Source organism: Triturus cristatus, chromosome 9, assembly GCF_964204655.1.
Source record: "Triturus cristatus chromosome 9, aTriCri1.1, whole genome shotgun sequence".
Lineage (NCBI taxonomy): Eukaryota > Metazoa > Chordata > Amphibia > Caudata > Salamandridae > Triturus > Triturus cristatus.
In genome coordinates, this window is record NC_140592.1 from 657,904,233 (window position 1) to 657,976,321 (window position 72,089).

At 41.3% G+C, this 72,089-nt stretch overlaps 1 long non-coding RNA gene across 1 annotated transcript; it reads right to left on the bottom strand.

Moving 5' to 3' along the window:
* Window positions 1–26,305: 26,305 nt before the first annotated feature.
* Window positions 26,306–46,744, bottom strand: LOC146798450 (uncharacterized). Its single transcript, XR_014969166.1, has 2 exons — window positions 46,630–46,744; window positions 26,306–29,990 (listed from the first exon to the last, which is right to left on the bottom strand). It is a non-coding gene; the product is annotated as an uncharacterized LOC146798450 (long non-coding RNA).
* Between the last annotated feature and the right edge of the window lie 25,345 nt (window positions 46,745–72,089).

Genomic DNA, 72,089 nt, shown 5'->3' on the forward strand with positions numbered 1-72,089 from the left:
TTCAAATTGGCAAAGAAATTTCGTTTTGGCACTAATGTGAAAACATGACTCTGTGTGCATAGAAGAATTATAGGCAGAGATTTATTGCGTCTTGCTCTGGTGATTTCACAGTTGCAGTAGATGGAAAAGAGGAGCGAATTTTTGGGGGAAGAAGCAGAGGCTTAGCACACACCCATGTGCTTGCCATGTATAGTCATGCACAGTAATTAGAAGCGAGTGGGGTTTTCAGGTTTAAGTCTGTAATGCAAATACATTCAGCATCACTAAGGCTGGTTGCCCCTGCTGGAGTGTAGGCAGTCACAGAGAATACACACGGTGGTGGTCTGAAAAAAAAACAGCTTGGACATGTGCATTTAAATAAATTTAAAAAAAAGGTTTCAGAATGTGTCAGTCTGTAAAAGTGATTTCAAATTGTAAAAAGAGATTTTCACTTGGCCCGAAAAAAAAAGAGCAGTAAGTGTGCTTTCAAATTGGCAAAGAAATTTCGTTTTGGCACTAATGTGAAAACATGACTCTGTGTGCATAGAAGAATTATAGGCAGAGATTTATTGCGTCTTGCTCTGGTGATTTCACAGTTGCAGTAGATGGAAAGGGGGAGCGAATTTTTGGGGGAAGAAGCAGAGGCTTAGCACACACCCATGTGCTTGCCATGTATAGTCATGCACAGTAATTAGAAGCGAGTGGGGTTTTCAGGTTTAAGTCTGTAATGCAAATACATTCAGCATCACTAAGGCTGGTTGCCCCTGCTGGAGTGTAGGCAGTCACAGAGAATACACACGGTGGTGGTGTGAAAAAAAAACAGCTTGGACATGTGCATTTAAATAAATTTAAAAAAAAGGTTTCAGAATGTGTCAGTCTGTAAAAGTGATTTCAAATTGTAAAAAGAGATTTTCACTTGGCCCGAAAAAAAAAGAGCAGTAAGTGTGCTTTCAAATTGGCAAAGAAATTTCGTTTTGGCACTAATGTGAAAACATGACTCTGTGTGCATAGAAGAATTATAGGCAGAGATTTATTGCGTCTTGCTCTGGTGATTTCACAGTTGCAGTAGATGGAAAAGAGGAGCGAATTTTTGAGGGAAGAAGCAGAGGCTTAGCACACACCCATGTGCTTGCCATGTATAGTCATGCACAGTAATTAGAAGCGAGTGGGGTTTTCAGGTTTAAGTCTGTAATGCAAATACATTCAGCATCACTAAGGCTGGTTGCCCCTGCTGGAGTGTAGGCAGTCACAGAGAATACACACGGTGGTGGTCTGAAAAAAAAACAGCTTGGACATGTGCATTTAAATAAATTTAAAAAAAAGGTTTCAGAATGTGTCAGTCTGTAAAAGTGATTTCAAATTGTAAAAAGAGATTTTCACTTGGCCCGAAAAAAAAAGAGCAGTAAGTGTGCTTTCAAATTGGCAAAGAAATTTCGTTTTGGCACTAATGTGAAAACATGACTCTGTGTGCATAGAAGAATTATAGGCAGAGATTTATTGCGTCTTGCTCTGGTGATTTCACAGTTGCAGTAGATGGAAAAGAGGAGCGAATTTTTGGGGGAAGAAGCAGAGGCTTAGCACACACCCATGTGCTTGCCATGTATAGTCATGCACAGTAATTAGAAGCGAGTGGGGTTTTCAGGTTTAAGTCTGTAATGCAAATACATTCAGCATCACTAAGGCTGGTTGCCCCTGCTGGAGTGTAGGCAGTCACAGAGAATACACACGGTGGTGGTCTGAAAAAAAAACAGCTTGGACATGTGCATTTAAATAAATTTAAAAAAAAGGTTTCAGAATGTGTCAGTCTGTAAAAGTGATTTCAAATTGTAAAAAGAGATTTTCACTTGGCCCGAAAAAAAAAGAGCAGTAAGTGTGCTTTCAAATTGGCAAAGAAATTTCGTTTTGGCACTAATGTGAAAACATGACTCTGTGTGCATAGAAGAATTATAGGCAGAGATTTATTGCGTCTTGCTCTGGTGATTTCACAGTTGCAGTAGATGGAAAAGAGGAGCGAATTTTTGGGGGAAGAAGCAGAGGCTTAGCACACACCCATGTGCTTGCCATGTATAGTCATGCACAGTAATTAGAAGCGAGTGGGGTTTTCAGGTTTAAGTCTGTAATGCAAATACATTCAGCATCACTAAGGCTGGTTGCCCCTGCTGGAGTGTAGGCAGTCACAGAGAATACACACGGTGGTGGTCTGAAAAAAAAACAGCTTGGACATGTGCATTTAAATAAATTTAAAAAAAAGGTTTCAGAATGTGTCAGTCTGTAAAAGTGATTTCAAATTGTAAAAAGAGATTTTCACTTGGCCCGAAAAAAAAAGAGCAGTAAGTGTGCTTTCAAATTGGCAAAGAAATTTCGTTTTGGCACTAATGTGAAAACATGACTCTGTGTGCATAGAAGAATTATAGGCAGAGATTTATTGCGTCTTGCTCTGGTGATTTCACAGTTGCAGTAGATGGAAAAGAGGAGCGAAATTTTGGGGGAAGAAGCAGAGGCTTAGCACACACCCATGTGCTTGCCATGTATAGTCATGCACAGTAATTAGAAGCGAGTGGGGTTTTCAGGTTTAAGTCTGTAATGCAAATACATTCAGCATCACTAAGGCTGGTTGCCCCTGCTGGAGTGTAGGCAGTCACAGAGAATACACACGGTGGTGGTCTGAAAAAAAAACAGCTTGGACATGTGGATTTAAATAAATTTAAAAAAAAGGATTCAGAATGTGTCAGTCTGTAAAAGTGATTTCAAATTGTAAAAAGAGATTTTCACTTGGCCCGAAAAAAAAAGAGCAGTAAGTGTGCTTTCAAATTGGCAAAGAAATTTCGTTTTGGCACTAATGTGAAAACATGACTCTGTGTGCATAGAAGAATTATAGGCAGAGATTTATTGCGTCTTGCTCTGGTGATTTCACAGTTGCAGTAGATGGAAAGGGGGAGCGAATTTTTGGGGGAAGAAGCAGAGGCTTAGCACACACCCATGTGCTTGCCATGTATAGTCATGCACAGTAATTAGAAGCGAGTGGGGTTTTCAGGTTTAAGTCTGTAATGCAAATACATTCAGCATCACTAAGGCTGGTTGCCCCTGCTGGAGTGTAGGCAGTCACAGAGAATACACACGGTGGTGGTGTGAAAAAAAAACAGCTTGGACATGTGCATTTAAATAAATTTAAAAAAAAGGTTTCAGAATGTGTCAGTCTGTAAAAGTGATTTCAAATTGTAAAAAGAGATTTTCACTTGGCCCGAAAAAAAAAGAGCAGTAAGTGTGCTTTCAAATTGGCAAAGAAATTTCGTTTTGGCACTAATGTGAAAACATGACTCTGTGTGCATAGAAGAATTATAGGCAGAGATTTATTGCGTCTTGCTCTGGTGATTTCACAGTTGCAGTAGATGGAAAAGAGGAGCGAATTTTTGAGGGAAGAAGCAGAGGCTTAGCACACACCCATGTGCTTGCCATGTATAGTCATGCACAGTAATTAGAAGCGAGTGGGGTTTTCAGGTTTAAGTCTGTAATGCAAATACATTCAGCATCACTAAGGCTGGTTGCCCCTGCTGGAGTGTAGGCAGTCACAGAGAATACACACGGTGGTGGTCTGAAAAAAAAACAGCTTGGACATGTGCATTTAAATAAATTTAAAAAAAAGGTTTCAGAATGTGTCAGTCTGTAAAAGTGATTTCAAATTGTAAAAAGAGATTTTCACTTGGCCCGAAAAAAAAAGAGCAGTAAGTGTGCTTTCAAATTGGCAAAGAAATTTCGTTTTGGCACTAATGTGAAAACATGACTCTGTGTGCATAGAAGAATTATAGGCAGAGATTTATTGCGTCTTGCTCTGGTGATTTCACAGTTGCAGTAGATGGAAAAGAGGAGCGAATTTTTGGGGGAAGAAGCAGAGGCTTAGCACACACCCATGTGCTTGCCATGTATAGTCATGCACAGTAATTAGAAGCGAGTGGGGTTTTCAGGTTTAAGTCTGTAATGCAAATACATTCAGCATCACTAAGGCTGGTTGCCCCTGCTGGAGTGTAGGCAGTCACAGAGAATACACACGGTGGTGGTCTGAAAAAAAAACAGCTTGGACATGTGCATTTAAATAAATTTAAAAAAAAGGTTTCAGAATGTGTCAGTCTGTAAAAGTGATTTCAAATTGTAAAAAGAGATTTTCACTTGGCCCGAAAAAAAAAGAGCAGTAAGTGTGCTTTCAAATTGGCAAAGAAATTTCGTTTTGGCACTAATGTGAAAACATGACTCTGTGTGCATAGAAGAATTATAGGCAGAGATTTATTGCGTCTTGCTCTGGTGATTTCACAGTTGCAGTAGATGGAAAAGAGGAGCGAATTTTTGGGGGAAGAAGCAGAGGCTTAGCACACACCCATGTGCTTGCCATGTATAGTCATGCACAGTAATTAGAAGCGAGTGGGGTTTTCAGGTTTAAGTCTGTAATGCAAATACATTCAGCATCACTAAGGCTGGTTGCCCCTGCTGGAGTGTAGGCAGTCACAGAGAATACACACGGTGGTGGTCTGAAAAAAAAACAGCTTGGACATGTGCATTTAAATAAATTTAAAAAAAAGGTTTCAGAATGTGTCAGTCTGTAAAAGTGATTTCAAATTGTAAAAAGAGATTTTCACTTGGCCCGAAAAAAAAAGAGCAGTAAGTGTGCTTTCAAATTGGCAAAGAAATTTCGTTTTGGCACTAATGTGAAAACATGACTCTGTGTGCATAGAAGAATTATAGGCAGAGATTTATTGCGTCTTGCTCTGGTGATTTCACAGTTGCAGTAGATGGAAAAGAGGAGCGAAATTTTGGGGGAAGAAGCAGAGGCTTAGCACACACCCATGTGCTTGCCATGTATAGTCATGCACAGTAATTAGAAGCGAGTGGGGTTTTCAGGTTTAAGTCTGTAATGCAAATACATTCAGCATCACTAAGGCTGGTTGCCCCTGCTGGAGTGTAGGCAGTCACAGAGAATACACACGGTGGTGGTCTGAAAAAAAAACAGCTTGGACATGTGGATTTAAATAAATTTAAAAAAAAGGATTCAGAATGTGTCAGTCTGTAAAAGTGATTTCAAATTGTAAAAAGAGATTTTCACTTGGCCCGAAAAAAAAAGAGCAGTAAGTGTGCTTTCAAATTGGCAAAGAAATTTCGTTTTGGCACTAATGTGAAAACATGACTCTGTGTGCATAGAAGAATTATAGGCAGAGATTTATTGCGTCTTGCTCTGGTGATTTCACAGTTGCAGTAGATGGAAAGGGGGAGCGAATTTTTGGGGGAAGAAGCAGAGGCTTAGCACACACCCATGTGCTTGCCATGTATAGTCATGCACAGTAATTAGAAGCGAGTGGGGTTTTCAGGTTTAAGTCTGTAATGCAAATACATTCAGCATCACTAAGGCTGGTTGCCCCTGCTGGAGTGTAGGCAGTCACAGAGAATACACACGGTGGTGGTCTGAAAAAAAAACAGCTTGGACATGTGCATTTAAATAAATTTAAAAAAAAGGTTTCAGAATGTGTCAGTCTGTAAAAGTGATTTCAAATTGTAAAAAGAGATTTTCACTTGGCCCGAAAAAAAAAGAGCAGTAAGTGTGCTTTCAAATTGGCAAAGAAATTTCGTTTTGGCACTAATGTGAAAACATGACTCTGTGTGCATAGAAGAATTATAGGCAGAGATTTATTGCGTCTTGCTCTGGTGATTTCACAGTTGCAGTAGATGGAAAAGAGGAGCGAATTTTTGGGGGAAGAAGCAGAGGCTTAGCACACACCCATGTGCTTGCCATGTATAGTCATGCACAGTAATTAGAAGCGAGTGGGGTTTTCAGGTTTAAGTCTGTAATGCAAATACATTCAGCATCACTAAGGCTGGTTGCCCCTGCTGGAGTGTAGGCAGTCACAGAGAATACACATGGTGGTGGTCTGAAAAAACAGCTTGGTTTCATAATGTGACAGTTTGTAAAAGAGATTTTCACTTGCCCAAAAAAAAGAGCAGTTTGTGTGCATTCAAATTGGCAAAGAAATTTCGTTTTGTGACTATTGTGAAAAGAAATGTAGTAATATATTTAAATACAATAAAGGATTTTTTTTTTAGTTTTTTTCAGGTATTACTGAAGAACAGTGAACAAAATTTAAGATGCCTACAAAATCTCGAGTTCAAAAAACGCTAAAAAAAAAACTATATTTGAAGACAACTGGAGGACCAAAGTTAGTAGAAGATGCTGATGTTGGGAAAAAGAAAAAATCTTCTGGTAAGCAAAAAAAACAATTTCTAAACAAAATATTCAAAACAAAGAAAAATGTACAAAATGTCTGTTCTCGGAAAAATGTAACAAAACATAGTGAACAGCAAAAAATTGAGAATTTAGTTAATGCAAATATACCTTCTGCAATTGAAAAGTTTAACATAAACAGAAAAACAGCATTTAAAGAGATACGTAGAAAAATGTTTCAGAGAAGAGTTATGTCCAATTTGATAAAGGATATAAAGAAATATAAGCAAAAGGCTAAATATTACAAGAGAAAAAAAGAAATTGAAGCCATTGCAGCAAAAGCATTAGAATTAAAAAGGAAACTATTCATATTAATTTTGAATAGGATGCGTACATTAGATAAAATGGTTAATGTACTGAAATCACAAAGCAAAAGCAAAAGAGTAGTGAACAGAACAAACTTTTGTAAAGTGTTTTTAGGAAAGTGGATGCATAGTTCAAGTAGTGAACCTTTTTTTAATGAAGAGAGCTATTTTCAAAGTAATAGTTTGCTGCATGCAGTTGACACCAGAGGTCGTTCATACGAAGTAAAAAATGGTTGCATAATGGAGAAGGAGATAATGGTTCCAAGAGATGAGGTACAAGTGATGGCAGATGAGGCAATGGGGAGACGTCCTAAAGCCCCAGTGTACACTTGGAATTGTAGTAGTATTTGCACTGTGCGTCAGGAATCTATTGACAGATTTCGAGAGTTTCTAAGAGAATATAGTAAAAAAAGTGTAAAACAAAAGATTAAGGTGCTTCAAAGTCTGGATCCATGCAGAGTGAGAGAGAATACTGGTTTGCAGGGTCATTCTCTTGCTTGTCTATCTAGAAAAGTGTGCAATAGTGTTTTCCATCATTTTAGGATGCTGGCTGTTCATCATACTGAAATGAGAAAGTTTGTGAGACGGTTGTATTTTGCCAAAAGTCCAGCAATAAAGTTAAATGAATTGAATAGGGCTCTGTTCCGAGGAACGGTATCAGATGTAGAGAAGGTTGTTGATGAAATTCAGTTTTGTTACTTTGGTCCTGAACAAAACAGTGCAGAGAAGGACACAGTAAATGAGGCAGAAGTGGAAGAGAATGTAGAACCTTGTGTAAGTAAGACATTTAATGATCACATAACAAAATTTGCAATAATCTCTAATGAAAGACCAAATGTTACTTGTATTTGTTGCCGCAGAACTCATTATAGAAAACAAACTAGGAATGTTGATCTCTACAGAAAGAGTGAAAATGAAGATAATTATAAGTGGATGGATTTTGCCACATATATATTTCTTGAAAATTGTTTTGAATTGGGTGAAGATCAGCGTATTTGTAAATACTGCTACAACAAGTTAGAGGAAAATAGAATGCCGACCAGAGCTGTACATAATAATTTAGAATTGGATGCTATTCCTGCTGAACTTTCTGAATTAAATACATATGAGTCTATACTCATTCAATGTGTTCATCCGTTCCAGACCATAGTACGTATGGAGCCCAAAACTGGTAAATTACCTCCTTCAGATTTACTGAGAGGTTTAAAAGGTAGAGTGGTGTATTTGCCCTTGGATTTGAAAAAAAATATGGAAACTATTGATGCGGATACTTTGGAAACTGAACCATTAATTATTCTGGTTAATGGTGTACCTACAAAGAATAAGAAGATTTGGCAGGAGCTGGTAGATGTGCGGAAAGTACAAAGAGCAAATTTGTATTTGAAAAAAAATAACAAATGGTATGAATCAATTTATATAGAAGAAGAAGAAGAAGAAGAAGATTTACAAGGAGACACAGAAACACCAACTGGACAAATTGAAAAAGTGGACAAGTCAAAGGAAGAAGAAATTTATGAACATTTTAGCATACATCCTCTCCATTCGAAAGAAGTTATGGGAGACAATATTGATCTCTTTCAGATGAAGAAAGCAAAAGGAAATCCCGTGAGTGTATGGGAGGAGAGCTTGGAAGCTCGATGTTTTCCCCAGCTGTTTCCTAAAGGAAAAGGAGGACGATACGATGAACGTCCAGAACAGATTCCAGCTTCAGAGTATCGAACTACAAGACTATATGCTGAAGATCCCAGATTTCGACAAAGTATTCCTTATTTGTTCCATCTTTTATTTGAAAGCGACTTGTCTGCACTGTCTTATGCAGTAAATCACATTTTAAAAAGTGGAGTACATTTACAAAATGTGTCTGCTAAGGATTTTATGGAGAAAGTGCAGCACCGAGATGATCATTTGGAAACACAACTGATCAATCTGATGGCTTGTCAGCGTGGGACAAATGAATATTGGTACCGACGCCATGGTGAACTAAAATGCATGTTACGCAATTTAGGAACACCAACATGGTTCCTTACCCTAAGCTGTGCCGAGTACGCTTGGGATGATTTACTGGATTTTCTACGAGAGGCCAATTCAAACATTAAAAACATCGAATACAAGACAGCAGGAGAACTGTGCTCATTGGATCCGGTTAATGTTTGCAGATATTTCAATCATAGATTTGAGGCTATGATGTCCTTCATCTGCAATAAAAAAAATCCACCCCTTGGAGAAGTAGTGGATTTCTTTTGGAGAAAAGAGTACCAGGCAAGAGGTGCTCCTCATATTCATATGCTGCTGTGGATCAAGGATGCCCCAAAGTTTGGAACAGATACTGATGAAGCAGTGTTATCTTACATTGAAGAATATGCAACATGTGCTATACCTAAAAGCACAGAAGAGAACAAGTTAAAGGAGCAAGTTCTACGTTTCCAAAGTCATCGGTGTGGAAAATACTGTCGACGGAAATACAAGAGCAAAGAAAAATACTACACTAAATGTCGATTTGGATTTCCTAGACCTGTTCTTACAAATGGAAGAGTCAACAGTTTTATGTCAGCTGTGAGACATACTATCACAAGAAAATCACCTAAGAATACCTACAACCTTAAAAGAAAAGAAGAATCAAAAAATATAAATGACTACAACCCAGTCATTTTATCCATGTGGAACGCTAACATGGATATACAGTATGTTGCTGACAATTCCATTGCTGTTGCTCGATATGTAACGTCTTACATTACGAAATCAGAAAAAACAGAATTGAAGGAAATGTGGGAAGAGATTTCTCACGAGAAGACTGTCAGTAAGAAGCTGTACAGTTTCAGTTTGAAGATGTTATCGCATCGAGAAATTGGATCCTACGAATGTTCAGATAGGTTATCTTCTGCAAGTCTCTACTCGAAGTCAAGAAGAATAATTTGGGCAAGTTTAGGCCTTGCAGCAATGAGAAATCGGGTACTGAAATCTGTTGGAGAAATTGAATATTTGGCTGAGAATGACCCAGAAAGTACAGACATATTGAAAACAAACATGTTGGACACATATTATCCCAAGAGAAGTCATCATCTGGAGAACATGTGTCTCTATGAAGTGTTACAGAACTACATTTATTCACGGAAAGCTGCAGAAGACATCAACAGTGGAAAATATAAAGTTGTTGGTGAAGAAGGATGTTTGGTGAAGCAAACCAAAGGAAGTTTGATAAATCACCGGAAGCTGAGTTGCGACACTACCGACAAGAAAGAATTTTACTACTTGGCTCTTTTACAGTTGTTTAAACCATGGCGTACAGAGGATGAACTACTGGGAGAATTCCAGAGCTATGAAGATTCTTTTAATGCTTGCAAAGACAGCATACAATGCAGTACATTCTCAACTTATCTGCAAATGTTAAATGAAGAAATTGAACAGGAAACTACAATTGCAGCAGAAATAGCTAGAGACAGTTCTCAGGACAGCCAAAGTTCAGGAACACACAGTCAAGATCCCCTAGGACAACCAATCGTTGAAAATGAAGCATCAATAGCCATGAATGAAGTGGAAACGGCTATGAATCAAGCTCAAGAAGAATTTATAGACTTAGAAAATTTGGAAAGACAACTGAATCAAGAGCAGCAACAAATTTATGAAGAGATCAAAAACAAAATTGATCACGGATTTCTACATATCAAAAAAGAGTGCTCATGCACATCATTTCATCCAATCAGGATGTATGTAAGCGGACAAGCTGGCACTGGAAAAAGTTTCCTAATTAAAGTCATCAGAAGCTACCTAAAGCAAAAAACGGATTCTACTTTGTCTTGTGTGGTTACTGCTCCAACTGGGTTAGCAGCATATAACATAAAAGGAATCACCTTACATCGTTTGCTAATGTTACCAGTGGAGCATGAGAACAAAATACAATTCAACAAGCTAACTGGAGAAGCATCCTTGGAAGTTTCACGAGTATTGAAGAAGATGCAAGTTCTCATTATTGATGAGGTGAGCATGGTATCAAACTTAATGCTTGCCTTTGTGCATTTAAGAATGCAGCAAATTTTGAAGACAGACTATGACGTGTTATTTGGTGGAAAACACGTCATAGTTTTTGGGGATCTTTTGCAACTTACTCCAGTTAAAGGACAACCAGTGTTTAATACTGTGACACATGAAGACACAAAGAAGTCATTGGGAAGCATTGGAAATACAAATATTTGGTCCTTCTTTGAGTACAAGGAACTTACAACTAATATGAGGCAAGCAAACGATGAAGAATATGGAAGTATTCTGAAAGATATCAGGATTGGACTACTCACAGATGTTGGGAAAAAAGCATTACAGAGTCGGCTGCTACATAATTTATTTCCAAAGGAAGAAATAGTTGCAGAGAAAATATACAAGAATATTGCAGAAAACAAAAGTGTCATCTGCTTAATGCCAACTCTACGTGAATGCTCAATATTTAATGAGGAGCTTTTGAAATTGGAAAAGGAAGACATCAGGAAATTGGAAGCAGTGGACAAAATTGAGGATGGAAGAATTACAGTCACAGTAACAGGCAAACTGAAAAATAAATTGGACTCACTAGAGAAGAACATCTCCAAAACAGCAGGATTAGAAAAAAATCTTTATGTTTGCATGAACTGTAGAGTGTTTTTAAGGAGAAATTTGGATGTTGAGAAAGGCTTAGTGAATGGAGCGATGGGAAGAGTTGTGGGTTTTATTAATTATCAGAAAAAAGAAGGAATTGAATGTTTACAGATAAAATTTGATCAGATAGAGGAAGTTAAAGACATTTGTCGTTGTTCAGTTCGTTTCATGCTTGTGAAAGACTTATATGTACGTAGGAAGCAGTTTCCGTTTTCACTAGCATATGCTGTAACTATCCACAAGTCTCAAGGATTGACTGTAGATTGTGCATTTGTGAACATTGGTTCAACTGTGTTCAAAGAAGGTATGGCATATGTAGCTTTGTCACGAGTCAAAACATTATCAGGTTTATTCATGATAGACTTTGATGACTCAAAAGTTAGTGCTGATACAAACTGTGTAAAGGAGTATAATAGATTAAGAAGAAGCTATGCTCCTCATTTAGGTCAGTATCCTGTGTTGGAGAAACGTGTAGTTTCTCGTAAAAGGAGAAATGAGAATATCTGTAATGAAGATATAGAGAAGAGGAAAAAAAAGAGGAGTGATGTAATTGCAAACAAAAAGAAAAAGGACAATGAAGAACAGGTTGTAGGATGTCATTTTGAAAATAGCTCTGGTGTCAACTGCTACGCTAATGTAGTGCTGAATGTTGCATTTTATCTGGAAAGTTTGCAAGAGCAGATAATAGTAAATCAGGGAAAAAGATTCTGTTCAGAGCTCAGTCTCCTTTTTCAAAAGCTGAGTAAAGATAAAACTCAAATAGAAAGTGCTACTGATATTAGAAAACTTTTAGATGTATGTTCAGGACGAACACAGTTTTCTCAAAATGAACAGCAAGATGCACACGAATTTTTGATGTATTTTCTTCAGGTAGTGGAAGAAGAAGGAGTTCCCATTGACATTTTTTTTGGTCTCTCTTATAAATGGGAACATAGTTGTGATAATTGTTATAATATATGTGGCTCTATTGTTGATAATGAAAGGTTTATTTATTTGACATTGCCAGAGAGTAAAACAGTCACTTTTGCAAAATTAGTTAAAGATGCTAATCATAGCATGAAATGTGGTGAGTGTAATTCTGACATGTTATCAACATTAATTTTAAGGGAATACGGACAGTATGTAATTTTAATGATGCAACGATGTAGAGCTGATGGATCAAAATTGGATACTTTAATAAAGAAGTTTACAGGACAGCAATTATCAATTTCAGGAAAAACTTTTGTAACTGTTGCAATAATTTTCCATGATGGACCTACTGTTACTTCTGGACATTACACAGTTTATCTAAAATGTGAAAAAGGCTGGACACTGTGTAATGATTCCCAATTGATTTTCAAACAACGTTTGCCTTTTGATTTAGCAAATTCCTATCTAATCTTCCTGAAACCTAAATTTTAGAGAGATTTGGCAAGATCTGGACAAAATAATTTTACCATTTTACTGGATTACCATTGCAATTTTGTAGAAAAAAGATTTTTAAAATTATCATTTGGCCTAAAGGAAAGATAACCAATTGTAATGTGGACTTTTTTAAATTTTAATGCAATTTTCAAAAACCAATAATTTAGAGATAATCGGTAACTTCTGCACATTTTAAATTATGGAATGCTATTGGACTGCCATTGGAAATTTTTTCAAAAATGATTTAAAAAATTACTATTTGGCCATGTGGAAAAGTAAGCAATTCTATTATGGACTAAATAAATTATTCAAAAAATTTTCGTGAACCAAAATGTTACAGAGAATTGGTGAGATCTGGACAGATTAAACTTTAGAATTTTAATGGTTTTCCCTTGGAAATTTATTCCAGGAAAAAAAAAAAATACTATTTGGCCTAAAGGAAATAAAATCAGATGTATTTTGGAGTTATTTGAGATATAATATTGTGATTATACTTCTGAAACAAACATATCAGACGGTATTTTAAAGAAAAAAGTATTGTTTTTAGATGATATTTTTTTAGAATAATATGCATTTCTGTAATGATAAGTTTAAGTGAGAAGAGATTCTGGGCTTTTTTAATACAATCTTTGTGATTGTTAATTTTTTTTGCCCGCTGTAAAATGATGAATGCAATTGCTTTCACAATTAATAGTGAAATGCAATATATTCTGAAAACAGCAAAAATAAGGCAAAAATATTTTTTGGTAAAAAATGTAAATATGTGTACTGTATTATAAAATGGATAAAAAATATTAATACTTTTTTCTTTATTTTCAGATCGATATAGAAAATTTTTGGAAACTACAACCATTTTAAAAACTATTTTTTAAAAAAACAAATGAATAAATATTTTTTTGAGTGAGTATGGTAAGTTAAAAATAAAAATTGTAGTCTCTCAAGGACTTTGTAATGTGATAAATGATTTTTAGTGTTTTTTTTTTAAAAATAAAAAAAAGGTACGCTTACCGTACGCGTACGGTAAAAAAAAAAAAAAAAGTTTTTAAAAAAAAAGAAAAAAAAAGATGAAAGATAAGGTTGGCTCTTAAAAGAACCGTTGTGTTCATGCAGGGACAGAGGAAAGAAAGATTGGGAATATTAGACGGTACGACAAGTGTGCTGATCTATTTTACTGTTCACCAGGGAAACACTGGTCTCCCTATAAGTAATTAGATCGTGACAAGTGGCGCACCGTACTTCAACCCTCGCAAACCGAGGGTTAATTTCCAGAGGGCCAGCAAAAGGAGATTCTCCCCCCACAGATGAAGGGCTCACCTGACCTGCAGAAGAAGGAGTCTGCCCTGCAGGTGATGGTCCAGGCTGAGCTGCTGTGGATGTACTGGCTCGTCTTTCTGAAGAGTTACCTCCAAAAAGATGACCATGTGTCCTTCTGTGTACATCCTGGAGGTGTCTCTTCATGGTGTGATTCCCAAAGGAATACTTCCTGTTAGGATTACCTCTAGAAAGTACACGCTTACACAGCTTGCAAGTAACTAAGGGTGCATTCACCTTTTGCTGGCCTTCTGGAAAAGTAAAATAATCCCAAACATAAGAAGGCTTTACTTTCCTCGCTCTCTGCCTCAAGACAGTGCTGCTGGTGCTAGCCTCACTCTCAGAAGAGCTCTGCTGTTCTGCCATCGTATCCCAAAGACAAACCAGCTCCTTCTCCCAAGGGATCACAAGCAGAAATGAGGGGAATGGGTGTGGTGTAGGAGAGTTCTAGAACTGAAAGTACTTTCAACCAATCAAAAGTTGTGTTTCATGATCACATGACCTACCGTACGCTTACGGTACGCTTACGGTACGCTTACGGCAAAAAGTACGCGTGCGCGTAAAAAAGACACGCGCTTGCGCGCATGCGCATAACAGTCACTCCCCGGCACTTCCGCGTAACGTGCGCGTATTGCGTAAGCGCGCACGCGTCCCACGCGCAGTACGCGCGGCTACGCAAAGTGCGTAACTATACGCAAGCAGCGTAGATAGATTACGGACGTTGCGTAAACCGTACGCTTACCGTGAGCTTACGGTACGCGTACTAAAAAAAAAAAAAAAAAAACAAATCTGGAAATAAATTTTACATGTTTATTTTAAAAAATATATATAAAAAAAATATTTAAGGATTTTAAAAATTTAAGCATAGTCTTTATAAAAGATAAGAAAATTAAATTAAAAATATGTTTGAAAAAAATGAAGAATAAAAAAAAAAAATAGCATTTAAAAAACCTTGCAAATTCACTGAAAAAACCATGGGTTTCACACACGTTATAGTTAGGAATTAGCATTTAAAAAACCTTGCAAATTCACTGAAAAAACCATGGGTTTCACACACGTTATAGTTAGGAATTAGCATTTAAAAAACCTTAGAAATTCACTGAAAAAACCATAGGTTTCACACACGTTATAGTTAGGAATTAGCATTTAAAAAACCTTAGAAATTCAGTGAAAAAACCATAGGTTTCACACATGTTATAGTTAGCTGGACATTTTACTCGTAAAAAACCAATGAAATTGCCCCGTTATAGTTAGTTCAGCTAACTATAACTCGCGCGCCCGCAATGCACTGCTGATGACGTCACATATTACATCACTCATGACATGGTCAGTGACATCACTCATGACATCACTGATGACATCTCAAATGACATCACTGATGACATCACTGATGACATCATCCTTGTGATAGAGTGGCAGACCTCCTCTCACCTTAATATAAGCTTTGATACACACATTCAAAAATAGAGACTAAAAATTTCAAAACAATGGACATACCAATACCAGTTACAACAACCTCTTCAGTAATTCTAAGATCCACATACACATCCACTCATTCACCAACAGTCCTATACAGTCACTCATACATGTACTCACTCATCATATGTACTCATACATCTATACATCCTGTTACACAATGCCACTCATCCATAGAGTTACTCACACACATAGTCACTCATGCTAATAAAGAATAAAACATACATTTACTTGCATATACAGTAATACACACACCACCATACTTACTTCTACGGAAACTTACACATACTTAGTCTTTTAAACAATCACTTATAGAAACACATACTTATTCATACAGGAACTCTTTCAATCTCTCCCTCTCACATATACTCACATATATACACCAATAGTCACATATACTAGTTTAAAACATATGTAGTTACTCCTGAAGACACTATTGAGACAGTCATTCACTCACTAACACACCCATACACACACTCATCCACCCATACAGTCCTGCACACATGCTGTCTTCAACACATACAAACAGTGAGTCACTCATTCATGCATCTATGCACTACGTAATACCCCCCACCGTACCATACAGACACTCAGACTGATACTCAAAAAAACAACTAATAACCTATATAGACACCCATGTAGCTACTCACCAACCCATGCAGCCACTTATACACAAAGTGAGAGATACACTTAATCAGTCAGTAACACAATCAATTTTTCAAAAACAAATCATCCATTTAGACACTTATATACCCATTTATTCTTCCATCGACCTTGAGATATACATATATAAAACATATTTAATTTTCAGAAAAACACACATTCACTGGATGATGTCATCAGTGATGTCATCAGTGATGTCATTTGAGATGTCATCAGTGATGTCATGAGTGATGTCACTGACCATGTCATGAGTGATGTAATATGTGACGTCATCAGCAGTGCATTGCGGGCGCGCGAGTTATAGTTAGCTGAACTAACTATAACGGGGCAATTTCATTGGTTTTTTACGAGTAAAATGTCCAGCTAACTATAACATGTGTGAAACCTATGGTTTTTTCACTGAATTTCTAAGGTTTTTTAAATGCTAATTCCTAACTATAACGTGTGTGAAACCTATGGTTTTTTCAGTGAATATATATATATATATATATATATACCCACTGAAAAAACCATAGGTTTCAGGCCTGATATAGTTAGGAATTGGCATTTAAAAACCCTTAGACATTCACTGAAAAAACAATAGGTTTTAGGGGTGTTATAGTTAGCTGGACATTTCACTTCAACAAAACCATTGAAATTCCTCCGATATAGTTAGTTGTACTAACTACATCTCGCGCCCCCGCAATCCACTGCTGATGATGTCACATATTACATCATTCATGACATGGTCAGTGACATCACTGATGACATCTCAAATGACATCACTGATGACATCATCCAGTGAAAGTGGTTTGGTTTGTTATTTAAATATGTATTATATATACATATAGCAATTTGCATTGAAGAATGAGTGGATACATAAATATGAATATCTGGTTGGAGGATTTAGTAGCAGTGTAATTGACTGTTACTTGACTAATTTATAGTGTCTCACTAAATATATTGGATAGTGACTAAACTGTGTGAATATCTGTATCACTTTGTCAGTTGTTGTGCAAACTGCTGCACCAGTTGGTTACTAGCTACGTGAAAGTCTTTATTAGTTATAGATTAGTTAACTGAGTATTTGTATGGGAGAGTGAATGTGTGTGTGTTCGGTGGTGGGGGTGTGACAGCCCAAAGATGTGTGAATAGTTGATTGAGTAGGTATAAGAAGTCAAAACTACATGTTATAACAGTTGTTTGGGTGAGTGAATATCTTTATGGGTGTGGTGATGAGCCAATATATGTCTCAATGGTACATGTCCAACAAACTAGAAAAATAAAAGCCAGTGTATGTGTCAGTTGTTGTATATAAATAAGCACATATAAGACTCAGTGATTGTATGAGTGACTGTATGGCTAATGGTACACTTGTAATAGTGTTTTTATAACACACTAAATCCTAACTATATCAGGCCTGAAACCTATGTTTTTTTCAGTGAATTTCAAAGGTTTTTTAAATGCTAATTCCTAACTATATCAGGCCTGAAACCTATGGTTTTGTCAGTGAATTTCAAATGTTTTGTAAATGACAATTTTTAATGTATTAATTGTTATACTGATTATTTTGACACTGATTTACTACATTTTGTAAATGGTTTATTTTTAGATATTTTATTTTTGTTAATTACATTATACATTACAATACAAAATATACTTTCTCAGAATGAATTACTTTAGTTTAAATACTTTGCAAATAGGCAATAGACTTGTAAGTACAGTAGTTACAGTTGTTGCAATGGGCAACACAATTTCAAACACAATGCAACATTGAGCTCAATGTGAATTTCTAGTCAAATACAATTAGTTACTTTATAGATTACTTTTCTAACCACAGGACTGGATCCTAGATTCAGTCTTTGGACATCTCCTGTAAACAGTTGAGTAAAAGCCTTTTGGTTACAGTAGTGATTTTTAAGGAATATTATTGAATTTTAAAAGTTGACAACATTTTTCACATAGAATCACCAATGTTATCCTATGGCAGGAAATTCACTTAGTAGGTAAGTAGTGTTATCGCTACTTTTTTCTTACTCAGTGGTGGATCCTGGATCCAGCATTGGCGAATCTCCTGTAAACAGTTTTAAGAATGTATTTAAGTCATGCAGATGATTTTTTGGGAATATTTTTAGTTTGTGAAAATAGACACTTAGAAACTTTTCTGGTGAAAACCACACAATGGATTCCTATGGAAGGAAATACAAGTTACTGGTAAGTACGCTTAGAATTACTTGTTAGGGTCAGTGCTGGTCTAAAAGATGCAGCACTGGGTTCCCTCCTGATAACAGGTGAGTAAATCGGAATTCATAGTTCGGCTGATTTTAGAGGAATATTTGTACGTTTCAAAAATGGACACTTTGAAACTTTTCTGGTGAAAACCACACAATGGATTCCTATGGCAGGAAATACAAGTTACTGGTAAGTACGCTTAGAATTACTTTTCAGGGTCAGTGCTGGTCTAAAAGATGCAGCCATGTGCTCTCTCCTGATAACAGATGAGTAAATCAGAATTCGTAGTTCGGCTGATTTTAGAGGAATATTTGTACGTTTCAAAAATGGACACAAACTTTTCTGGTGAAAACCACCCAATGGATTCCTATGGAAGGAAATACAAGTTACTGGTAAGTATGCTTAGAATTACTTTTCAGGGTCAGTGCTGGGCTAAAAGATGCAGCACTGGGTCCTCTCCTGATAACAGGTGAGTAAATCGGAATTCGTAGTTCGGCTGATTTTAGAGGAACATTTGTACAATGGTGAAGGAAGGGTGCGGGGCCTGACGTGACGTGTGCAAACACGCCCTGTGTCGCGTTTTAAGTTGAGGAATTAATTCCTCTTCAATCCTGCGGTCCCCTGGGGGCCAACTAGCCCACCAGGTACCTCCAGTATGCGCCAGGGAGCTGCGCTGCAGAGAGGTGTTCAGAGGCCGCGCCCCTTTTTACAACACTCTGCAGCGCAGCTCCGTGGTGCTTACTGGAGGTACCTGGTCGGCTAGTTGGCCCCTAGGGGACCTCTGGATTGAAGAGGAATTAATTCCCCAACTTAAAACACGCCACAGGGCATGTTTGCACACATATCACCTCCGGTCCCGGCCCCTACCTTCACCACTGTGCAAACGCGCCCGTGGCATGTTTAAAGTTGGGGGATTAAGTCCCCTTGAATCCTGATGTCCCCTGGCGGCCAACTAGCCCACCAGGTACCTCCAGTATGTGCCAGGGAGCTGAGTTGCAGAGAGGTGTTCAGAGGCCACGCCTCTTTTTACAACACTCTGCAACGCAGCTCCATGGAGCTTAGTTGAGATACCTGGTGGGCCAGTTGGCCCCTAGGGGACCTCTGGATTGAAGAGGAATGAATTCCCCAACTTAAAACGCACCACAGGGCGTGTTTGCACAGATATCACCTCAGGCCCCGCACCCTACCTTCACCACTGTGCAAACGCTCCCCGTGGCGCAATTTTAAGTTGGGGGATTAAGTCCCCTTGAATCCTGAGGTCCCCTGGCGGCCAACTTGGCCACCAGGTACCTCCAGTAAGCGCCACGGAGCTGCGTTGCAGAGAGGTGTAAAAAAGGGCATGGCCTCATTACACCTCTCTGCAACACAGCCCCCTGGCGCATACTGAAGGTTCCTGGTGGGCTAGTTGGCCCCCAGGGACCCCCAGTATTCAAAGGGAATTAGTTCCCCCTCTGCAAACACGCCAGGGGGCGCGTTTGCAGAGTGGTATAAGGAGGGGGTGTGGCCGCTGGCCTGATCCTGTCGTTTTTTGTGTGTTTTGTTTTTAGAAGGGGGGCTGTGCAGCCCCCCTTCTTTTTCTAATTTATTGGCCCTGGGAACCCCATCCCCCAGGGCCTGCCCCCAATATATTTTTGGAAAAAAAAAATCTGGAAGGGGGCCGCACGGCCCCCCTCCCGAGGCCATAATTTGCCCCGGGGACCCCATCCCCCGGGGCATGGCCATTTAAAAAAAAAATGTAAAATATTTTTATGCAGGGGGCTGTGTAGCCCCCATCCTCTGGCCACTTTAAGGCCCCGGGGACCCCATGCCCCGGGGCCGGCCATTTATTTTTTTTTACATTTTTTTTTAATGGTGGAGGGAGCTAACATGCTGCTCCCCATGTGGAAAAGCAATCAGCTTTGCTTCATTGAACCAAGAGCTCTCGCTTCAATGAAGCAAAGCAGTTTGCAATGACAGGGTGGGAGCCACGAGGCTCCCGCCCTGTCATTGCAAACTACAGTGTCCCGGGGGTGGGCACCCCGGGACACTGCAGGAGCCGGCCCTGGGGGTGGCGGTCCCCGGGGCCTATACAAGGCTCCAGGGGGGCTGTGTGGCCCCCCTCCCATATTTACAAGTTGTCCCGGGGGGTGGTGGTCCCCAGGGCTGGGGGACTTGAGAGCCCCCCACACCACATTGTTTCAAGCCCTGGAGGGTGGCGGTCCCCGGGGCTGGGGGGGCTGTGAGCCCCCCCACCCATTTTCAAGAAGCCCCGGGGGTGGCGGTTCCCGGGGTTGCGGGGGGGGCCATGAGCCCCGTGCATAAACTATGTTAAAGCCCCAGGGGGTGGCAGTCCCCAGGGCAGTGTGGGGGGGGATTGGGACCCCCCCACACTTATTTTTGTATTATGCACCCGGGATTTGGCCCCCCGGGGACAAATAAGCAGATTCAGCATGGGATCCCGCGCTGAATTTATTTCTTACTGGGAGGATCCGCGCATCCAGCGCACATCGTCCCGTTTAAAAAAAAAAAAAAAAAATTTTGGGCCCTAGGGGTCCTTGTGGGACCCCCTGAGCAGGCCTAGGGGTCAGGCTGTTTCTACCCTGCCTGCCAACACTTCCTGATTCAGAGTGTTGGCAACCAATTAAAATTCAGCTCGTGATCGGGAGGGTGCGCGGATCCTCCGAGGCAATAGATATATATGTACTTTTAACTCTAATTTTCTCAGTAACTACTGAACGAATTTACACCATTTAAGCAAAAGGCATGAGTCTGAACTGAGGACTACCTCTTTGCCAAATTTGGTGTAATTCCGTTCAGCAGTTCGAGCTGTAGCTGAGGCTAAAGGTCCTATGGGAAAATGCATGGGGAAAACTTGTTTTGGGATCCCCCTTTTTTCTCGGCCCCCGCTTGTCGAATCACTGTGAAACTTTCAGGATAGGAGCGGACCGGAGCTGGCCAAAAGTTTGGAAAATTTCACGAAGATTCGTCAATCGGCGCCAAAGTTATTCCAAATAGAATGTTGCGGATTTCCTATGGAAAATAGGTCCTAACTATATCTACCTACTGGCGACCGCCAGTAGGTAATATATATATAATATATATAAGGGTGGGTGTATTAAATGCCACATGGAGGTGTGAGTAGGTGTATTAGTGGTTCTGTGAATGATGTCATCAGTGATATCATAAGTGATGTCATTTGGGCTATATATATACAGTGAGAAAAACAAGGTTACAAGGATGTTATAGTTAGGCTCAACTTTCACTCGTACAAAACCATAGAAATTCAGCAGTTATAGTTACTTGAGCTAACAATAACTAATGCCCCTGCAATGCACTGCTTATGACCTCGCACCTTACATCATTCATGACATGGTCAGTGAAATCACTGATGACATCCCAAATGACATCACTACTGATATCACTGATGACATCATCCATAGAACTACTAAGACACCTACTCACACCCCCTTGTGGCATTTTATACACTAACTAACACACCCACTCACATGCCCATTCACAAACCCATAAAAATACTCATGCACCCACTCACTTATTCATAGAGCCACTCACACACCGCTCACTCATACAGGCACTCACACACCCACTCACTTATACATATAGATACTAAAACATGTACTCTAATGTCACCTAAACAGTCACTGAGCCAACTACATATTCTCCCATAGAGACCTCTTGCACTCATGTACTCACCTATTCAAGTACTCATTCACCCACTCACTCACCCATACAGCCACTCACACACCTACTCACTCACTCACTCACTCATATACCCACTTAGACACCCATTCACTCAACCAGACAGCCACTCATGTACCCTCACACTCACCCATACAGACACTCATGCACTCTCTCATTCACCATTTACAGACACTTACATGCCCACTCATTCACCCATACAGCCACTCACTTACTCATATAGTCAGCGACACAGCCACTCGCTCACCCATACAAAAACTCACACAACCACTCACTCATCTATACAGTCTCTCACATACCCATTCACTCATCCATACACCACTTTCACGCCCACTCACTCATCCATGCAGACACTCACATAGCCTCTTACTCACCCATACATCTAGTCACACACCTTCTGATTCACCCATAAAGCCACACACACAGCCACTCACACACAGCGATACGTAGTTAAACAGACCCTCACATAATCTATGTTTTTAAATAGAATCACTTATTAGTAGCACAGAAAGTAAACTCATTTAACTTTTGGGATACCGTCCTATATATATTTAACACTCAGAAACTTTTAGAAAACACTCACAATCTCTCGGCTGAAGCCCTGTTCCAACATTGCTGTCAACACTTTCTTGGTGAAGTGTTGGCAGCCAATCAGAGCTCTGATTTTTCTTACATGAGCTTATTATTTGAGAATTAGCCGCAGCCACAGATATCTATATCTTGATTCCCTTAAATGTCTCAACAACTATCGAACGGATTTACATGAAATAACAAAAAGCTCAATCTACGTAACCAAATCTACTTTTCTGTCAAATTTGTTGAAATTCTGGCAAGCGGTTTGGGCTGTAGATGTGTTCAAATGTCCTATTGGAATTTACATGGGAAAACCACCTTTTTTTAGCCCTCCTTTTCTCTGCCCCGCTTGACGGATTTCCCTGAAACTTTCCATGCACAACAATACTTACTATGACCCTTTTTTTTGGAAAACTTGTGAGAATTTTTCAGAACGTGTCAAAGGTATAGGCAAGTTAAAATATACTTTTCCTATGAAAATATGGTCCCAACTATAACTACCTACTGGTGACTGCCAGTAGGATATATATAAATCGACCACACACAGGGTCTTGCTCACATAACCACTTCACTTGGTCGAGTCATTTAAAAATAACTTCAGCGTCACGCACGACGCAACAATTATAGACATAGAAAAAATTCAATTGCGAGTTGATTACATTTTGGTTTCATTTAGTTAAACACATAGTGGCACTTCTGTTAAAAGTCGTCACAGAATTCCTATGTAAACATTATATCGATTTTATACAATTGAAAAATGTCGATCAGTGGCAAAGTCAAATTAGTCTGGATATTATGTTCCTAGTACATTGCAATCCTAATATCTGTAGATTTGTATTCCCAAAAATGGTATCAAATTCAGAGTGTGCATTTGTTAATTTTTGTATTGATGTTACAGGTCATTGTAAGAATCCACAATGGATTTCATTAGTGCAGTTATAGTACCTCTATACCATTATTTCACACAGTGTCAGTCACGTTTTTACACATGTACTTGCTAACTGTATTCACAGTGGTCAATGGAACTATTGCTCTAGTAGCTGTAGGTTGCTATTTCAGTTTTCAGTTAGCATACCACTGCAGGCTACAGTAATTAGGGAAAGGTGATTGTTGCCTGGAACTTTTCCAATCTCCGGTGCACTTAAACTTTATGATGGTGACTATTCCTGTATTCAGGTCACTTGTACCACAATGATCCTGTAATATAAACAGAACATTTTGTCAGTATATTGTAATCTTGAATTGTTAAGAATACTTTCCACAGATAATTGTGCCTCCTGATATCTAAGACTTTCCATAATATGTAATGCCAGTCAACATCTTGCTGATAGGATTCTTCATCAACCCAAAGTTAAAATTCGAAAATCAAACATCAATTAAAATATGAACACAGATTCCAGGAGACATTCACATACATCTACAGGTGTGAATGCAGTTCCTCATCATTATTCATTCCTTGTGGGAGAATGGAACCAGTCTGTAGAATCAAGAGTGATTCCAGCCAGCATAAAATAGACATGCGATTACCACCTCTTTGGTATCTGGGAACCATGTTCAGGCGAAAGTATTTAGCCTATGTCCAGTCATCTCCGTGACTCCCATGGAAATTTTTAGCCGTTCTATAACTGAAATCTTTATTCGTTATTGATCTCCAGTGTTCCAGAATGCGATTTTTAACTGGAAACGTTGTGGAGCCTATATACCATTTACCACATGGGCATGTTATGGCATAGATAACAAATTCAGTTCAGCAGATGATCACTTTAGTTGTTTTCCATTTCCTAAGGATTCTCTGACTTCATTATGATTCTCGCTATGTTTGCATGCTTTGCAGCGTTCACACTTATGGAAGCCCTTCCCTTGTTTCAACCAATTTGTTTCCCATGAAGTGAGGTGGCCCTGGACAAGCATATCTTTAAGTGAGAGTTTCTTTGGTTAGTGATCGATGGAACCACCCTTACCTTGTTTCTAAGCATCAAGTCTTGTCTCAATATCCCTCATCTTTGTTTTAGAATCTTCCTCAATATCCCTGCTTGGTTATTATGGTTGGTTACAAATCTGATGGGACCTCCATTCCCTTCAATATGCTCTTTGGGATGGGGTGGTTGAAATAGAAAATGTTCTCTGTTTGTAGATTCTGCTCTCATATTAGCTTGTTGTAGGACTCTATGTGGGTAATTCCCTGCTTGTAACCTACAAATCTTCTCGCTTTTGGTTTTCTGGTATGCTTCATCCGAGCTGTAGTTGTGTTTGGCTCAAAGGAACTTGCTGTATGGAATACTCCACCTAAAGCTTGGTGGATGGCAGCTAACTGCATGCAATATGGAGTTCCCCGCTTTTTGTTCTCTGTACAGTTCAGTGCTTAGGGTCTTGTTTACTACTGTTAATCTTAGATCTAGAAAATCTATGCTTTGTTGGCTATGGTGCATTGTGGATCTAAGATTCATGTTGTTATTATTCAATGCTGTCACAAATGCTTTAAGATCCAGTTAAGTGTATTCCCATACAAAAGATGTAATCAATGTATCTTATCCAGATATTAACTTTTTTGGTGCAACATTCTATCTCACCACTCCAGAGCACCTGCTTTTCCCACCAGCCCACCGCGAGACTGGCGTAGCTCGTTGCAAAGCAGGTGCCCATGGAAGTCCCTTACATCTGTTTGAAATATACATTTTCCAACATAAACACATTTTCAGTGAGGCAAGTGTCAATCATTTTCAAGATAATGTTTGTGTGCTCTAAGTGTGGATATTTCGTTTTTTTAAGAGATGTTTACAAGCTTCTAGACCAAAGCTGTTTCTTATACTTGTGTACAAACTTTCCAAATCAAGGCATACCATCCAGTGTTCACTGCCGAAATATAGAATCTGTATCTTTTGCAGAAAATCTTTGGTATCTCTTACATAAGAGTTTAGGTCTTTTGCATAGGGGAAAAGAAAGTGGTCAACAAAGATTGAAGTGTTCTTAAATAAGCTGTTCTTAGAGGAGACTATAGGTCGCCCAGGGGGTTCTAGAGGATTTTTGTGCATTTGAGGTAGTAATTAAAATGGTGGTGTCATGGGCGTTTCATTTAAGAGGAAATGCCGTTTGTCCCAGTTGAGAAGCTGTCTGTCAAACCAACCCTGTACCATGATGAAGTATTTTTCTTGTAAGTTGGTAAGGTATGTTTTGTCTACTCTATTGTAGCATGTGGTGTCATTCAGTTGTAGATGGGCCTCTTTGTTATATTTGGCCCTGCTCATTAGCACTACATTTCCCCCTTTGTTGGAAGGTTTGATAATGAGATTGGTGTCTCTTTGAAGTGCAGTCACGGCCTCCCATTGGTCTTTGGTCATGTTTGTACTCTGAGGTGCTTTGTCAATGAGTTTAAGTAAATCGTGTGATAGAGTGTCACAAAAGATGTCTATATGATCTTCAGCTATTTGTGATAAGTACTTCGAGGATGCCCTGAATCCTCGAAGTACATATCAGTGTTGCCGGGACATTATAGTTAGAAACAGATTTCATTTGTACAAAACCAGTGAAATTCGGCAGCTAATGTTACCTGAACTAACTATAATTTAAGCCCCCAATGCACTGTTTATGACTTCATATATTACATCATTCATGACATGGTAGTAAGGTGAATATGTCTGTGACAACATTAATTTTTTTAACTTAAAAAATCACAGAAATTCACTGACTAGAACTTGCGCTCTGCCAAGCACTGCTTATGACCTCACATATTACATCACTCATGACAAGTTCTATTATATCTTTTATGACATCACTTATGACATCTCAAATTACATCGTTGATAACATCATCCAATGAATGTGTTACTTTATTTTATAGTTTACATAGTGGCAAATAGCTGCAGTATTACTTTCTACCTAATTTTGTACAGCCTGTGACCAGGTATAAGTATTTACAAAAGACATGTACTCCTAATGCATCATAGGTGTGTAGAAGTATTGAACATGTTACAAATCTTGGCATTGAAGAGTAACTCTGTGTGCAAGTGACAGTTGACAACTTGTATTCAGCATGCTCCACAGAAGTTTATATACGATATACTAAGTTTTGTTCATAGCCTTGAGTTATTAGACAGAATCTTCGCAGCATGCCAATTTCTCCATAACATGGAAAACTGTGTGCACCAGGTAGTAACCTATGTACATGTGCTCCAGAAGATGTGCTATCTGTAAAGTGTTCACCACAGTGTGAAGACTGCAGGAAGTTTCAGACCTTGGTTATTTTAAACAAACAGTGTCTTGTTTTACAAGTGTTGCGTAGCGTGCACTCTGTTTCTAATAGATACTTTTTAATAATCTGTGGTGTACTCCTCATGACATCATCTCTGTCTGCAAACAGTGTGGTACAGAGTAAACTCTCTTCATAGAGCAAACACTCTTTCAGTACCCAATTTTCTACTCATATCATCTTAATTTCTCAATGTGGGTTCAGTGACTGTGAGAGGTTTGATACATATAAAATCTGTCCATAGGTGAACATTAATTTTGGAACAGATGTTGAGCATCTTGAGTAACGTGGCTTTCTTTGAACAGTTGCATACATATTGAACACCGTGTGCAATGTGGATTTCCCATACATCTGTGGTAATTTGTTAATGTAAACTAGGCTACCGGTGAAGTGTATGGTATATGGTCAATGTTGCACATAACACATGATAGCTACACTTAGGGAAGTTGCATTTGTGATGGCATTAATATTGCTTCATATTATTCTGAGCTATTTTGTACTTACTTTCATACCTCTAATGCCATACTAGTTTATAGAGTAATGTGTACAAAAGAAGCTTGGATGGTGCCATCAGTGATGTCATCGGTGATGTCATCAATGACATCTTTGCGCGTAAAGCTCTGTGTGCCTGGAGCCTGTCTCCAATACACGCTTGGTGTAGGTGGCAACTAGGCTTTGTGCATTCCCTCTATACAGACACACACAAAGGAAGGTTAGGTCGGACTTAGGAGCCATCTGCATCCTGATTGGTCATCCTGGGCAGTATGGGAGGGAGGAGATGACACTTATACCTGAACCCCACACAAAGGGTTGCATACCCCCCTGTGGGTCTGCAGCCAGGGCTGGGAAGGGAAGACATATGTGCACTTCAAAGCCCATCTTTAAAGTCACATCCCTTTCAAAGGCACAACTGAGTATAAGTACTGGGTCTCTGACCCCCCCACATTAGACACTTCTGGACCAGTAAATAAACTCTGCCAAGAAGAAGGACTGCTGTGCTGCTACAAGACCTGCCACTCTGCTGAACTGCTGCTCTGGAAGTGATCTCCAAGAGCATGCTGGCTTGCCTCCTGTTTTTGAGACTCAGGGATATCAGAATCTTACTTCCTGCTCCTGTGCCTGGCCTATTGGAAATGGATCCTGGTGCTTGCTTCAGTGGATCTGACGCATCCTATGCTGCATGAAGCCGAATCCAAGCATCACCAATGTTGCATTAATGGAAATAGTGCATCGCTCTTGGAACCATCACATAACCTCCAGAACCCCAGCATCAGAACTGCCGCATAGCCACCACTGCAGTGAGAGATGATCGATACAACTTCTCGATTGTGTTGAAAACCCAGCACATAAGCTTCACAACTAACCCATCTCGGCTTCAGTGCTTTGTCTTTGGAACCGGTGCATCGATATCGTTGCATGGAGAAAATTGAAACATCACCTCCACTGCGGGATTGGCACTGGCACATCACTCTGCTGAACCCCGCATCTCGCTGTTGTGTCCAGAATCAAGGTACTTTGTTCAGTGGCCCTGATGTAGCGCCTGTATACAGCCTGCCCTCCATCACAGTCAGCCTGAACTCTTAAATTTTGCCTTGGTCTAGCGACCGGATAACCCGAAAAGGCGCATATTGCTTCTAAGCACTATTTTTACATTTAATCTTTAAAATTTCATATCACAACTTCTACTCATTGATTTTTGGCATTTTGTTCATATTTTATTTATAAATTATCTATTTTTCTAAACTGGTGTGGTGTCTTTTTGTGGTGTTTTCACTGTGTGACTGTTTGGAGTGTAGCACAAATGCTTTACACATTGCCTCTTAAGCTAAGCCTGCCTGCTCTGTGCCAAGCTACCAGAGGTGAGCACAGATTAATTTATAATGTGTATCTGACTTACCCTGACTAGGATTGTGGTTCGTCCTTGGGCAGGGTGCATACCTCTGCCACCCAGAAACCCAATTTCTAACATTGGTAAACAGTGGTGAGGATAAGGCTTGTGTTTGTGCAGTGCAATACAGTGACTTAGAGTACACTACTACTCCATATCTAGACCAATTCGCCATAATTGACATTTTTGATTTTCCCAAACTCTTTTTTCCAATTCCCATTTTCAGTTGTGTCTGTGATCTTACCTTACCTGACAAGATGGAATCTGAGCTGGCCAATCTGGCGAGCTGCACAGTGACCCAGCTCAAGAGATTCTGCCAGGAGAGGAGGTTGTTCACTAAGGGGAGTGCTAAGAAGGCAGAGCTCCAAACAGCCTTAAGGACATGAGCAGAAGCCCATAAACCAATTCAGATGATGAGGTGGAAGGATCAAAGTATGAGGAGGAGTTGGAGCAGGACCTATGTGAGATTCTTGGCATGTGACCTTCTGAGGAGGGGGATAACATCCTCCCAGGACTAGAAGTCCAGCCAAGAGCAGGCAGCAGTGTGTTATATATAAACCTGCGCCCAGAGGAGCTGAAGGACAGGAGGGAGGAAACAAAGCTGAAGTTAGAGCTTGACAACTTGAAGGTGGAGAACGAGCAGGCTCTAGAGGAGAAAAGGCTGGTGTCATGACCCTAAGCTCCCCTGCCATTGCACACTTAGACTCATAGTCATTTGCTGTTATGAGCACAAGTCACTCACAGGTATGGTAATGTATTGATGTTTATATTTATCATGGGACCACTGTGCTCTGCATTGCCGTATCAGGCCACTAAAGGACATGTTATGTTTATGCATCCCTGATGGTTGTGGTAGGATTCATATTGTGTATGCAAGTAACATTGTTGTACTACAGCACGAGTTTATTTTGTTTATTGGTAACTGTTATTTGTCACAATGTGTTTTTCCCCATCTGTACAACCCACATCGTGCACCATGTGGTTTCAGTTGGTGCACACTTCATGCCGATAGTAGAATGTGCCACAATTGCTTCACGTTAGTCACTGGTATGCCCCCCTCCTTGTGCACTGTCCCCCCACGTGCACTCCAGCTTGGCCCATCCGTGTGCATCTCCAGCACATTTAGGAATCCACCTATAAGAGGAAGCCAGAAGGAGAACAAGGCGCTTGGCCTCAGATCACCAGGACACTCATCAGTTCTCTAAGATAGCAGCGATCCAGACGGCAATCCTCGTCCTGCGACTTTTCCTGTTTTCTGGGCTCCTGCAGTTCATCACCTCGGGAGTCCTCCGGACCACGCCCTCTTCTCCATGGCAACACCACCTGGCTTCCAGAGTTTCTCTGAGTCAGGCTCCTGAAAGATCAAAGACAAAGAATTTACCACACATTTGACACTTTTCCTCAGCGCTCACGTCTAGTGGGCACAAACTCAAAGTAAGGTGTAAACACCGGAGCAGGGTACTTTTATACAGTATTTTGTATATGTGGAGAATAAGAACAGAGCTCAATTGAGTTTTGTGCATAGACTCTGTTTTTTTCCCATGAATGCTAAAAAAAATGAGACAGTTGTTGTTTACATTGTACTACTAGTATTTAAGACTAGTCAATCAATCAATCAGTTTTTTTTTAAAGCACGCTACTCACCTGTGAGGGTCTCAAGGTGCTGGGGGAGGGGGTGGTTCGAGCAGCTACGTGGTCATCTGAAGAGCCAGGTCTTGAGATCCTTTCTGAATAGGTGCAGTGTCAGGCTTCGTCTGATGCAGAGTTCGTTCCAGGTCTTTGCCGTGATGTAAGATAAGGATCTGTCACCTGCTCTGGCCCTGTGGATGCGCGGTACCATGGCTAGGGCTAGATTGGTGAAGCAGAGGTTTCTCTTGGCTGCGTGGAAGGAGATTCTTTCGTTGAGGTTTTGGGGTCCTGTGTTTTGGAGGGCTTCGTAGGTGTGTGTGTGGGCAGTTTAAAGGTTATTCTTTTTTCGACGGTGAGCAAGTGGAGATCGTAGAGGTTTTGGGTGATGTGGTTATGTCGTGGGATGTCAAGGACAAGTCTGGCTGTGACGTTCTGAGTGGTCTGTAGTTTGTGAATGAACAAAGTAAATGGATTCTCATTAAAGTGGTCTAAGGTTGATGCAGATCTGCTAATTAAAAATGTTCTAGTGAAATGCAGGTCTGAGATAGAAACCTGTCTAAGTGAGGATGCCCTGGATGCAACGATAGTGAACTGCTCTGTAGATATTACCAGGGTGGTCAGAAATGTATTAACTGTACAATTCAGTAATAAATTGAAACTTCACGGTTGGTTTAATAAAAAATGCTCTTGGGCATATTCCAATTTAAAAAAGGTATTGCATACTAAGCCAAGATCATTACCCAATGTCCGCCAAGCTAGACTAGACTACAGAAGGGCATTAAAAGAAAGAAAACAAACCCTTCGTAATGATGCTTGGGACTCTTTACATAACACTGCCGAGCAGAAAGATAGTACTGCTTTTTGGAAGGTACTGAGAATCCCCTTTCTAGCTCCAAGTAAAGGTCCCTCAGTGGAGATAGCTATTACTGAAGAAGTCTGGATTACCCACTTCTCCAAACTATATAATGAACAAGGGAATTCAGGGAGCCATCCGGAGGATTGTAACATAAATAATTGTGAACATATCGATTTAGAAATCACCCTGGAGGAGGTTACTAGGGCTCTGGCACAAAGTGCGGGCGGTAAAGCATCTGGGCCCGATGGGGCACCAGTTGACCTGTACAAACACATAGTCCCCCTGTGGGGGCCCATATTGACACAGGTTTTTAATGTCAACATAAGGTCAACCCTCCCTCCAACATGGGACAATCAATAATAATTCCAATCTTTAAAAAGGGCAATCGTGAAGATCCAGGATGCTACAGACCGATTTCTCTCCTAGATTGCATGGTTAAGGTGCTAGGGAGGGTCATACTGGAACACTTTGCAGATTGGGCTGAGGAAAATAAGATTTTATCCGACCTGCAGTATGGGTTCCGCGACGGTCTTGGTACCATTAAGCAGTCCTTAAATCTTACAATATTGATAGGCAAGTACACAAGAGCGAAAAAAGGCAGCCTCTACTTGGCCTTTGTTGACCTCATCGCGGCCTTTGATTCAGTCAAGCATAACAGGCTGTGGGAGGTCCTTGAAGGAGTGGGGGTTGATCTACAAATTATCACGCTCCTACGCCGACTGTATAGTGGCGCGTCAGCAAGCGTTCGTTTTGGCCAGAAGGGAGAATGCAATGAAGTCTTCCCAATCAGGAGAGGGGTCAGACAAGGTTGTGTGCTGGCCCCCTTCCTTTTTAACCTTTATATAAGCGGACTTGAAGATGCATTGCTTCTCCAGGGCAAAGATTTTCCCCAAGCAGGTGGCTCGCACTCAAAACGGCCTCCAGAGAGCCCTGGATATTTTTAGCACATTTATGAGCGATCTTGGTCTTGAAACCAACATAACCAAGATGTATGTTATGAGGTGTAAGCAAGGGAAGCATAAGACCCGTGAAATGTTCATAGACCGGGAAAAAGTTAGCATCCACAAAAATTCTTTCTTACCTAGGTGTACTTTTTAATCACCATGATTCCTGGGCCCCTGCCATATCCGCCAAAAAAACTGCCTTTGCTAGATTTACTGCTGCACTATCAAACTTTGCTTAAAAGGTAGGTAGGAAACCGCCTACAGAATTGCTACAGATATATAAAGCAAAGTGTGTTACCATGGCAACCAATGGAGCCGGGGTGTGGGGCTTTGTGGATATTAATCCCCTACAAATGATCGAAAATGAGTTCACAAGGTACATTCTCTCTGCTCCCCCTAGTGCATCCACCTTTAATTGCCACGAGGAGTTAGCTCTCCACCATATAGCAGACTTGGAAAAACTAGAGCCTATTCTTCTGTGGCATAGAGTCTGGTGTCAGGACCAGACAGAGTTGAACAGAGAGATTTTAAAAGATACCTTAAGACTAGAAGGGGCCCTTACCATCCCTTGGATCAAATTTGTACGTGACTTTATGAATGAGTTGGGCCACCCTGAATATTTTTTAATTCCATCTTCAATGATGAAGATCCCAAGAAAGTTATTAAAGAAAGAGGGCATCCAGTTTCTAGAAGCCAAAAGATTGCACGGAGAATCTGTAGCAAAAATAACCGTGAGACACCATCAACTGTTACGTACTACCATAGGGATGGAGCCCTACTTATGTTTTGTGCCAGGAACTTTTGACAGATTTCTACTTACTAGGTTAAGATTGGGTATTATTCACAGGTTGACGACATTCCTGAAAATGAATGATTGGTCTCGTACTCTAATACTGTGCCCTTGCGATAACATCTCTGCCCAATCTACCATGCGTCTAGTCCTGTTTTGTAAATTTGATCAGGAGCAAAGGAAAGCTTGGATTATTCCTTTTTTAAGAAAACTTGGGCTTAGACGGTGTGGCCAAGCAATGCTTTTACTCCAATTACTAGAGAATGAGCATATAGCATGGAGGGTAGCTCAGTTCTTAAAAGCTGCACTTTATACAAGGAAAAGTATCTTACTGGAATAGTAATGTATGTATTAAGTTTCTCCTCTTTTTAATTGTAAAATCATCTGTACTATTTTTTATATGTAAATAATATTCTGTGTTTTTAATTTCTGTGCTTTTATAACTGTTTTATATAGCAGCCGAATAAAGCTTTCCTTGACTGAATGAGTGTTTTGTCGATTCCTGCATAGAGCGCGTTTCCGTAGCCCAGTCTGCTGGTGATGATTGTGTGGGTGACAGTCTTTCTAAGGTTGGGGGGATCCATTTGAAGGTCTTGCGGAATATGTGGAGGGTGTTGAAGCATGTGGAGGACACAGCTTTGATCTGGGGGTTCATGGTGAGTGAACAGTCGAGTATGATGCAAGGTTGCTAGAGTGGTCCGTAAGGGTGGGAGGGTGGGTTTATGACAGCAGGGTCCACCAGGTGTTGTCCTATGTGGAGGGGGTGGATTGAGGATGAGGACTTCTGTTTTCTCCGAGTTGAGCTTCAGGCTGCTGCTGCTCATCCAGGATGCGATGTCCTTCATCCCTTCTTGGAAACTGTGTCAGGTGATGTCAGGTTCCTTGGTGAGGAAGAGGATGAGCTGGGTGTCGTCGGCGTATGAGACTATGTTGAGTCCATGTTTTCCGATGATAGTTGCGAGGGGGCAAGTAGACGTTGATGAGCATTGGGCTGAGGGAGGATCTTTGATACTCCACATCTGATCTCTGTAGGTTCATAGAGGAAGGGCAGGAGTCTTATTCTTTGTGTTCTGCCTGAGAGTAAAGATCAAATCCAGTCTAAGGTAGTTCCCTGGATGCCGGTGTCAAAGATTCTGGCGGCTGTTGTGCTGTGGGAGACGGTGTCAAAGGCTGCTGAGATTACTAGTGTTCTGACACTGCTCCATGTTCAAAGGAGAATTACAACAGGTATTTTTTCTTTTAAAAGCGCTTCACCTCCCAGAGTAGTAATGGTGAAAAGTTATAAGTGCTTGTTTGCTGAAGTGTTTTGCAGCCTGTAAATTGAACTGGAGGGTGTCTCAGAAAACAAGGGACATCATAGGAAATGTTTCCTGCACATACAGAAAAAAAAGAAGCACATACGTCAGTGGGTATTTTTATGTTGAAAACTAAACAACACTGATAAAGCCATCTTGTATATGAGTATCTAGAAGTCTTGTTGTTTTGCACTAATTGTTGCTTGTCATTCACAGCTGTATCAGATGTACCAGTGAGTTGTGACTTAGTACTAACGTCCCTTCCAGCCCTGTCAAGCACCCCAGATGCCCATATATTCGACTCCAGGCAACAGGGTGTCTGTGGTCAAGTGCTGTTTGTTCTTTCTTTCTCTCTTCGCCCCAACCCCCTTGCTCTTGGAACCTATGTGCATATTGTGATCATTGTTGATCGGCAAGTTTTCAGGTAGGTGTTGGGTAAAGCTGTCTCCCCAAAGGAAGGCCTGGATAACAGGTGAGTAGCTTGTGACAGCTGGCCATGGAGGAGGAAAGGATGGCCCATGAGCTGAACCTGAGAGAGCTGGACATCAGAGCCACACAGGTGGAGTCCAGCAGTAGTAGTGGCAGTGCACCTACAGTGTATGTTGCATAAGGGAGGGTTCGCATCCCAAAGGATTTGATTTGGAAGGAGTGTGGAGTGACTTATCATTTTTTCTCCACCTACCAACCACAGACCAATGGGCTTGTTGAAAGGTTTAACAAGTCCCCAAAAGGCATGATCAAAGGCCTGACCAATTCCTTGAGGCTAAGTTGGATATCCTCTTGCCTTGCCTTCTCTTTGCTTACAGAGAGGTGCTCTAAAGGGGGTTGGCTTTAGCCCCTTGGAGCTTCTGAATGAACACCTGGAAGAGGACCTCTCAGTTTGGTGATGGAAGGGTGGGAGCTAGTTCCCAGGAAAACTCCCCAGGATGTAGGTATCTACATGCAGGCCTTCAGAAGCCAAATGGCCAAGTTGTGGAAGTAAGCTTCTGACAACTTAGAGACCAGCCAGAAAGTAGTGAAGCAGTGGTATGACAAAATGGTATTCCCTGTGGAATTACAACCCGGGCAGAAAGTGTGGATGATGGAACACGTTGAGCCCAGGGCCCTCCAAGACCATTAGACTGGACCTTATGGGATAGTTGTGAAGAATGGAGAGGTCACCGACCTGGTGGACAACAAGACCCCCAGAAACCCCCACAGGGTGCTCCATATCAACTATCTCAAACCACACTTTGAGAGGTCTGAGCTCACCATTCTATTGGTGACAGATAGAGGAGAGGAAGAGGAGAGTGACCTCTCCCTGACCGATTAATTTCCAAGGAGAAGGATGGGTCAGTGGAAATTGTGACCCTTTCCCCTAGTCTGACTTCTGAAGAGCGGAGGGAATGCCACTAGTTGTCGAGCGGTACTCCTCTCTGTTTTCCCTCATCACTGGGACTACCCACCTGTGTACCCATGATGTGGACACAGGAAACAGCCTCCTTGTCAAAAATAAAACTTACAGGCTGTCTGATAACGTGAGAGCCAGCTTCAAAGACAAGGTTTCTAGGCAACAGGAGTTAAAGTGAGAAATGATGGTCCAGGGAAAGAATATATAGGAAGCGGAGAGTGACCACATAGCAATGAATTTAAATTCAATTGAGGATTATCCTGTGCCTCCAGTAGCCCCTTGTCCAGCCCTGTGATGCTGTTATCAAAAGCTGCCTTAGCAGGCACCACACCAGAACTCAGGTTCTATTTGTATTACAGTGGACTCAATTCAGTCACCAAGACGGGTACTCATCCCACCCCCTGGTTGATGATCTGATTGATAGGTTATTGACTGCCCAGTTCCTGAGTATATACATATATATATATTACTTCAGAGTCCTGGAAGATTGCCCTAACTGAAGGAGCCAAGGAGAGGTCCACCTTCTCCACTCAAGAGGACCACTATCAGTTTAGAGTGGCAAAAAGTCTCCTGCCGCCTTCCAGAGGCTGGAGGCCAGGTTTTGGCTGGAATGGAGGATTTCAGTGCTCCTTACCTGGATGACATATCTGCCTTCAGTAGCAGTTGGAAGGAATACCTTTTTCACCTATTGGAAGTGCTTCAAGCCCTGTAACAGCAAGGCCTGACTAACAAGGCCAGTACATAGCAGATAGGGCAGGGGTCTGTGATGTACTTAGGACACCTAGTGGGCAGGCGTAAGGTGCAGCCCCTCCAGGCCAAGATAGAGAGTATCATGACCTGAGATCCCCAAAAAACCCAAACTGAGATGAAAGCCTTCTTAAGTCTAACAGGGTACTACAGAAGGTTTGTCGAGGGACATGGCACCATCTTTGACCCTTGACAGAGCTGACTTCAAAGAAGCAGCCCAGGAATGTTTTTGGACAGGGGCATGCCAAAAAGCGTTTGACTCACTAAAGCAGGCAATGTGCACAGCCCTTGTGCTCAAGGCCCTTTACTGTTCCAGGGAATTTATAGTCCAGGCAGATGCCTCAGAGCATGGCATAGGGGCAGTTTTGTCACAGTTTAATGAAGAGGACCTTGACCAAACAGTAGCCTTTCTCTCTAGGAGGCTACTTCCCTGGGAAAAGAGGTAGAGTGCTATTGAAAGGGAAGTCTTTGCTGTGGTCTGGGCACTGAAGAAGTTGAGCCCATACCTGTTTGGGACTCACTTCCTGATTCAGACAGCCCACAGCCCCTCAAGTGGCTAATACAAACGCAGGGTGAGAATCCAGAATTGTTGAGGTGGTTTAACTCCCTACATGGAATGGACTTTAGTGTAAAACACAGACCTGGGGTAGACCACACCAATGCTGATGGTCTTTCCAGGTTCTTCCACTTTAGTGATGAGAACTCCCTAGAGGTTGTATATGTCTCCCCACTTTCAGTTGGACGGGACTGGTGTTAGACCTGACAGCTTTAGGGTGGTCTTCCCCAAACTTTTTTCCCCTCTTACCTCCACTTTTGGATGTATTCTTTTTTGCTGGTCTATGGACTCTGAGCACTGTACCACTTCTAGCCAGTACTAAAGTGCATGTGCTTCAACCCTAAGCATGGTTTCATTCACTCATCTACAATTGGTATATTTAATTTATCTGTAAGTCCCTCGTAGGAGTGAACTACTTGTGTGCAGGGCCTATAAATCAAATGCTACTGTTGGACCTGCAGCACTGACTGTGCTACCTACACATGTCTCAGACCTGCCACTTCAGAACCTGTGTGTGCAGTTTAAACTGCCATGTCGATTTGGCATTTAAAACCCTTGCCAAGCTATAAACTCCCCTTTTATTATATATGGAACCATTAAGGTAGACCCTAAGTAGCCTGTAGGGTAAGGTGCTGTATTAGTAAGCATGTACTTTACTACACTGTAGAAGCATGTACTTTACTATACTGTAGAGCCCGAGCAATTTTTAGCCTGGATGTCCAACTATGTCCAAAGGTTTCACAATACCAGGGCCGATATTTGAGAATCTCTTGAACTCTGAGCAATTTTAGTCTACATATCCAATTACGACCAAGAGTTTTGCAATACGTCTGTTGAAGTTTGTGAACCCCTTCAACCCATAGCAAGTTTTCAGGAAGGGTGCCCAAATGAGGACCACTTGCGACAACAACAAGATGATGGATGGAATGTTTTAATTAATCTCATCCACTGACCACATTCCACTTATCATTTTTCACCCACCATTTCACTCTAGTCAGAGACCAGCCCTATGCAAATCAGTACAGACCCTGCTCCTCATGGGAACAGCCTGTCGAGAACTGCCAGGCAATGTCCACTCCAGAAGGGTTCAAAGGCAACCCCATAGAAGATTTGTCTTACATGGGGTTCATAAGTATGGTGTAGCTTGACTATTCTGGCACAGTGAGTGGCTCATGTTTGGCCATACCCATCACATTTTAGGTATCATCTGCATCAACAACAAAGTGATGGATGGACTGCTTGAATTAATTTCAGCCTTCGGCAATTGCTTGGGCTTCATTCCAGTCCATCGTTTTTTTGCCAACCGTGCAGCTCTAGACAAAAATTCCTGCCCTATGGTAATCAGTACCGGCCATGCTTCTCATGGGAACTGTCCTGAATTGTCAGGCAAGACCTATTCAGAAGCCACCAAAGGCAATCCGAGACCAGTTTCACCCTACTTGGGATTCGTCAGTAGGGTGCAGCTTAAGCCCTATGGCATAGTGAGCACGGACCCATATCTGAGCATACACGGTGCGCTTAGGTTATGTACTGCAACAACAATAAGATGATGGATGGAATGCTTGATTTAATCTCAGCCACTGGTATTTGCTAAGGCTTCATCCAAATTCATTATTTCTTGACCATCATGCCACTTTAGACAAAGGTCTGCCCTATGCAAATCAGTACTGATCCTGTTTGCCAGGCAAGGAGCCCTCCAGAAGGTGCCACATACAACCCAGACCAGTTTTTTCCCAATTGGGGATCGTCAGAAGGTTGTAGCTTGGGTCCCTTGGTACAGTGAGAATGGGACCCACATCTGGGCATACTGTGGCACTTAGGGCATCAACTGCAACAACAACAAGGTGTTGGATGGAATGCTTGCTACTGGCAATCGTGTGCGCCGCATTCTAGTCCATCATTTTTCACCCATCACTCCACTCTATAATAAAGCCCCAGATAAAATTGTCTCTAGCAGCAAGCCTGTCAGACCACTCAGGGTTCATGATCCCAACCTTTGGTTTGTAGTCCCAAAATGGTAGCTGGGAGAACAAGCATTCTTTGCCAATCAGATTCAATCTTGCAAACCCACATTTGCAAAAGGTTTGCAGGTTAATCGTAAAGATATCTTTTTTAACAGTTCATCTCAATTTGAAGTCTATCAAACTACTTTTCGAATGCTAACTTCTCAAAAACCACTGAATAAGTTTACAAAAGCAGTTCCTTACTAAAGTTCTACTGTCTTACCAAGTTTGGTGTAATTTGCCACAACTGTTTTTTTAAGCTCTACTTCTGTTAAAACCTCCTATGACAGTTAAAAGGGGAAACGTAACTTCACCTTAACACAACAGCACAAAACATATGATGCTGAACCCCTTCAGAACATTTTTTAAAATTTCATGCAGATCCGTCAAGCAGTAGCAAAGTTATTATTAGCAAAACAAAACACCGATTTCCAATGAAAATACGGACCTACTGCACATGCTTTTTCACAAAACCCTTTATGTTCCCATAGTTCTCTATGCTGTGTTAGTGCCATTGCTGGCCTCCATGTTGTGTGTGCCTTACCCCTAATCTTGTTTGGAGTAGATTTGAAGCTGATTTTTCAATAGTATTACTGGAGTTGATGGAATTGCAACTTTGGTGAATCGCAATGATTTTACTTTGTGGATATGTTTGAGTATTTGCATGCCAGTCCCTAAACCCCTTCTTAACTAGCACCATTTGGAATCATATTTTCTCCATTTTCCTACCACTCCACCCTCCACCCCGCATTTCATCCTAAAACCGAGACCTCTACACATCTGTGCACTCTTGGTGGGGAGATCCGCACAGAAGAGATAGGGCAGGGATAGGCGGAGATCTCTTCAAGAGAGTTGTTAAAATCATTTCTGAGTACCTAAAACTATGCTACTGAAGTATTATCAATCAAAAATGCTTTCATGAATAAGCCCTTTACTCTTTATGGCGGCACATTCTATGTGGGTGACTGATGGGCATCAAGACGTACTGAGTGAAAACGTTATGGACTGAGACAGGTTTATTAGCAGCCTGTTTAAGATTTGACAGTCTCACCGAGAAGAATCGAGGCGGTTTCTATCAGCGGTGAAAATGAGTGCTTTCCACTGACTTGACTGCCAACATTCACCGGCGTGTTTGAGGGGGAGGGCTTATGCAGCCGTGCAGATCGATTTCCCCAAGTCACCCTTTGTAGAGCACAGTACATTCTGTAGCATCGACAAAGCCTTCCCCCCATCCTGTGTACTTCGCCGTATGCCACGAATCGCAATTAGAATGCAATCATCAAAAGGGCCATCAATTGGTCAATTTGAAGCTCTTAGACGAAGCAGCTTTAAGGATATTGATTTCGAGACAATTTGAAGTGATGAACAACGGGTGGGAGCCGGAGGGATGTTTTAGATCGGCATTCAAGTGGCGTGTAATAGCAGTGGCAGGAGGACACAAACTGAGCTGCCATTTTGGTCATTGACACAAAAACAAATCTCCAGCATAGGGGGTACAATACTCTTGAGAGAACCTTCGGAGAATTTGCATTTGGCACAAACATTGTTCTACATTATTGCAGACAAACTTGGCCCAACTAAAATGGGTTTATTGAACAGAACAAATTGTACTAATAGGAGCTGGCGAGCAGTTCTTCCAGAAACACCGTTCAGAGTAACACAATATTACAAAAGATCATTATTAGTTTGGGTGCACACAACCCGTACTAATGTGAGGAATTAATGGTTGATTGGTAAGTGGATCAGTCAGAGTTTATGTTCAGCTGCACATCTATCAAACACATACCACAATGGTAGCAGCAACAGAAGGCTCTGTGGCGGATTGTTTCTCACCAATAATTACCAAAATGTAGATTCCAAACCCTGCAGTAGGAGTAAAAGTAAGAGGTTATTGCTTCAGAGAACTGGGGCTCAGAGTTATCAATAGTTGACACAGCGCAACACAGCAAGACAACTTGCTGTGCTGCAACGCGTCGAATGGAGAGGCAGGAATACGCCATATTTACCAAGATATGACACATACCTTCTCTCGCACTGTGCTGGTGCGCTATGTGCTGCCTAGCACAGATGCAGGCACCCTTGCTCCATGGTGCAAGGGTGCCTGTGTCGCCGGCAGGATTGTTTTTGTGCAATAAGGGACACCTTCCTGCACAAAAACCATCATTAGAGGCTTTAAGCTCTTTTTAACCATTCTGCAGAATAGTGTGCTGCAAAATGTAGCACACTTAGAAAGAGGAAACAACAAGGAGAAATACATGCGCCTCTATTTGGAAAGCATACCATTTTGATTTATTCCCTGGTTTACTTATCTTGGTACTACTGAGAATGCGCCAAAATACATGGGTGGATGCGTGGGAACACCCAGTGGCGTAAAGAAAGTTGAAGAGGCACCCCTGTATGGTACACAGTGGGGCCCGCTCTGGATTTAACCCGGAGCTCTCAGGCCTGAGTACTGTGCTGAGGAGGCCCCCTGCAGTTCAGGGGTCCCCCGCGTCCTGGGGCTGCGGGAGCCTGTGTTACGTCCCAGGAAACACCCACTCTCCAACCAAGTAACGCCTGCAGAGTAATGCAAGGGAGAGACTTGCACTGCCAATTGTTACTCAGATTTACTAAGCACGCAGAGCTAGGCAAGATGGCTAGGTAATCTTGATTTAAGGATTGCGCTACCCTTGCGTTATCCTGTGTGAAGCAAGGGTAATGCAATCCTTTGCTAAATCTAGGCCTTGATTTCTGCTAAGGTTTGAGTAGTTCACCTAGACTTCTTTTTGCAAGCAGCCTAACAAATGTAATAAGTGATAACAATGTTATGGTAAGACTAGATCCTTATATTGTGCTTTCTTGTCTTGCTTCACTTCTACAGCACACACAGGTGAAACAAATTCTCTGTCTACTCAGATTATGGGCCGGAATATCTCACCTTTATATGGAGGGCAACCACGTCAAAAATAGAGCCCATTAATTAATTAATGTGTATACTTGAGTGATTGTTCATCAAACATGAAACACTTAATAATATATAATCTTTCAGAAAAATTAAGGTTTTCATGTTATTGGAAATGTTATTTAATGAATCACTGGGCTCTATTTTTTAAGTGGTTGCACTCCATATAGAGGCGAGATATTCCGCCCCATAATCTAAGTAGGGAGAGGATTTTGTTTGTTACTTTCGTCCTTTTCCCCTTGCTTTCCCTTCCTTCTAATTGAGCTTTCACTGGCCCTCTTCTTTCTTGAACAGGTGAAACAAATGACAACACAGCTGTCTTTGGAAATGACCTACAAAAGCCAAAGAGCAAGTAGAGCCAATCATGATGTATCCCATTCTCCTTGAGGACCTGCAGTAGCAGTGACTTCCTCTTGGGTATGCATGCCACAGAGAAGTATTTGTTTTGTTGTAATAATATTATGCCACTTGTTTTATTTTCAAATTACTTCCTGGTGGTTTAGAGTACATAAATTATCGTTTTCCCTCTTAGAGAGCTGTTTGCCTCCACCCACTGCCTCCCATCTGTTTCATACTTCAGCTGGCTTGGGTTGTGACGCTGCCAGTGTCAATGTTCCTCTTGAGTATGTTGATGCTTTCTCTGTACTTAAGACATTGGGCCTGATTTAGGTATGGCAGTAGGTTCAGAGATGGATGTACTCCGCTGGCCTAGTGAACGACGAACCACTATACCTTGAAATCCCTACCAGAAAGGCAGCACCCTCTCTCTCTTCCATTAGAAATAATGGGGTGACCCAGTAACCCTCAGAACCTGGGTGTTAAAGTGAAAACAAAAAACAGTGGTTCTGTTGGGAAATACACAAACTTCTTACAATATATACTTAATACATTACACAGGTACACATTTAATGAGAGATAGCAAAACACACACACGGATCCAGAGATTCAGAAATTGAATTCATTTTGCTTCAACTGTGTGTATCAAAAATATATACACCGACATATTTACAGAATTGACCAACCAAGGAGCACATACAACATAAAACAAATGGTGATTTCAACGTACTGGTTAACTGACCACAAAATTCACATATAACAGTTATGTACAATGAACAATACACAATAATAAACAGATCCAATAGTAAAGCATAGACCACAGCAGGATATGATTTCCTAGTTCTGTTTGTGGAATTGCGTGGAACTTTGGATAAACAACGTCGACGTTTCGACCCTATGTAGCAGTGCCGAATTACATGCATCAAATGTGGGTCTTCATCAGGACAAAAGGAAGGCTGGCGGTCTGGGAATAGAATTAATAGGATATGAATTCCTGGTATCGCCTTAAAGGGGAAAGTCAGCCGACATATTAATAGGTCGTGAATTCTTAATAACAATGCGTTCAATAAATGTAGAGAAGTGGTGCCGTCAAAACGATCGCCACATATGGCCACATATGGGTTTGCTCAGTCAAGACGTCTGTATCCGTCAACTGCTCGGCCGCTACTTTCCCAACAGAACCACTGTTTTTTGTTTTCCCTCTCTCTCTTCAGCAGAACCTCCATCACAGTGGCCCCAATGAAGGCACTGAAACTTTGATGAGTGGGAGCTATGTTTGATGCACTCGCTCAGCAAAGTTTAAAAAAAAAAAAAAAAAAGCAAGTTACTAAAACGCGAGTTTGTTATTGAAGCCAATAACAAAAAGGGAATGTCACTGGTGGTCCTAACTGGAAAAAAGCATTTGCAATGCAATAGGTCTCGCATTTACCCGAGTTTGAGCTACCCGAGTTGTTTCTACATGGACTTGGTGAATGACCCCCATGAGCTCTCCTAGAAGAGGCCTGGCTCACTCGCTTCACTGTTGCACTGTGAATAAAGGCAAGTGTTACTCTTCACCACTTTCAAAGATCGTGTCGGTACACTACTATAGTAGCATCTAAAACAGACAACAAAAGTTATTTTAATCATTCAGTTATTATGGAACTTCAGCAATGTCAATTATTGGAGTATCATCAGGGTTATAGTCGTGACATCACTTTCTGGGCGAGGTCAGGGGTCATAGGTCACTTCCCGGGATTTCATTAAGTCCAAAGGGTGTGTGGCGTCACTTTCACTACCCCTGGAATTTTGGTGAATCGATATCCATGAACCACACTCTGCTCATGAAAGGGTGGTACACAGAATCTCTGCTGTGTCTTATTTATACTGCCTGAAAATCATAGGTAATCGTGGGATCTTCTTCCGGTCCTAGGCTGACAGCCACTCTTCTGCGGATCATGCACATAGAAAGGGAACGCATGCCCCAAAAACCTGTCTCTGCCATTGGTGCAGGGTGTCAGGAAGCTTCTTGAAAGTTACCAATCTGAAACCCTACTAGGGTTAATTCAGTGGTAAACAAACCAGACCTAACCTTCCACCTGTCCACCACACTCACCATAAACCAGTGCACCAACACCAGGGTCACGCTGAGGAAATGCGCGTGGCGAGCAGACATACTCAAGTGTACCAATAACTAACACCAGACTTTACACATCAATCTTATTCTGCCTCAGAAATGTAAAAGCTCTTGGCTCCTAGTGCTCTGGAATATCAGTGCATGAAGTCCTGGAAAGCGTTCTCTCTGAGGCTGACAGGAGTAGGCCAGCTTCCCTTGACCCCATCCAGATCCTCTGATCCATCCATCTGAGCACCCCCAGTACCTCAGTGACTGCAGCCCTGAGCCTTCCATGCTCTCCTTCCATAGATCCGGGGCACACACTGGAGCTCGAAAGAAGGCAGGTGCTTTAAAGCACATGCACCCAAGCTCTAGTTCACACCCCTAGTGCAGCGAACATTCATGTACAAGCCAACCCCCACCCTGCAGATAAAATGCTCACTATTCACCTTTGCAGAAGCCCCGCACACCCTCTCATCTGAAGCGAAAAGCGGCTTGAGGGCATTAGATATTGTATATGAATTTATATAGTGCTTACACCCCTGACAGGATGATGAGGTACATTCGGAGATGACTAGCATGTTACATGACGGAGAGTGCATAGATGGAAGCAAAAGGCCGCCTCCATCAATGCATTCTGTATCCGTCAGAACTGACCTGATGCTGAGGCGCTTCTTTTTAACGAACACTACACGTCACAACACAGTAGCAGTCCACTCTCAGTGTCAGATAACAGCAGTCCCTCCAATCACTGACAGGTAATATCTGTGCCTTTGACACGGTTCAGTGCCCTGCTGTCAGCTACATTCACGCACTATAGATGCCACATCTATCCTTTCACCCACCCATACATACATACATACATCCATGCAGACCACCCATCCATCCATACATACATCCATGCAGACCACCCATTCAGCCATACATACATCCATGCATACATCCATACATGTTACTTGGCCTCGCCATGCTGCACAACCATCACTGCTGTACAAGGGCCATGGAAGCACTGCATTCTGGGCTTGGTATGATGTAGTTGTGCAAACACTAGGTGTGACAGACAAGCACGCATTTCATCAGGACCTAGATGTGGCCATTCACACTGAAAGAAAGGAGGCACTGGAATGATGGTAGAGATGTCCAGTAAATCTGACCATTCTTGTGTTCTATAACTTCGTCTTGAGATGCTTGTGTCCAGGGACAGAACTCTGCACCTCCCTAGTGAAACGCCCAATGGGTGTTGCGTTCCTGCTGCAAACTGTCTAATAGTGAACACATTTTATCATTAAGACCCAGGTGACCCATGGAGCAGTATGAACAAGCGCAGAACTGAAAACTTTAGTGTGTCAGCGCTTGGCTCAGTGATCCCGGGGCAGCTCATCCCAGAGTTGATTCCATGCGCATTGTATCATGGACAACAGGAGGCTTGGGGGGAGGCCCGGACAACAGGAGTGCAGGCTAGGGGAGGGGGGAGAAGGCACAGACAATAGGAGTGCGGGCAGGGGGAGGGGGACAAGGGGGCGAGAATGTAGGGCAATGGGAGGGAGGGAAGAGTAGAAAAAGCAGTAGGAGAACCTCATTAAAGAAGATAGTGCTCACAGTCTAAATAACATGTACTGTGTAATTCTCAAAGTAAAGGGGCCAGTAGCCATCGGAGGGTACAAATGATGGCATGGCTGTAATAAGGAGAGACGAACAAGCCTTACAATCAATCAGAAGACAGTATTTACGAAGGAAAAGGACACAAATCAATGAAAAATATAGGCGGGGAGTGGGTGGGGCTTCCCTCACGTACTGAAATACAGCAGATCTTCACCAGAGCAGCGCTGACTCTAGGCTCACCTAAGACGTACATTGGTACATTTCACATAACTAGGAGGGATAGTCTGAAGTACTTAGATCAATAACCCAGTGTCTGATGGGTTATTAGTCAAAGGTTCCTGTTACATATGTTCAGTATTATGTTTATTGTTGTCACAAGCATCTTCCTCTAAGCGCTCATGACTAGATTACTGTGGAGTGTTTACTTTTGGAATGGCACGTGGGTTGGTGGTTTGGACGATGTGGGGTTGGGACTCAACGGGAGAACCTGCAACCAAAGAGAGGAAATAAACTTTACTCCTCTACATCAATCTAAGTCTACAATGTATTATTATTGAAACCTTCCAGATTACTTTATCCTACACTGGCGACGAGCGGGCACGGATTCACCTAAAAAAAAGGATTTTATTTAAACCGATATATTTCATGTGATTCTTATGAACGGAAATCATCGGATGTGCCTGTTAAAATTACTACGTTCCAATCTATTTTGATGGCAGCCACATGAGCAGAGGATCCGTTGTGGTCGTAAGTGTTTCTTTTAAAGTGGAAGAATATAATAAATAATTATAAATATTTCTTTCACTTACCAATTGGATTTCTCGTACCTCCTATCTACAACTGACAGTTTTCTTCTCTACACAATATTTCCAATAAGACATGATGTCATCACGTTTCTCAGAAAAGCATCTCATTCAAAGCTAGTCTTTTATTTTGATCTGCAGATTCGTACATTTCCAAGTCTTTATTGCGCGATCTACAGATTCCTTCATTCCGATTTCATCAGCGTTCAACGAGAAAGGTATCTTAAGAAGTCATCGGTGACACGCACACCGTGTGTCTACAAGGTACTGATTTTTTTTCCCCTAACTGAACATTACTATACTATTTTAACCCCCTCCTGGCCACACTCGTTTTGGATGTTTCATTGGTGATGCACACACCGTGCGCTCACAATGTCATTTAATTTCTCATTAACATTCTATGCATACTTCAGCACAGTGTTTTAACTAGTTTAATATTGATATTTAGTACTTCACATCACATTAAAATATGCTTTCACTGTAAATTTATCCTATTTATCATTACTTTTCTCTCTAAAACATTTTTTTGGGGGTGTTTATTAATATAATTATCACACATTCTAGTATTACTTCCAATATGTCTGGAATCGTCCCTCCACCTTCTTTCCTTTCATCAAAAGGGGAGCCTCCAATGCCATGGGATATTTGGGACCCTGTATTTCTTGCTTATGTGGAGGTTTTAGAAGGAGATGACTGCGAACCTGAAAGGAAGTTATCACTATTGAAACACTGCTTGGGAGGTTTTGGTTTAAAGGAATTCAAAACGTTACCTCCATTAGTCAGCCCAGGAAGAATTAATGTGTATCAATATGCCTCCTCTCAACTTAATATTCGTTTTGGAAAAAAAAAAGAACATTGTCATGGAAAGATTCATATTTTACTCACTTAAACAGCAAGCAGAAGAATCTATTGGAGACTATGTATCGGCACTCAGGTCGTTAGCTGTTTCTTGCGATTTTGAACACATTTCTTACGAGCAAGTATTGAGAGATCAGATATTAATGAGAACAAATAGTAAGAAAGTACAAGAGAAACTGTGGTCTACCTCTGATTTATCATTGAATGCTGCTATAGATATTGCAAAATCTATTGAACACTCAGAAAAATTTGTGAAAGAGATTAGAGGCAATGACAAAGGAGACGTTTTCAGTGTAAACAAAGAAACTAAGGACACTGATACCAAAAGGAAAATAATACATACCCAAAGAAATGACAACGTGAATAGATTTGAGAACAGGAATAAGAATACGAATATGAAAATTTAAAAAAAAAATCCACAATTACTTTGTTTCAGATGTGGCAGCAACACTCACTTAGCAAACTATAAGGAATGTTTAGCCTTGGATAAAATATGCTCAAAATGTTACAAGAAAGGGCATTTCAGCAGACTGTGTAAGACCGTACCAAAGAGTGTAAATTACATTGAATGTTCTGAAAGTGATGATGTTCTATGTGATTACCGTGAAAATGAGATCAACACAGTCATTAATATTTGTGATGATAATAGTCGTTCAAAATTCCCTTCATGCTTGATTAATGTAGATGGCGTAGAGTTGAATTTCTTAGTTGACTCATGTGCATGGTACTCCATCATTTCTGCAAGAATTTTTAATGACACATGGCCGAATCGGCAACTTTTATCTCCCCATGTTTCTCCTGGGGGTTACACAGGACACAAAATTGACTTGATAGTTTTTTTTTTCAGCCAATTTACAATTTCCTGGGCATCATGCGTCTGGAAAAATTTACGTAGCAAAGTCTGGGAAATCACTTTTGGGTTGGCCTCACCAAGAACAACTGGGCATTAAACTTGACCCAAGGGCTATTCCACTAGTTTTTGTGGTTGATTCTCCTAACGGGTCAGGTTCAAACGTCATTAATAAATTGAGATATGAGTTTCCTAATGTGTTCAGTGATAAACTTGGGAAATATAAAGGGTTTGAGCATGTTATAAAACTACAGGAGAATTCCATTCCCATACGGCACAGAGTGAGAAATGTTCCCATTTCATATAGAGGGAAGTTGAAAGAGATGCTAAAAAAATTATGCGAGGAGGGTATCATTGAACCCATAGAGTCTTCTCCATGGGTTTCTCCGATCGTAATTTCGGTCAAACCTTTAGGGGAACTTAGGTTATGTATTGACTTACGCAGTTTAAATTGTGCAATTTGGGTAGATGCTCGTCCTCTTCCTAATCTGCATGAAATGGTATCTACCTTAGCTGATGCACAAGTTCTCTCTTGTATTGACTTGGCAAGTGCGCACCACCAAGTTGTTCTTGCAGAAGATTCAAGAAATTTAACTGCATTTATAATACCCGAAGGTTTATTTAGGTATTGTCGTATGCCTTTTGGCCTTGCAAGTGCTGCTTCAGTATTCCAAAGGTTGATGAAAGAGACGCTTGAGGAATTACCGTGTGCTATAGCATTCCAGGATGATATTTTAGTTTATGGGAAAAATTAGGAAGAGCACGATGCTAATTTGCATAGGGTTTTAGCCGCCTTATCTGATAAAGGTCTCACTCTTCGATTGGACAAATGCAAAATAAAAGCCAAGGAGGTAGAATATCTAGGTCACACCATCAGTGGAGAAGGTATTAAACCCAAACGTAAACACATTGATAGTATAATTAATGCACCTATCCCATCTTCAAAAGAACAATTAGTTGCGTTCTTAGGGTTGATGGAATTTTATGCGAAATTTATTCCCAATTACTCAGTTAAAGTGGATTGTTTTAGATGTTTATTGAAGAAAACGCAAAATTTGTCTGGTCAAATGACATGTCCGTTGCTTTTGAGGAGCTACAACAATTCATTGTAAATGCTCCATGTTTAAAACCATTTGTGTCTGGAAAAAAATGCATTATTATGGTAGATGCTAGCAATCTGGGATTGGGAGGTGTGTTAATGCAAAAGGAAAATGGGAAAGAATGGATTGTAGGGTATGCTTCAAGGGGACTAAGGGAAGCTGAAAAAAACTATTCAGTGATAGAGAGAGAACTACTTGCGTGTGTATGAGGTGCTGAGCATTTCAGGAGTTTTATTTGGGGCACTGAATTTATCATCAAAACCGACCACAAACCACTTGTATTCTTAATGTCCCCTGGTGGAGGTCAATCTATGTCTGCGAGATTAGCCAGACTTTCTTCAAGATTACAATCTTTCCATTTCCGCATTGAATATGTACAAGGTAAGGCTAATATGCATGCTGATTGCATGTCTAGGCTTCCCATTGTCTGTGACGAAATTTTTCAGGAGGATGATTGTGAGGTAGCCTTCTCCTCTCGTGATGTTAATTTGATCCATGGTGAAAGACCCAATTTCTGCGAGGATGTGTGGTTGTCAGAAATGAGAAAAGATGTTGAATTAAATACTATAAAGGAGTATGTTCTGCAAGGTTGGCCTGAACAAAGGAAGTTGTCTGGAGACATGATGAGTTTTTCTAAGGTTCAGAATGAATTGGCTATTGAAAATGGATTGGTCATGAGGGATGACAAAATCATTCCTCCTTTTGCTTTAAGAGATACAATTGTAGGTATTGCCCATGAAGGACCTTTAGGCATTTCTTTCACTAGAAGACGAATCAGGGAGTCATTTTGGTGGCCTGGCATAGATTCTTCAGTTGAACATTTTGTTAGATTGTGTCCTCAATGTTCTACCAGTGACAAGTCAGCTGTACCCTTGCGCGCTGAACCACATCCTGTTAGCCTCCCTATAGGCCCTTGGAGAAAATTAGGTTTGGACATCATTGGTCCATTTCATGTTTTACCGAATAGTGAAAGTTTTGGAATTGTTCTCATAGACTATTTTTAAAAATGGCCTGAGGTAAAAATGGTTAATGAAGTAACTTCACATAAAGTCATTGAGTTTCTGGATCATATATTTTGTAGAGAAGGGATTCCACAAGAAATTGTCACGGACAATGGTCCACAATTTACAAGTAAGGAAATGGAATCTTTTATGACGAAATGTGGAATAACTCATAGAAGAATAGCTGTATTCCATCCAGATGCTAATGGTCAGGTTGAACGCTTTAACCGTGTGGTGAAGAAGGCTATACAATTATCTACTAATAGTGGTTTAAATTGGCGAAATTCCTTGCAATCTATGCTCTTTACTTACAGGACATCTCCCAATTCTGTCACTCTGGTTAGTCCATTTGAACTTCTAAGGGGACGTAAACCAAGTACCAGGTGAGTGCCTTGGTGGCTTAAAAAGAATTTAAGTGAGAATGATAATAGAACCGTTGTAGACTATAAACTGGTTAAACACAGAGTTAATGAGTATAAGGAGAAGATGAGACTTGTCATGGAAAAAAAGAGGGATTGCGTCTAAGGCTAAGGTGGTTGTTGGTGAATTAGTTTGTTTAAGGAAAAAAGAAGGTGTGTCTAAGGGTTCTCAATCCTGGTCAGACCCCAAGAAGGTAATTGAAGTCTTCAATAATGCTGTCAGAATTGAGGGTGGTAATGTTTGGAATTTCAACAGAATCTCTATTTTTAAAGGGCATTTTCAGACACTTAAGGATCCTAATGAGAATATTTCTCGTGATGTTGTCTATGAGGGTACTACCAACAAACAGAAATTTCTTAATCCTATAAAGAGCACTGATTCCACTAGAAGTGTGCGTGAACGTCATGTTCCTGAGAAATTTAAAGATTATGTTGTAGGATGAATATGTAAAGGAAAAAAAAAAAATAAGGGGGAAGATGTGTTACATATGTTCAGTGTTATGTTTATTGTTGTCACGAGCGTCTTCCTCTAAGCGCTTGTGACTAGATTACTGTGGAGTGTTTACTTTTGGAATGGCACGTGGGTTGGTGGTTTGGACGTTGTGGGGTTGGGACTCAACGGGAGAACCTGCAACCGAAGAGAGGAAATAAACGTTACTCCACGACATCAATCTAAGTCTACGATGTATTATTATTAAAACCCTCCAGATTACTTTATCCTACAGTTCCCACAGGCAGAGCCCGCATAAGCTTTTCTGTAATAAACACAGAGCTTCTGCTCTAAGGAAGTGTTTTTTCCTCAAAGCTAACTTCAGAGGTTTCTGTGTTTCTGTTGGTCGAGTGTCAGGGCTCCCCAAAGGCACCATTGAGTTTATAGTTTTTGAAAGCAAATTTTGATTTGTCTTGGACAGTGTCATCAATTTGCCTTTCAAAGGGAATTCACACAAGGAAAGTGATTTGCTAAGGAGAACCTCCATTCCTTCCTCGAAATTTAAAGACTTCATCTTTACATAAAGAAATGTCATCTTCTTTAAAGATGATTGTGAGGACATTGGTGATTTTGTTGCCCAATGCTTTCATCGAAGAGATTAACTTCTCCTGTTGGTGATATCAGACAGCAGCAACTGCCCTTAGACACTGGCTAACATATTATTTGCCCCACTGTTTAAAATGTGGTATATCCAATATTAATAAATATGGAAAACATGTTGAGAAAAAAAAACACAGGCAAAAATATGATTTTTCAAAAGATGGACATTTGGTATTGAACATTATTGTCCCTTTATAAACCTATTACATTTGGCTGAATAAACTAAGTACAATGGTTCCTGTATTGATCCTGATATCCTTCCGAAATGGACACTGAGCATGGTCTGTTTCTTAGAAAATACAAATTAGTGCAATCTCTTTAGAAAGGCCTGTTGATAAGCATTGATACAAAATGGGTGTAATATCATTCAGCCTCAGGCTATTCATATCCTTTTCTAACTTGACAAAAGGCTTTTTCTGACAACGATGAGTCTCCGCATTGGCAGATTCAAACAACAGTAAGTTTATCATCAACTGAGAAAGTTAATCTCTGGTTACATCCAGAGAGATGGAGTTTATGCGGTTCACTGTAGACTTCTCAAAAAGGGATAAACAAAAACTTCCATATTTCAAGGTGTGGACTATCAAAAAAGAGTTATGTTACATGCTCTACCAGCCTCATTCCCAAAGACATCTGCAAAGAAAGAAGTGCTATTGGCCTTGCCATGCATAGTGGATTTGGGAGCTAAGGTTGGGTTAGTACGGTGGTGTTAGGAAATTAGATGTATGTCATACCTTAACTTTTGAATTTCATGTCTGTTTAGATTTTGTGGCATTGCCACTGCCAAATAATTTTTCAAAGTTAACATCTTATAAACTAGTTTTTGCCTGTAAGTTCCGTAGTCTTCATTTTTTGGGGTTGTGTGTTGCTGTATGTTGGTGGGTGTGTGAGCAGAAAATGCTGCTAGTGGGATGTATAATGGTGAGGGAATTGTTCTATGATGGTGTGATGAAGTATCTGGTGGTGGGTGTGTGGGTGTATGATGGTGAATTGTGGATATTTGATGTTGGGTGTTTAAAGCGTACAAAGGTTTTTCTTGGGTTTGGAGACTGGTTGGTTGCTCTTTGGTAGTCCTTTTTTCACTGTTCCTTTCTCTGTTTCTCTTTCATTGTTTTTGGCTCTGTTCTTGCCCCTCTACCACTCACAGTGCCCGGTCCCACAGACCTGCTTTCTGTCCAACTGTTTTTGCACCACTCTCCCAGTCTAGCGACCTGTTTCCCGTTGTCTCAATCCTCTGTCTCTTTCTTTCCCTGTTCCTGTACCTATTTCTGTCTTTGTCATTCTGTCCATCTCATCCTCTGTTGCCACTCCACTTATCCTCCCCATTGTCTATGTTCCTGCCCCTCTGTAACTATCTCTTTTTGTAGTCCATCGTTGCCCTTACCTTGTCCCACTTTGTTTGTCTGTGTTCCTCAGTGTCTGGTCCTCTGTCTCTGTTCAGGTCCCTCAGTCTGTCTCTGTGTTTCAAGCCCAGTATGCACATCCATACCCAAGTGTTCCTGTTTCTCTTTCCCCATCCCTGTCTCTTGTTCATTTCCCGTTCCCCTGTCTCTGTCCCTTTTGTCCTTTTTCTCTGTCCCTCTGTAGTCCTCTATCCCTCTACATCTGCCTGTATCAGAGAATACCTTATGATTTTGCGGGAATAATTAGCCTCTGTTGAAGGAAAGGGAGTGTGTTTCCCCCCTCTGCCTTTATTCAGGTCTGAAGTAATTGTTTCATTTAATCTTTACCAATTTTCAGAGACTTTAGGAGTAATTTTAAATAATGTAGCAAAGAGTGAAGGGTGAGTTCTTACAACCCCTGCTGTGCCCTAGGCGGGCAGTATTGAGGGCTTTACTAAAGAAGAGTGTTTTTTTCTACTACTCGCCCTGCCCCTGGGCAGAAGAGGTGTGCTTGCCCATTTTTCCCATTTAGCTAAAATGGGGTGTATTTTAAGAACTTTCCCAGCCTTTCCCTAGGGGAAGGTAGTGTCTGCTGCAATTCTCTCTGCCTTTCTCAAAGATGTTTATATGTTACCTACCCCCTCCTTGTCCAAGGACAAATTATGCATTTTAGAACTACCTCTGCCTTCCCCAAGAGTTAGAGTAGTGTGTGCTACGTCTTTCCACCTTGCTCAAGTGGTAAGTCTCAGTTTCTTTCCATTCCCACCTATATTCATGGCCTACCCTGTCAGGAGCCAGGGAAAAACATAAAAATACTTTCAGGGCACCTACTTTGTCTGCCTATGCTAGGTGGCTTGAGCACCTGAATCAAAATTAAAATACAATGTCCCACAAAGAAAGAAAATAGATATTCCTAGTTTATTTTGCAATAACTGGCACCATATTCAGGCATTTCTATGAGAGATGCATCATCATTAATATTAATAAAAATGTCGAGCTTGATTTAGAAGCCTATTAATAGATTTTGAAGCAAGAGTGCAGGGCTCTACATAAGCATGTGGCGTGAGATATAACGCCCTTCTAACACCCCACTGTGGGCTTGGCAGCCCTGCTCAGGGCAGAAGTGTGTTACATATTGAAAAACCTTTCCTGGAGAGGATTGGCCTAAGCAAAGATGATGACAGAGGTGTAGTTCGAATGCTCTGCTCCAGCCGAGGGCTTTCCTGTTGCAGATCAGGGTGTGCAACAGCTTCGAGGACGGATAGACAAGCTCCTGAGAAGCAAAGAGAGCTGCAGGGGCCGGTGCAGGGTAACAAGTCCAACAAGATGGCACCCCCAGAAAAAGAGGGGGGAGCTCTGAGGTCACTGTGGCGCCACCTGCTGCTGATCTCACTCCCCAAGGGGTCGAACAGGTTGTGTGCCCGTAGAATGTAGCAGCCCTTGGAGAGCTGGGACGACATCCAAGGCAGGGGCAAGATCCCCACAATGCAACTGAGCGGTTGGCAGCCGTAGAGCCCTGTGGTCATCTAAGAATGACCCCCTTGGAGGTTTCATATGTGAGTGGATACATAATGGACAACACAGCCAATGACAGGAGCTGATCAGAGGATGAGCAGGAGTAGTTTGCTCCAGCAAATGAAGCGGTGAGCTAAAACCCAGAGTGAGCCAATTATATAAAAACTGAAGCTGGTACTTGGAGAGGACCGTAGTTGAGTTACTCACTGACCGAGGTAAAAGAGGGAAGGGCACAACAGAGTGTTAATGCTGTGACATGCTTACCTCTAAAAATTGAGGCAAGATAGAGCCGCAGGTTGTGTTTGTTGTAACGATGGTCAAAGGTTACAGAAAAAGGACCAGAGTTGAATGGTTCCACTGAATAAATAGCACATTCAATGCCACAGAGAAATCCCTGATGGCCAACATTATAAGTCAGCAAATGTGCCGCTTTAGATTGCGTATGCCTGATCTGAAAGGGAGCAAAGCAGACGCTGCATATGGGGTGACTGCAATGACACTGTGTGGAGGAGGCATTAGTGACCTCGGAACACAGACAGGCATACTTATATACACCCCAAGGGGTGACAGAGTAGTGGATTACTTAGCGAACGTAGCCTTTGATTCTGAGAAGATATAGTGGCGGACTTGCTGTAACCTTCAGTAGCATGAGCGTGGTAGGTCCTGAAGGCGAACTGTTGGAACTATTTCAACATGGCAGCAGTTAGAAGTAAATGTGATAGCACCATTACAGCGTTACTGCAGCTGAACTTCAACAAGAAGACGGAGGGCTCATCTGGACATAATAAGTAGACAGAGGAAGGCCAAGAAACAAGACTGAAACAGCCTAAAAAGATGATGAAAGACTGACCAAAAGTTTCATGATGCAATTCCTTATAGAGATTAAAGCAGAGATAAGAGCAGTGGGTGCTAACCGGAAACAAAAACCTAACTGAGGTGTGGAAAGACGTGGAAGATCTCAGCAATTGAGTGAACTCCTTAGAGACTACACAAGAGGTAAGGAGCCTAGAGGTGGAAGAATACAGAGTCCCAATGATCACCCTGGATGAACATTTCATCATTCTCCAAGAAGAGCAAGAAGACTTTGAGAACCACTTCAGATGATGTAGCATTTGTGTCCATAAAGTATCACATGGAAAAGAGGGAATGATAATGAAACATTTGTGGAAAACCTGGTTACAGCACTCCTTGAGCATGACGAGGCCACCCCCATTTGAACAGACAGAGCACTCAGAACATATGGAGGAAATTAGACTTAAAAAAACCCAGCAGACTTTCTTGCATCCTTGCACCACTTTGAATAGAAAGAGATGATCATCACAGCAGAGCAGAAAGGGTGGCAAATCCAATAAAACGGTTTGGATAGCTTGATCCTCTAGGACCGATCTCACGACACTCTACTTCAACAACAAACTTCAAATGTGTCACCACCTTTGTCAGAGATAAAAATATAAATACCTCGATTGACAAGATGATCCTCTGTCCTCATGAAATTTTCGATAGAACCAGAGGTAATAAAACACGTTGGCCAGCCATAACTAAAAGGCCACCGCATGCATGATCGTTTTTATCCATGCACTATGTAAATTGACTCATACGTAATCTTGGTCACATTTTTAACCGTCCACAAGACAGAAAAACACTAATTTATTAAAAGACGGAGGACTGCTACTTGTATAGAGACTTGACCTAGCTGCACCATCCGTACATGGAAAAATTACAACCCCTGGAAGAGCAAGCCGGTATGACTGAAGTTAGCACATACAGTTCACTCTTTCTCACCTGTGAACAGCCCTGGGTATTACAATGAACCGTCAATGTCGCCTTTGGTTGCTTACGCGAGGTATCTCCTGTCTGTTTAAAGTGAATTGTGCATACAACACAGCGCTCTGCTGTAATACATGAAGTTACAGTTGTCTACTGAGCTCAATAATGACCAGTTCTAAACCCTAGTGAGTCCATATAACAGGATCGTGGGGGTCACGACTACTGCACAACAAGGCATTCTGATGTTTAGTAAGGGTTTATGGATTATGGGCCTCATTTATGTAAACTGTTGCATCACTGCGACAAAACTCAGATGAAACAGTTTTCACTGCACCCTCCTTCCGCCAGGATGGATGCTCAGTATTTAATGTACGGTGCTCCATGTTGCCAGGATTTACAGATAGGTCAGTATTCCTGACGTATCTGTAGGCGCAAAAGTGGCGCATTGCTGGGGTGTGTCTGAAAACACATGAAACTCCAGCAATGTATCCTTTCACAAGGGGCATGTGAGGTAGACATAAGATATTGATGCAGTAGCATCTAGAAGTGTCACAGTGAAATCTAATAGATTTCACTGCACCACTTCCACAACCCTTTATTGCAGGGGAATGCCCACCCTGCATACATTATACCTTAGGCAGGTTTAATGTAGCACAGGCCTTTACAAAATGACGCATCTGCTTAGATGCGTCACTTTGCAAATATAGCACAACGTGGCGCATATTTACGCCGCCGCAATGTCACAAAAAAGTGATGCAATGGCGGCTCAAAAGTGTTGCAGGCCTTCATAAATAAGGCCTCTATATATTTATGTGAGTGGGATGGCACCCTTCTGGCTTTTTTTCCCTCTCGAGTCTATTGGGAAGATCCTTTGAATGTGTGCCTTAGCCCGGCTAGATGGACCCTGGTCTGTACGATCATAGTTATTAAGGCTTTTCAAAACTCAATATACGTTGTTAATGGTTATGTTTTCATAGTTCTCAGGGGATGATTGGGAATTGAAAGGGAGGAAAGAGGGCGGGAAGACCGACACCCACAAATGCAATGGAACACATTCAGAATGAAATATGGTACATAGGTACGAGATGTTAACATATTCCCACAGACAGCAGGATCCATACACTAAAGATTACAATATACAATTTTACAGGGCAAACCAACCCTAAAAGGAGGAGGGACATTTTATGGCAAGGCACAGAGGCCAATATTATGCATAAATCTTTTATTACTACACAAACACAGCAGCAACACAGAACTTAGAACATCCTTAGAATTTAGAACTTCTGCAACATACATATGTCATATGAGAGTGGATGTTTGTTGATTTGTAGAGAGTTATAAGTTAAATCATAAAACAATATGTGAAAGATTAGTTATAGAGTATTTGAGAGGTTATGAGTTTTCTTTTTTAAAAGAGTTGGTAATTTTGAGAAAGATTGAGAATTTGCGAAACGGAAATTATTATATTTGAAGGTGTCGTGTGTTTATTTGGTATTGTTAATTAATAGATGTTTGTTGCAGGGTTTTTGTTATCGCAAGGGAGTGGTTGTTTTATTTATATTTTGGTGGTACAGTGAGACGAAGGTCTAACAGATGTTGGAGCTCGGTAAAATTCAAATAAGGCATACCAGCTCAAGCGTAGCATGAGAGGCTCGCATGCGGCTGGATGTTTGTTCTACCGCGATGTGCTGACGCGTCTGGTGCCAAGATTGCATGCTGAAGTTCTGTCTCGCGGGCGGAAAAGGGTTGTTTTTATAGCGTGCGAGGAAGGATAATTATCTAATGAAGCCGCCGTACACGTAACGTGCGGTGGCCATTTTAGTTAATTGGGAAAGCTTGGCACAAAACGAAGAGTATGGGCACCATGCCGTAATGCCCAAATTTATTCCTACTCCTCTACTGAGCTTATGCGATTGAGATCCTCAGGTCCTATCCCTGCCCGTGCTGTCAGAACGGCTCATGCATGTGGCATACTCATTTCCTCTGACCCCTCGGCACCGGACTCTGTGTATGACTCTTCCGCTTTGCCATCACAGATTTCTACCTTGTTGCTGATCTACTATCTCAATACCCGTTCCCTTATTCGCCATCAGCTTGAGATATTCCAACTGCTGCATGAAAGCAACATTGATATCCTTCTTTTAGCAGAAACCTGGATCACTGAAGATTCAGCTCCGTATATTCTGGCAGCAATCCCTTCCGGCTACTATATCTTACACACTAACCGGCCTGCGGGGAAGTCTGGTGGTGGAGTGGCGGCCATCATCCGCTCGACGCACACCTTCTCCGAGGTCACGGCAATTTCTATCCCCAAATCAGACCTCTTGGCACTGAAATTTATTTCCCCTAAGTCGTCTTTTGTTTGTGTTCTTGTATATCGACCACCTGATTATATGCCTCTTTTCCCCAAACTCTTCAGCAACTACATTGCCCAACTAGCTATAGACCACGCTAACCTTGTGGTGATTGGCGATTTTAATTACTGGCCTTCAGATGCTCATGAAAGTCAATTATCGGTCGAGTTTTCCGACCTTTTGAAAGACATGAATCTTTCTCAACACATCCACACCCCCACTCACTTTAAGGGTCATATCCTTGACCAAGTCTGGACATCGGATCTTGATATTTCATCCCCTTTAGTCTCCCCTTGTCCCTGGTCGGACCATTATTTCATCTCGTTCTCTCTTCATCTGCACATTCCCCGTCCTCCCCCCCGCATTAAGAATCTCATGGCCCGTAACTGGAAAAGTGCTAACCTGTCCGAATTCCATGACATCCTCGCCTCTTCTGCTCCCACATCTCTGACCTCTCTTGAAGCTCAGGCAGTTAACCTTGAAGAATGGATACGCCAGGCTAGTGACAAAGTAGCCGCGCTAAACAAGATAAAAACTAAGCGCCCCCACGACGCGCAACGTTGGTACACCGACCAACTTAAAGCAGATAAACTTGCCTTGCGGCAAGCCGAACGTCGTTGGCGTCTCCACTATGACCCTCAGTTAAAACTTGTTTATATCGGGGCTCTAAAAACCTATAAACAAGCGATATTAGTAGCTAAGACGGCATACTTCTCCCAATTAATCCTGGTCTCCAACAATAAATCGAAAGACATCTTTTCGATAGTAAATGAGCTTTCTTTGCCGGACAGGATTACCCCTCAGCCCCAGCCGACCCAAACCCTCTGTAACGCACTTAACTCTTATTTCATAGAGAAAATAATTACCATTAGGAACAATATCCCTAATCCAGCATCTCCTGTCCCCCCCCCTCTCCCTCCCAAAAACACCAGTATCCTGACGGAATTCCCACCTATCTCCCTTCAGGAATTCACCTCACTCCTCCTCAAAGTTAAGTCAGGTTCCCCTAACGATTGCTGCCCTCCTCAGATTCTGAGAGAGGCCTTCCTTGCTTGTCCGGGCCCCCCCCTTGCTCTATTAAACAACTCTCTTGCAAAAGGGGAGGTCCCTCTCTCTTTTAAGCAAGCCGCCATCCTACCCATCTTGAAGAAGTCTAATGCTGACCCCACCATTCTTAGCAATTATAGACCGATCTCTCTCCTCCCCTACTTAGGAAAAATTCTGGAGACATATGTTACCCGCTGCTTGAGCTCTTTCATAGAGAATTCCTCTTATTTAGACCCTCAACAAGCGGGATTCAGACCCCTCCATTCCACCGAGGCGGTCATAGTAGCAGTCCTGGACACCCTCAGGAAGGGCGCTGACAATAATGTATCTCAGGCCCTTGTCCTATTGGATCTCTCAGCGGCGTTCGACACGGTCGATCATGCCATCTTGATCGACCGTGTCCATAACGCCGGCATCCAGGGAGTAGCCCTCGACTGGCTCAGATCTTTTCTCCATCAGCGATCTCAGTCCGTTCATCTCTCCACTTTGTCCGCGCCTTTTGTCTCTCTCCCTTGTGGAGTCCCTCAAGGCTCGGCACTATCCCCGCTTCTCTTTAATTTGTACCTTCAACCCTTACTAGCCTCCCTCCGCAACTCCCCAGCTACCATTTTTAATTATGCGGACGACCTTCAGTTAATTTTTCCTATTGACCCTTCTCCCTCCTCCCGTGTCAATTTTCAGACTATTATGCTGACTATCGCTGAGTGGATGTATCACAGCCACTTAAAACTGAACCCTACCAAGACCGAGCTTGTCTTGGTAGGTGGCCCTAACCATCCATGGAACTCCACCTACTGGCCAACATCCTTGGGGGCCGCACCAACTCCCGTGCGCTCAGTCAAAAGTCTCGGGGTGATTATCTCAGAAGATCTTTCCATGAAACCGCAAATCAACTCGGTCACCTCAGCCTGTTTTTTCCATCTCAGGCGGATCCGTAAGATCAGCAGGTTTCTCACCAAAGATGCTTTGACCCAAGTTGTTATCGCACTCATTACCTCAAGGCTTGACTATGCCAATATGCTGTATGCGGGTATTCCAGTCGGTCTCCTTCATCGACTTCAGCTGGTTCAGAATCAAGCCGCCCGTCTGATCTTCCATCAGCCTAAATATCAGCATGTTACTCCTCTCCTTTTTAGCTTGCACTGGCTCCCCATCTCTAAACGCTGCACTTATAAATTGGCATGTTCCACCTTCAAAGCCCTCTCGAATGCAGCCCCTGCGTTCATCTCTTCGTGCCTGACTCGCTACACTCCCTCTAGGGCCCTTCGTTCAGCTTCTCTCAATCTTCTTGAGGTCCCCAAATTTACCAGGAAGAAACACGGTGGCTTGAGTTTTTCAGTCCAGGCTCCCTCCACCTGGAACTCTCTGCCACTCTCACTCCGCCTCTGTCCTCAGTACGATTTGTTTCGCAGACTCTTAAAAACCCTGCTCTTTCGCTCTGCATATGTTTAACCCACTCTCCTGAATCACGCTACTGGTCATTGAGCGCCAAGAAACCTATGGTGATAGTGCGCGGTACAAATTTCTTTTAACATAACATAACATATTTAGGAAATTAAATTTACAGTTTTTTCCAGTTTTAGTCATCGGGAAAAATTAATTAGATTGAATTGGATCAGCGGAGGAGTGCGTATTGACAGGAAAGTGGGGAATAGGAATATAGTAAAAATTAAATATGGAAGAAAAGAGAGGGAAAAGTTTTAATGAGAGAATAAAATAATATATGGAGAAAATGTTTGGTGAGTTGTCAGACAGATTGGAAAAAAGAGTGATAATTGTGTAGAAAGACGCATGAAGGAGAAATTGATGTAGGAAATACTGAAGATGAGAATTTTTATTCAACAGGAGAGATTGAACCAGTGGCAGGAGGTTCAAGGTTAGTGAGTACAAAAAAGGTTACTAAAAGAAAGCATAATGAGGTGTTTAAAGATACAAAAGGGTCTGGACTTAAGGTCCCAGAAACAGAAAAAGCTATAAAGGCTAAACAGATTGTTGGCAAGGCCAAAATGAAAAAAACATAATGTTGTGACTTGTGATGAAAACTCATCTAGTGGGGATGTAGTTTTGTCATGTTCTTCAGATTTTGATGATTCTGAGGATGACAGCGACCAAGGTAAAAAAACCTCTAGTCATTAAGGGCCATATGTATCAACACATTTCCCCATAGACACAGAATGGGCAAAACCCTTTGATACATCTGGCCCAAAAAGATTAAATTGGAGTTTGGTGATTTTGTGGATCCACAGGGTGAAGAAATGTTTGACCCTTAACTTATTCAACACTCTTTGTCGCCTCAATGGAGTCCGGCAGAGCATGTGGCGAGATATGTATCGTACTGGATACGTAGAGAAATACCAAAGGAGGTACGGACAAGGATGAGGTCAGAATGTCCGAGGCCAACATTGACTACAAAGGTAGCACATACGCTAGAACTCGATGCAAACATGTTAAGTTTTCTTAACAAGAGTGGAAGAAACACAAGAAAGGGGCTAGACAAGGGACTAAAAGAATGTCAGGATAGACTCTTGGATTTCCTGGGCCCTTTGAACAAAGTAGCAGAAATGGCAACTAAAGAGTTTGGAGAGGAAAGCAATTGTTGGCTTTTTGGGTACGAATTTGTGAAAAATTTGTCCAGATATGTGGGGACATTCAACTCTTTGTAAAATGTGCAAAAGGATATCCAAAAGGTTTTTGGTCAGGCCGGGAGAATACGGGGTCGGTTCCCCGGCTGTGGTCAAGGGATCACTCGGAATTCATTTTCATGAGGATATAGACCCTATGGATACGGCTACAGTTTGGAACAGGCAGGGTTTTTCCCGCAAAGGCAAACATGAAGAGTGCAGGGAAGTAGAGGAGAAAGAAGAGCAAGAAATGAAGCAGGTGAGTCAAAGAGACGACCGTTTATATTTTCAAGTACAACTGGGCAGCAGTCTATCTCAGTTCGTTTCGAGATGGAGAGAAATTACAAAGCACTCTTATGTGTTAAGGACCGAACAGGGTTATCAGATACATTTTGTAGGACAACCTGTTCAGAATAGTTGGCCAAGAACACTTCATTTTTCAAAGGAACAGGAGGTTTTGCTAACTCAGGAGGAAGAGGAACTCTACAGAAAGTTTGCAATAGAGAAGGCAGAAATAGGAAGGAAATGTTTTGTAAGCAAAATATTTCTAGTGGACAAAAAGGGCAAAAGAATGAGACCGGTGATACATTTGAGAGAGTTGAACAATTGGGCAATGTTACAATCATTTCAAAATGGAAGGCATACACATGTTGAGGGATGTATTAAGGAAATGAGATTGGTTAACGAGTTTGGATCTCAAGGATGCCTATTTGACAATTCCAGTATATGTGGAACTGAGGGATTATCTTCAGTTCAGGTGGAAGGGAGAGCAATGGAGGTTCAAGAGCTTGCTGTTCGGTCTAACTTCGGCACTCTGGTATTTTACAAAGGTAATGAAACCAGTGATGGCATGGCTAAGTTCGAGGGGTATAAGGTTGATTGTTTATCTGGGCGATATACTAATTATGGCGGAGGAAAAGAGTCTAGCAGAGGAGCAGACAGATTTAGCAGTAAGAACTTTGGAGGATCTACGGTTTGTAGTGAACAGGGAGAAATCTTGCATGATACCAGCACAAGAGATTAATTTTTTAGGTTTTCAGATACAGACTTTGGAAGGTAAGTTGAGATTGCCAGTGGAGAAGGTGAAGAAGATACAGAGATAGTTAAGGAGAGTGAAGAAGTCAGATCAAATTTTTTTACATCAGGTTGCGAGGTTGTTGGGCATGTTATCAGCGTTGATTCAGGCAATATTTCCATCACCTCTACATTACAGAGCTTTACAGAGATTAAAAGGGGAATATTTACGAAATGGAGCGAAATATTCTCAGAGAGTAGAAATGAGTCAGGATGCGAGAGAGAAGGTAGACTGGTGGTTATTTAACATGGAGGCTTGGAATGGAAGGGCAATCTTCAGAGAGAGTCCCGAGATGGTAATAGAGTTGGATGCAAGTCTGTACAGATGGGGAGCGGTATGTGGCTTGATGACAACAGGAGGTTGTTGGTCAGGGAGAGAAAAGGAGTTGCACATCAATTGTTTGGAGTTAATGGTGGGATCGTTCTCGGTGAGAAGTTTTGTGAGGGACAGAGTGAAGTGCCGCGTATTGTTGAAGATGGACAATATTTCTGCAGTTCAGTATGTCAGCAAGTTAGGAGGTCCTCGATCGAAGGGTTTAGAAGAATTGGTGAAGAAGTTCTGGAATTTTTGTTTAGAGAGGAGAATTATGGTAAAGTTTCAGTATATTTGCAATTGGAGATTACACAGGGAAGTATTTTTGAATCTGGAGAGGAGATTGGGTCCACTAGATGTAGATCTGTTTGCAGACAGGTTGAACACCTAGTTAGTGAGATTTTACAGTTGGAGACCAGATCCGCATGCTTTGGGAATCGATGAGTTCTTACAGGATTGGGGAAAATGAAGGATGTAAGCGTTTTCTCTATTCTCATTGATACAAAGAGTGCTCATGAAAGTGAGGAGACAGAAAGCGGAATTGGTGTTGGTGACTCCTTTTTGGCAGTGTCAGGTGTGGTTTCGGGATGTGATGAGTCTGTTGATAGAGGATCCGGTGTTGTTACCATGTTTTCAGGATCTATTGAAGGAAGCTGAGGGGAATTACCACGAGTTGGTATTAGGAGGACACTTGGTGCTTATGGTATGTAGGATTTCAGGTGAGTTTGGCAAGTGTCAGGTTTATCGAGAGTGGCTACAGAGCTTATTAAGGAGTAATGGGCACCAGCAACTTCGAGAGCGTATAGATTGGTGTGGGGAAGATGGTCTAGTTGGTGTGCAGAGAGGTCATTGGATCCCGTATCAGCGAATGTTGTGGAAGTAATTAATTATTTGTCAGAATTGTTTAAGAAAGGATTAGCTTATTATACTGTAAATGTAAGCAGGTCAGCCATTTCAGCTGGGCATGAATTGGTGGATGGTCAGTCTATTGGTCTGCATGCTTTAGTTAAGAGTATTAGGAAAGGTGTGCATATGGAGGTACCACCTGCGGCTAAGTATGCATCTTTGTGGGATGTGTCTTTGGTTCTCAAGGAAATTGAAAGTTGGGGTGAAAATGAGTGTTGAAGTTTAAAGTTATTGTCATGAAAGATGCCCGTGTTGTTGTGTCTAGTTTCATTTTAGGAGAGCATTGGATATAAGAGCATTGGAGGTGAATGCCAGGAGCTATCAACCAGAGGGTGTGTTTTGTGTTGCGAAAACGTACTAAAACTATGTCTAGAACAATTTTTTATCCTAGAATGGAAGGTCATGATTTATTATGTGTAGTTCGGTGTCTAAAGAAGTATGAATAGAAGACTACAAGTTTAAGGAGTCAGGGAGAAACACAATTGTTAATTTCATAAAGAGAGCCTTTTAGAGTAGTTTTGACACCTACTTTATCAAGGTGGGTATGGAAATAATGAAAAAGGCAGGAATTGATGTATCTGTGTTTGGGGCACATTCCGCAAGAGGTGCTGTGCAGTAAGGTGTTTGTAGCTTGTGGAAGTTTGAGTGCAATTTTGAAGGCGGCTGATTGGGCAAGTGAATAAACATTTAAAAGATTTTATTTTAAATCTGTAGAAAATTCTGTTTAAAAGGTTTTAGATGAGCTTTAAACATGCATAATATTGGCATCTGTGCCTTGCCATAAAATGCAGCTGTTCCAGTTTTAATGGGTAGAAATTCAAGATTTTATTAATTACACAGAGGCTAATAGTATCCCTCCCTATGTTGCCCACCCATTAATCTGTGTTATTTGTAACTTTCCAGGACAAAATTAAGGCTATATCTTTACGGAGAGACGTGGAAAAAGAAGATTGACGGAATTTGCAGAAAAATACATTCTTCTTGGTTTTTTTATTTGGAGTTTTGGATTAATCGCAGCAAGAAAAGAAGGAAGAGAGCAGCGTTTACTAGAATATTATGCATGTTTTAGCATTTTAAAATTCTAAGGATGTTCTAAGTTCTTTGTTGCTGCTGTGTTTGAGTAGTAACAAAAGATATATGCATAATATTAGCCTCTGTGTCTTTAATAAAACCTTGATTGTCTACCCATTAAAACTGTGGAAAATCTGCATTATGCACAAACTCCTCCTCCTAGTCAAAGATATAGGACTCCTCCAGGAGACTCACCTATTGCACCAGGACCAACAACCCCTTAGGTCTTGTGAATTTCCCAAGCAATACTGCTCCTCTGGAGGAAAGAAGATGGGAGGGGTAGGTATTTTAATCAACCAGAACTGCTCTATCCAGATAGATGGAAGCGTGAAAGACAAAGATGGAATATGGATAGCAATCAGCGGGACACAGAATGATGAGCTGCTGATAATAGCGTTGATCTACGCACCTAAAGATGGCCAGGAAAAGTAACTTTGCTGTAGGATACAGATAATGATGTGTAAGGCCTTGAGGTCTATAGGGAATATTGGAGGGATCCAAACCTCATGTGTGATAGAATGAGGGATAGGACTTGAAATAAACAAGAGGGGAACAGTGGAGATTTCACTAAAAGTGGGGGCAGAGGTGGGAGATCTGGGAATATTTAGATGCTTGGAGGGCTAGAAACCCACTGGGGTTGTACTTCTCCAACTACTCAGCAGCACACAAGAACTATGCAAGAAAAGATTACTTGCTTTCAGATAAACAACTGCTTTTCAGGCTCCAGGAGATGACCCGGAACCCTATCAAACTAGCAGATCATGGTCCGGTTTCCTGTATGTTGCACTGCCACTCAACGGACCATCTACAAGGCATGGAAAATTGGAGTCTAAAAGATGTACTACTGAAAGATCTCATAGTAGAAAATAACATAAAGAAAAGTATAGAGAAATACATCAAATACAGTGATGCGTAAAGACCTAGAAAGTAACTGCATAGGAGGCACTGAAGGCTGTGATTAGGGGACATTTTTTAGCAGAAGCAACTCAGCTAAAAAATAAGAGGGAGGCCCTACAGGCCCACCTTCCTTCTTAGGGAACTACCTGAACTGAAAATAATACACAAACACAATCTCAGAAAATATAGAGGAAGGTCATATTGAAGAGTAGCCAATTCAGAACGTTGGAACTTGACAGAGCAGCTGATCTATTTGCTAAACTCAACAACATTTCTAATGAACTAGAAAGCAAACCCGGTAGGCTACTGGATAACCATTTGAATTACCTCAGGCAAACAGACAGATTGTTGAGGATAAAGATCCGAATGACCAGTTAATTATGTACTGAAGAAAGAGATAAAGCTAGTAGTTTCCACACACTTTAGGAATACCTCTACACAAGAGATTCTAGATGTCCTAAAACGAGAGCACAGTACATGCCAGCACAGCCGTCCAAGAAATCCCCTTGCCAACAGAGAAACTGTGACCACTTTGGAGCCCTTTGCAAAGAGAATTCGGCTAAACAAACACATGAAAGGCTTAGAACTAGGGGCCCAAGTGAATAAGCTCCTGATGTTCGCAGATGGCATCTTCCTTTCCATCACTGACCCTCCCCACACACCTCTGTATTTAATTGAGGAATTGTAGTGCTACCAACAAGTGTTGCGATTCATAATCATCCTAAATATGTCACATATATTATTCATGTAGACCCAAAGATCAAATTAAAAGGGTACATGGTATGACTCCATTTCAATGGGCAGAAGAGACAATTCGATGCCTAGGCATTGACCTAGTTAATAGTTCAGTAAATATGAGAGGCATGGATCTTCAACAACCAAGGAGGGCTATGAAAGTAGAACTAAGGTGTTGGCCCCACAGAATCCATACATTATATATACTTTATATGCATATTCATGACCCGTCATCACTCAGGGGCTTTTGGATCCCTAATTAATACATTTTCAACTGACTCTATAACTCTACAGAGAGCATTTGTCATTTCTGCCCATTGTTCAATATCCTCAGGCACTTTATCATCAAATCTGACCTTTTTCAATCTGCAGTGAATGGCTATACACCATTTTCCCTGGACAAACCCCCAAAATTGCAAATTTGTATTGCATTTTGTTTATCTGGGGTTTAAGAACAACCCCAAACACATATTGGTTCTTCGTGGTCTCTATATTTATCAATGCCACTTTTTTTCAGGATCTTAATCACTTCCTCCCAATACATTTCTGTGGGTCTGCAATCCCAAACCATATGAAGAAATTCATCATTGTTACTACCACACCGAGGACAAGCGGGAAATCTGTCCACCTAAATTCATAGGCTCCTTATTGGGGTAAGATAGGTGTGATGCAATATATATAGCATTGCTAGCTAACAGTTGAACCAACGCACAGGTAGTTTCCCACTCCCTATCAGCCATAGGTTCCTGTAGACCAGCTTTCCAGCATAGGTTCACTTCCAAGGGAAATATCACTCGATCTTGCTTAATGGCTTTATATAGCAGGGGTATTGATTCCCCACCACCACTTCCTTCAAGCACCACTTCAAGTGTATCAGAGATGGGTAGATTTGAAGGAATTCTGTCTGTATCTCCTTCACAGTCTTTGTTGACTTAGCAAATTATAAATACTGCCCCTGTCCTTCCCCAAATGTTTCTCAAGCCTCTTCCAATGTGATACACCTGTCTCCCATATACAGTCCCCCAGTGTGAGACACTTGCCTTCTCTCCATTGATACATTGACATGCCTTCAATTATATTGCAAAACATCTGCAGCCACCAGATCCATAGCTATTTTGAGAAAGAGAGTTGTTTAGGAACTCTCTCTCATGTCGCTTTTCATGCTGCAGTGAGCAATCCAATAATCATAGGAAGAACTAGTGTTTGATGCATCCCACACATCAGTTGAAGTGGAGCAAGTTAATATTTATAGAACCCTTAAGGAGATCCTTCTCCCAGTTGCAGTCATCACTGCATAACTGCACAACACACTCAAACTGTGGAGCTCTATAATACCGCTATAAATGAGGGAGACCAAACTCTCCTTCGAATGTATCCCTTTTCAGGTGTGCTAACTCCTCTCGACTTCTTTTTCCCACCCATACCAGCAAAGTTAATAGTCCGTTGATGTTGACCTGGGTATTGTATGTTTTGTAACTTATATAAGCAGTGCAAAAGGAAGACCATATTTGCCAATGCTACCCTGCCCATCACTGGCAAAGGTAACGTATTCCAAAAATGTACTGAAGTTTTGAGTCCACGAAGAACTCTGCAAAACTTATATGTGTGATCTGTCTGTGGTGTGAGCAATCTGTAGTTCAAATATCTCCGACTCCCATGTCACACCCACATCAAGTAAGTACTGGGGCCAATTCTGAATAGGCCGCCAAAGAGATCAACAATGTGTTATGTTTGTTTAGTTGAAGGCCAGATATTCTACCAAATTTTTGTAGTTTTCATGATAATACCGGTATCGGATCTGTTGGCTGGGTCACACATACATGTGTATCTCCTACCTTTATGCCCAAGTCCTTTATGGATGTAGAAAGAGTTAAGACCAGGGGCTTCACTGTCCACACAAACAGCAATTGTGAGAGAGGGCTCTATTGTCTTGTGACCCTTTGTACTGTCCATCCATTAGATACCAGACTCCCTGACTTCATCCTGGAGACTGTGTTAGTGTAGAGCAAGTTCATACAGCTCCAAATTTTTGCACCAAGTCCCATTTTCTTAACTGCACACATGTGATCCCATTCTATCTTATCAAAGGCTTTTTCTATATCTAAAGCTCCTAGGGAGGCATCCATGTTCCTATCTGCTATGCTATTCATTACAAGATGTGGGCAACGAATGTCCATTTGTGTGTTGCGGTTGGAAATAAACCCACATTCATTTGTATATACCAGTTTAGCAACTACTGGAATTATTCTGTTCTAGAGAGTTTTATATAACATTTCTATATCTGTGTTAATCATGAACAATGGTCTGTAGGACCTAAGGACCTGGGATCTCTGTCTGGTTTCAGTATCATGAGAACTACGGCTCAGGGTATCTTGGAACCTCACATCACTCCTGGCATCCTCTAACACTTCTAGAAGCTTCTCTATTGGTTCTCAATGAACCAGTTGATAAAACTCAGGAGGGAGTCCATCCATTCCTGGGGCCTTAGCTGCCAGCATATCATCAAGATCCAAAGTGAGTTCTTCTTTAGAGAGGTCTCATTCCATAGCAGCTGCGTGTTCCTTCACAAGGGAATGAGTTGCAACTTAATATAAGAAGCCTTCTATTCATGCTTTTGAAGAGCAGGTTTTTGTCTTACATACCCTTTCTAACTATTGTGCAAGAGTAGACTTTATTGCCAGTTGCGTAAGCACCTGAGTACCCTTGTTCTTGTTAAATGATAATATAATAGACAAGGATCTTTCCCTTTTGAGCAACTATGCTAGCAATCTACTACGTCTATTGCCTTCTATGTGTTATCATTGTTAATATTCCCACGAGTAACCCTATTCCTGTGTGTCCCAAGAATCACACACTTTATGTTCTGCTTCCAATCAGGTTATTCCCCCAAAGGAATTACCCGAGGATTGAGGTCTGGACAATTCAATTTCTGATAGGCCTAGGTCATGCTGAAAATTGTTACTTTAATCGGTATTAAAAGAATGACACCCTCTCAAGGAAAATCAAAAAGATTTTATAAAACGCCCTCACCCACTATTAGTGGCATGCTTCATCAGTGGGTGTGCTTTAACATCCCTGTTCAGACCAATGCCTGGGATGGAGCAAAGGGTAAAGGGGAATGAAAATAAACACATTTAAAGGGATCCAGGGACGTCTTTGGTTCCTCTTTAATATTGCTTCCCCCAGGTAAGATTAAAAATGAAAACCAGTGATGAAATGGGGATGTTGGTTCCCCTTCATCAAAATTATCAGCTATTTTGTCAACATGTTTCAGCCTGTTATGATCACACCTATGGGTCATTCGGCCTTCCTTTTTTTTTTTTTTATTCATACCCAGAGAAGACCATTTACAGAAATAAATATCAACAAATTGGCTCTTAAAAACAGTTAATTAGAATACATAGAAAGAGATATCAATTAATCAGTACATACGATAGTTAAATATAGTACACAAGGATAGATAGCAGCATATCAGATCATAAACCATCAAAATACAATACCCTCAAAAATGTCACCTAATCAGTTCATAAAGCAGTTGATACAATCCACAGCAATTTAAAAAACAACTGAATCATATATTGCTTAATCCGAATTTTCAAAACACTAAAACAAAATTTTTAGCAGCATTTTATGAGTTAAAACCCCAAACAAAGTAATTATGCAGTCTTGCAAATCATTCATGTCTTTATACAGCTAATACTACATAGCCACCGGGCTAAATAGGAATGTATTTCCGCCATAAATCATGCGTTTACAATGAGGTTTTTACTTTGCTGCGCCTTTACCACGCATTTTTTAGCACGCATATTTTTATCACATGCATGTCTTTATGTCGCATGCCTTTACCACGCATTTAAGTTAAGTTGGGGAGTGTGGGGGGTCTCCTTCCACAAATACATTGTTTTTATATATAAAAACAATGCATAGTAATGGCATACGCTGTACAAGCATGTTCGTGGTAAAAACATGCATGGTAAAAAATTTGTGCTAAAGGCACACAATGTCTTTACCTGCGTTGTACCATTGTACAACCATCCTGCCGAGGCGCATCAAGTATGCAACATTCACACGTAGCCCTGTAGAGCAACTCATATCATGCCGGTCATACAGGTGTCAGAGTGCTTAACCATAAATGTGTTGAAGAAGGGCCTAAAGTTTTAGCGTATCCAGCGGTCCCCCTTGAACAGGTTCCTATGTTTCTATATATATATTATGTATAGCACCCTGTTTTTGTTGCAAGCTTATATTTGTCTCCAAATGCACAAAAACCCTGTTGAACCTGTCGAAGCACGTCAGGCCTGCAACATCCACTCCATACCACAACGCACATGTAACCCCGTAAAGCTGTTCATATCATGTGGGTCAGGGTACTTATGGTCTAATTATGATCTCGGTGGAAGGGTTACTTCATCACAATGGTGACAGATATTCCGTCCGCCCAAGTCTAAATCCCACTTAGACTTCGG